The sequence below is a fragment of the Salmo trutta genome, chromosome 33 (genome assembly GCF_901001165.1).
Source record: "Salmo trutta chromosome 33, fSalTru1.1, whole genome shotgun sequence".
Classification (NCBI taxonomy): domain Eukaryota; kingdom Metazoa; phylum Chordata; class Actinopteri; order Salmoniformes; family Salmonidae; genus Salmo; species Salmo trutta.
Genome location: NC_042989.1, coordinates 33,740,660 through 33,812,748, shown reverse-complemented (window position 1 = coordinate 33,812,748; position 72,089 = coordinate 33,740,660). Strand labels below are relative to the sequence as shown.

The window sequence follows — 72,089 nt, the reverse complement described above, 5'->3', positions numbered from 1 at the left end:
CTAGGTAAAGCCCCGCCTTATCTCAGCTCACTGGTCACCATAGCAGCACCCACCCGTAGCACGCGCTCCAGCAGGTATATCTCACTGGTCACCCCCAAAGGCAATTCTTCCTTTGGCCGCCTCTCCTTCCAGTTCTCTGCTGCCAATGACTGGAACGAACTGCAAAAATCTCTGAAGCTGGAGACTCTTACCTTCCTCACTAGCTTTAAGCACCAGCTGTCAGAGCAGCTCACAGATCAATTCACCTGTACATAGCTCAACTGTAAATTGCCCATCCAATCTACCTCATCCCCATTCTGTATTTATTTATTTATCTTGCTCCTTTGCACCCCGGTATCTCTACTTGCACATTCATCTTCTGCACATCCTACCATTCCAGTGTTTAATCGCTATATTGTAGTTCCTTCGCCACCATGGCCTATTTATTGCCTTACCTCTCGTAACCTACCTCATTTGCACATGCTGTATATAGATTTTTCTACTGTATTATTGATTGTATGTTTGTTTATTCCATGTGTAACTCTTGTTGTTGTATGTGTCGAACTGCTTTAATAAAGGTGAAAAGAATTAGAAAAAAAGGACTGATTACCACAATCCACAAAAGTGGAGACAAACTTGACCCCAATAACTACCATGGGATATGTGTCAACAGCAGCCTTGGGAAAATCCTCTGCGTTATCTTTAACAGCGGACTCGTACATTTGCTCAGTGAAAACAATGTACTGAGCAAATGTCAAATTGGCTTTTTACCAAATTACCATACGACAGACCACATTTTCACCCTGCACACCCTAATTGACAAACAAACAAACTAAAACAAAGGCAAAGTCTTCTCATGCTTTGTTGATTTCAAAAAAGCCTTTGACTCAATTTGGCATGCAGGTCTGCTATGCAAATTGATGGAAGGTGGTGTTGGGTGAAAAACATAAGATATTATAAAATTAATGTCCACAAACAACAAGTATGCCGTTAAAATGGACAAAAAAAACACCATTTTTTTCAACAGGGCCGTGGGGTGAGACAGGGATACAGCTTAAGCCCCACAATCTTCAACATATATATCAATGAATTGGCAAGGCCACAAGAACAGTCTGCAGCACCCGGCCTCACCCTACTTGAATCTGAAGTCAAATGTCTACTGTTTGCTGATGATCTGGTGCTTCTGTCACCAACCAAGGAGGGCCTACAGCAGCACCTAGATCTTCTGCACAGATTCAGCCAGACCTGGGCCCTGACAGTAAATCTCAGTAAAACCAAAATAATGGTGTTCCAAAAAAGGTCCAGTTGCCAGGACCACAAATACAAATTCCATCTAGACACCATTGCCCTAGAGCACACAAAAAACTATACATACCTTGGCCTAAACATCAGCGCCACAGGTAACTTCCACAAAGCTGTAAACATCACAACCTTTATGGTTGTGATGTCTGGGGTCCGCTCACCAACCAGGAATTCACAAAATGGGACAAGCAACAAATTGAGACTCTGCATGTGGAATTCTGCAAAAATATCCTCTGTGTACAACATAAAACACCAAATAATGCATGCAGAGCAGAATTAGGCCGATACACGCTAATTATCAAAATCCAGAAAAGAGCTGTTAAATTCTACCACCACCTAAAAGGAAGCGATTTCCAAATCTTCCATAACAAAGCCATCACCTACAGAGAGATGAACCTGGAGAAGAGTCCCCTAAGCAAGCTGGTCCTGGGGCTCTGTTCACAAACACAAACAGACCCCACAAAGCCCCAGGACAGCAACACAATTAGACCCAACCACATCATGAGAAATCAGTAAGATAATTACTTGACACATTGGAAAAAAATTACTAAAAAAACAAAGCAAACTAGAATGCTATTTGACCCTAAACAGAGAGTACACAGTGGCAGAATACCTGACCACTGTGACTGACCCAAACGTAAGGAAAGCTTTGACTATGTACAGACTCAGTGAGCATAGCCTTGCTATTGAGAAAGGCCACCGTAGGCAGACCTGGCTCTCAAGAGAAGACATGCTATGTGCACACTGCCCACAAAATGAGGTAGAAACTGAGATGTATTTCCTAACCTCCTGCCAAATGTATGACCATGTTAGAGACACATATTTCCCTCAGATTACACATATCAAAAAATAATTTGATAACAAACTGTTAATTTGTATTGTTTATTTCACTTTTGTTTATTATCCATTTTTTTGCTTTGGCAATGTGGCAATATGTTTCCAATGCCAATAAAGCCCCTTGAATTGAATTGAATTGAATTGAGAGAGAGAGAGAAAGAGAGTGACAGAGCGACAGAGACAGAGACAGACAGAGAGAGAGAGAGAGAGTGACAGAGCGACAGAGAGCAAGACAGATGGCTTTATGGTGACAGCAGGTTAATCTGGTTTGTGTTTAGACCTCTAGCTGGACTGTCCTTGACACACAGCGCCCCCTAGAGTATCCTTTTGGTGTGTGTGTGTGTGTGTGTGTGTGTGTGTGTGTGTGTGTGTGTGTGTGTGTGTGTGGTTCGAGCTAAGAGGCTGGCAGTGCTCTGAGGAAAACTCAGTGACTTTACGCCTGGTAATCTGGATTAAAACCCTCAGACAGCATTAAACACCGCCAGCTGGGTATCAAAGAGGGCCGTGTGTGTGTGTGTGTGTGTGTGTGTGTGTGTGTGTGTGTGTGTGTGTGTGTGTGTGTGTGTGTGTGTGTGTGTGGGTGTAGGTGCATGTGTGTGTATTTGTGAGTGCACTTACTATTGCTACGTATTTTTATATGTGAGTGTGTATGTGTTTGCGTTTACATTAGAGTGTGCACTAGTTTGTGTGACAGGCGAGGGGTGGGGCATCTGTGTTGCTAGGAGGACCATGGCAATGTCGGGGTATTATAGGTTTGATTGGATTGCGGCTGGGGATTTGTTTATTTAAACGGGGATTACCATGCTGTGTTTGAGAGGCAAATACACAGGGGATGCGGAAAGCCTGTCACTGCCCTGACCCTGTAACATTAGCGTTACCATTAGCGTTAGCCCCATCCATCCACTGGCATTAGCTCTGCAGCGTTAGCTTAGCGCTAGCATACTCACTCTCCCTATCCACCGGTCCCGTTAAAACCCCACCAGTATAATCTGCCAGGCCTTCATCTCACAGCAACTAAAAAGAGGTCAGTCTTTATTCCAACAAGTCTGCTGCTTTCTGCTGGTGTATAAATAGGACTGTGAGTGTGTGTGGGGAGATAGATTAGGGGAGGCAATACAATGGGTGAGGATGCAGGGAGAGAAGAGGAGTGACAGCAGGGAGCATTGTGGAGCATATGGAGCACGTGTCACAGTCACACTAGGATTGATGGATTCATGTCATGTAGACGTCCTCAGGGACATGGAGAAGGGATTGGATGGTTATGCTGGCCAGCTGTTGGTGCAATGGAGCCACTTCCTGGACTGTACCATGCAGCTGCAGACTGCATGGTCGGAACTAGAAGCACAAGCGTTTCGCTACACTTGCATTAACATCTGCTAACCATGTGTATGTGACCAATAAAATTTGATTTGATTTAGTTTTAGACAACTTCGCTCTGTGGTAATATGAACCTATGAACCAAGACGTTGAGCCAAGACGTCCTTCCCCCTCTACACCCTCTCCTTCCCCCTCTACACCCTCTCCTTCCCCATCTACACCCTCTCCTTCCCCCTCTACACCCCTCTCCTTCCCCTCTACACCCTCTCCTTCCCCCTCTACAACCCCTCTCCTTCCCCCTCTACAAACCCCTCTCCTTCCCCCTCTACAACCCTCTCCTTCCCCCTCTACACCCTCTCCTTCCCCCTCTACACCCCTCTCCTTCCCCCTCTACACCCTCTCCTTCCCCCTCTACACCCTCTCCTTCCCCCTCTACACCCTCTCCTTCCCCCTCTACACCCTCTCCTTCCCCCTCTACACCATCTCCTTCCCCCTCTACACCCCTCTCCTTCCCCCTCTACACCCTCTCCTTCCCCCTCTACAGCCTCTCCTTCCCCCTCTACACCCCTCTCCTTCCCCCTCTACACCCCTCTCCTTCCCCCTCTACACCCTCTCCTTCCCCTCTACACCCTCTCCTTCCCCCTCTACACCCTCTCCTTCCCCCTTTACACCCCTCTCCTTCCCCCTTTACACCCATCTCCTTCCCCCTCTACACCCCTCTCCTTCCCCCTCTACACCCTCTCCTTCCCCCTCTATACCCCTCTTCTTCCCCCTCTACACCCTCTCCTTCCCCCTCTACACCCCTCTCCTTCCCCCTTTACACCCTCTCCTTCCCCCTCTACACCCCTCTCCTTCCCCCTCTACACCCTCTCCTTCCCCTCTACACCCTCTCCTTCCCCCTCTACACCCTCTCCTTCCCCCTCTACACCCCTCTCCTTCCCCCTCTACACCCCTCTCCTTCCCCCTCTAAACCCCTCTCCTTCCCCCTCTACACCCTCTCCTTCCCCCTCTACACCCATCTCCTTCCCCCTCTACACCCTCTCCTTCCCCCTCTACACCCTCTCCTTCCCCCTCTACACCCTCTCCTTCCCCCTCTTCCCCCCACTCCTTCCCCCTCTACACCCTCTCCTTCCACCTCTACACCCCTCGCCTTCCACCTCTACACCCCTCTCCTTCCCCCTCTACACCCTCTCCTTCCCCCTCTACACCCCTCTCCTTCCCCCTCTATACCCCTCTCCTTCCCCCTCTACACCCCTCTCCTTCCCCCTCTACACCCTCTCCTTCCCCCTCTACAACCCTCTCCTTCCCCCTCTATACCCCTCTCCTTCCCCCTCTACACCCCTCGCCTTCCCCCTCTACGTCCCTAGCCTAGCGGTTAAGAGCGTTGGGCCAGTCATAGAAATGTCACTGGTTCGAATCTCTGAGGTGGAAAAATCTGTCGTTCAGTTAACCCCCAACAGCAGTTAACCCCCAACAACAACTGCTCCCCGGGCATCGATGGCGTGGATGTCGACTAAGGCAACCCCCGCACCTCTCTGATTCAGAGGGGTTGGGTTAAATGTGGAAGACACATTTCGGTTGAATGCATTCAGTTGTGCATCTGACCACATGTCCCTTTTCCCCACAAAGATAGGAAAAACAAAAACACATACACCCTCTCCCTAGTTTAAGGACGATCGATCCCATTCCAGCTGTCGGATGGGTCTCATCAGCTCTGGGGCAGTAGATTAGCTCGCCTGGATATCCGCTCAAATACGTTTCCCTCCAAATCCTTCCTGTCACGCCCCACTCCTCACACACAAAAAACACACTGGGAGCATACTCTCTTTCTCTCTCCGCCTTACTCCACAGGCATGTCGGAGGTGACTCACAAGGAGCTGGTCTGTGACGGAGTTGACTGCCGCGTGTCAACCCTGTCACGCTGAGGCTCAGTGCCGTCACATAGAGTGACATTTCGGCCTGGACGGTCCTGACGAAGATCCGTTTGGATCTGAATGTTGTCAGCCAAAAAAGGTTGAAGCATATGAGTGTGTGGGCCTTCAGTTGGTTCAGTGCTGAATTGAGAGGGAGGGGGCAAGCTAGCGAGCCAGAGACCTCCGGAAGTTGTCTGCGTGTCAGGGGAGACCTCCCGTCTCTTCCCCTGGGGGTGGCTCTGGCTGTGGTGGTGGAGGAGTAAAAATAGGCCCTGGTGACTGGCAGGCAGGCAGTCATGTCACAGTGGTGTCCTCGGAGAGGGCGATATGAGTGGGGTGGTGACTAAATGCTACATGACAGCTGGTCCACAGAAAGACAAAGAAAGGAAAACAGACCAAGGCGGAGGCGATGAATGTAAATTGAAATCAATGAATTATGTTAACAGCGTTCTTGCTTGTTTTGCTCCTTTCTTTGTTTGAGGTTGGATTAGATTTTTGTGCTCATGTTTCTGGCAGCTGAGTTTGTCATCTATAAACAAAGGCATGAATCACTGAAGACTGTGAATAACTGGATTAGTGAACTAAAAATTATTGTTGAGAGAAAGGTGGACTGGAGGTGCACTGTGTGTGTGTGTGTGTGTGTGTGTGTGTGTGTGTGTGTGTGTGTGTGTGTGTATATGCCTGCATGCGTTAGTGTGTGTATACCTGACGGCACGTAAACACCATAGAATATTTTCATACTCCCTCATACCCTCCTGTTATAAACCTTGAACAATAAACATGCCACCTAAATTTGTCCTTACTTCCCATCATACATATGAGCTGGAACCTTCACCGCTCCCTTTGACAAGAGGATCTCCACACTGCTCCTGTATGTGCAGCATCACCACCACACAGACTTCTTTTGTACATGTTTTTTAATGATGATGCCATTATAGTGAGGCCTGTTCCAGCTTGTTTCGCCACTGACGAATGAGTTCCTCTTTAGTGTGAAGCCACCCTTCTTTTGGACATGACACTTTTGGGTCAGCCCTTCATCAGCGTGACAAACTAAAGTCTACAGACTGGAGGGGGGGGGGGGGGGTGACAGAGAGGGATGGATAAACAGAATAATGCAAAAATATACTTCATGTACAAAACTCCAAACAATGCAAAACCCCAAACAATAAAACAATGCATACAGCAGAATCAGGAGCGAGAGACAGAGAGAGAGAGAGACAGGGAGGGAGGTAGAGGGGAGGGAGGGAGACAGAGGGGAGGGAGAAACATAGGGGGGAGGGAGGGAGAAACTGCTCTGCATGCAAACAATGCAAAACCCCAAACAATAAAACAATGCATACAGAGCAGAATGAGGACTGTATCCACTGGTTATCAATATCCAGAAAAGAGCTGTTCAATTCTACAACCACCTAAAAGGAAAAGATGCCCACATGTTCCACCACAAAGCCCTCACCTACAGAGATGAACCTAGAGAAGAGTCCCCCTCAGCCAGCTGGTTCTTGGGCTGTGTTCACCAACACAAACAGACCCTCCAGAAGCTCAGGACAGCAACACAATTAGACCGAACCGAATTATGAGAATGCAAAAACATAACTATTTGACACACTGGAAAGAATCAATCAAAAACAGAACTAACTGGACTGCTACCTTTCCCTAAACAGAGAGTACACAGCAGCAGAATACATGACCACTGTGACTGACCCAAACGAAGAAAAGCCTTGAGTACTGTATGTACAGACTCAGTGAGCATAGCCTTGCTATTGAGAGAGGCCGCCGTAAGCAGAGAGAGAAGACAAGCTATGTGCACACTGCTCACAAAATGAGGTGGAAACTGAGCTGCACTTCCTAACCTCCTGCCAAATGTATGACCATATTAGAGACACATATTTCCCAAAGATCACACAGACCCACAAAGAATTTGAAAACAAATCAAAAATGTATAAACTCCCATATCTATTAGGTGAAATACTACAGTGTGCCACCACAGCAACAATATTTGTGACCTGTTGCCTTGAGAAAAGGGCAACCAGTGGAGAACAAACACCACTGTAAATACAACCTATATTTATCTGTTGATTTAATTTCCCCCATATTTGTACTATAACTATTTGTACATTGCTAAAACACTGTACTTAACTGACAATACAACTGACTAGGTATCCCCCTTTCTCTTTCCTTTGTCTTCATCTTTTTGAAACCTTTGTGAGTGCAATATTTCCTCTTAAATTTTAATAGTTTTTTGTTGATTTTATTTCTTCTTACTTTTGACTATCGTTTATTTCACTTGTTTGGCAATGTAAACATGTTTTCCATGCTGATAAAGCGCCTTTGAATTGAATTGAGAGAGAGAGATTTAGAGAGAGAGTTAGAGAGAGTTAGAGAGAGAGCGAGAGAGAAAGTTAGAAAGAGTTAGAGAGAGAGCGAGAAAGTTAGAGAGAGAGAGAGAGAGAGAGAGAGAGAGATTTAGAGAGAGAGTTAGAGAGAGAGAGCGAGAGAGACAGACGAAGCCCAAATAGGACATGTGGAGGATACTGTACATGACTCAGTTCTGAACCTATTCAGGCATTTGATTGGCAGAGTGGATCAAGTGTCACTAACGGCAGAGTGGAGACTGGTGAACATATTTCTGTGATGGGAGGGAGGCTTCAGAAAACAAATTAAAGTATCTCCCCCCTTTCTCTCTCTCATTCTCACTCCATTTCTCTCGCTTTCTCTTGCTCTCTGTCCATCCCTCTCTCTCTCCTATACTCATCCAAGACAGAAAAACATTGCCATATGTGTAGAGTGAGTGATTCATTTTCCTCCTGAAGCACAGAGGACATGTGATGGTTGTGGCTGGCACCAGACGCTCTCACAAACCTGTGGCTGCTGGTTTCAAATAGCCGGGTGGAACAAAGCTTTCGGGTCCTGTGGTAGCTGGTTCCATCATCGACTGTCTTACCTGCTGGTCCTCTGGTAGCTGGTTCCATCATCGGCTGTCTTACCTGCTGGTCCTGTGGTAGCTGGTTCCATCATCGGCTGTCTTACCTGCTGGTCCTGTGGTAGCTGGTTCCATCATCGGCTGTCTTACCTGCTGGTCCTGTGGTAGCTGATTCCATCATCGGCTGTCTTAACTGCTGGTCCTCTGGTAGCTTGGTTCCATCATCGGCTGTCTTACCTGCTGGTCCTGTGGTAGCTGGTTCCATCATCGGCTGTCTTACCTGCTGGTCCTGTGGTAGCTGATTCCATCATCGGCTGTCTTAACTGCTGGTCCTCTGGTAGCTTGGTTCCATCATCGGCTGTCTTACCTGCTGGTCCTGTGGTAGCTGATTCCATCATCGGCTGTCTTACCTGCTGGTCCTCTGGTAGCTTGGTTCCATCATCGGCTGTCTTACCTGCTGGTCCTCTGGTAGCTTGATTCCATCATCGGCTGTCTTAACTGCTGGTCCTCTGGTAGCTTGGTTCCATCATCGGCTGTCTTACCTGCTGGTCCTCTGGTAGCTTGGTTCCATCATCGGCTGTCTTAACTGCTGGTCCTCTGGTAGCTTGGTTCCATCATCGGCTGTCTTACCTGCTGGTCCTCTGGTAGCTTGGTTCCATCATCGGCTGTCTTACCTGCTGGTCACCTGCTGTGATGATGGAGTAGTGGTGTGATGTTGGAGTAGTGGTGTGATGATGGAGTAGTGGTGTGATGATGGAGTAGTGGTGTGATGTTGGAGTAGTGGTGTGATGATGGAGTAGTGGTGTGATGATGGAGTAGTGGTGTGGCGTCGGAGTAGTGGTGTGATGTTGGAGTAGTGGTGTGATGTCAGAGTAGTGGTGTGGCGTCGGAGTAGTGGTGTTGAGGTATCTCTTACGGTTCCTACTGGGGTCAACCTCAGGTCAAGTCAGTAGTTTACCTCACTGTGACCTTCAGCTTTGGATTCGCTTTATTTGTGACCGCTGATCAGGGGTCATTTGTGTGTGTAGGGTGTGTGGGTGTATACGTGCATAGTTTGGGTGTGTGTGGGCATTGGGTAGTCTCCTCTTCTCTCAGTGCTAAACTGAATACATTTGGCCAGGCCAGGGCCCTCTCTTGTCTCCATAGCTCCATAGTCTACCTCCCTCCCTCCTCCAGAAGCACTGCATTACCAGGAGGTGTGTGAACAGCTTGTGGTGTTGGGAGGTGTGTGTGTATGGGTGTCTTTGTGTCCGAGTGAGTGTGTCTATATGTGTGTGTGTATGTGTGTGACACACCCAGGGCCCCCCCCCCCCTTCCACCATAGGCACCTATAGGAGGCAGGATGAGTTTGCAAACAGAGGCAGTTAGGAGGCAGGAGGGAGGTAGTGTCCAGACCACCCTCTCATGGACATTAATTAGACTAAGGAACAGTAGCAACAGACCAGGGCCTGGTTTCCCACAAGCATCTTAAGGCTAAGTTCATTGTTAGAATCATAGGATCCTATGGAAACCGGGTCCAGAACACTCCCATCTGCTCTCTCGTTCTACTCTCTCTCTCTCGCCCTTTTTCTCTTCTTCTTTTCTACTCAAAATGTGACTCTCTAACCAAGGCCTGTTGTCTTTCTCTCTAACCAAGGCCTGTTGTCTTTCTCTCTATCCAAGGCCTGTTCTTGTTCTCTCTAACCAAGGCCTGTTCTTGTTCTCTCTAACCAAGGCCTGTTGTCTTTCTCTCTAACCAAGGCCTGTTGTCTTTCTCTCTATCCAAGGCCTGTTGTCTTTCTCTCTAACCAAGGCTTGTTGTCTTTCTCTCTATCCAAGGCCTGTTCTTGTTCTCTCTAACCAAGGCCTGTTGTCTTTCTCTCTAACCAAGGCCTGTTGTCTTTCTCTCTAACCAAGGCCTGTTCTTGTTCTCTCTAACCAAGGCCTGATGTCTTTCTCTCTATCCAAGGCCTGTTCTTGTTCTCTCTAACCAAGGCCTGTTGTCTTTCTCTCTAACCAAGGCCTGTTGTCTTTCTCTCTATCCAAGGCCTGTTGTCTTTCTCTCTAACCAAGGCCTGTTCTTGTTCTCTCTAACCAAGGCCTGTTGTCTTTCTCTCTATCCAAGGCCTGTTGTCTTTCTCTCTATCCAAGGCCTGTTGTCTTTCTCTCTAACCAAGGCCTGTTGTCTTTCTCTCTATCCAAGGCCTGTTGTCTTTCTCTCTAACCAAGGCCTGTTCTTGTTCTCTCTAACCAAGGCCTGTTGTCTTTCTCTCTAACCAAGGCCTGTTCTTGTTCTCTCTATCCAAGGCCTGTTGTCTTTCTCTCTATCCAAGGCCTGTTGTCTTTCTCTCTAACCAAGGCCTGTTGTCTTTCTCTCTAACCAAGGCCTGTTGTCTTTCTCTCTATCCAAGGCCTGTTGTCTTTCTCTCTATCCAAGGCCTGTTGTCTTTCTCTCTAACCAAGGCCTGTTCTTGTTCTCTCTAACCAAGGCCTGTTCTTGTTCTCTCTAACCAAGGCCTGTTCTTGTTCTCTCTAACCAAGGCCTGTTGTCTTTCTCTCTAACCAAGGCCTGTTGTCTTTCTCTCTATCCAAGGCCTGTTCTTGTTCTCTCTATCTCTTATCTTCTTTAACGTTCTATCCCTTTCTTTACTCTTTATTTCCCTCTTCTCTCATTCCTCCTGTTTGTTTCTGTATCTCTACATTTAGCTCTCTGTGAATACTCCCATCCTCCTCCACACATAGATAGGGCCGTTATGGACGAGCCTCCACCACTTCAGAGTCAGTCTATTCTCTCCTCCCTCCCCAGGCGATCTTCTTCTCTTCTCTATTTTCCCTCCTTTCTGCATTTCTGACGTTGGGCATACTAATAATAAAAATAATAAAACCTTATCATAGCGGCCATTGAAATTGGGAGATAAGAAAATTCATTAGCAGGCAGCTTGCTAATGACAAGAGAGGAGATGAGAATTAAAATAAAGGACAAAGGATGAATGGAGGGAGGAGGGAGGAGGGGAAGGGTGCGGAAGGAGAGAGAGGATGGAGAGAACAGGGAATCTTTCCAGAGGCTGAGTGTGGCTTTTTGCTGTATGACCTCTGTGAGTCAAAGGATCAAATGAGACAGGTTCAGCTGTTGTGATGAGTCTCTCTCTCTTTCTCCCTCTCTCTCTTCCTCTCTCTCTCCTCTCGCTCTCTCCTCTCTCTATCCTTCTCGCTCGCTCTTCCTATCTCTCTCCTTCTCTCTCTCTCTCGCTCTCTCTCCTCCCCGTCTGTTATCTTTCCTCCCCCTGTCTCTATCTCTCTGTCTCCTTCTCTCTAGCGCTCTCTCCCATTCTATCTCCTGCTCTCTGTCTTTCTCTCTCTCTATCTCTCTCTTCCCACCTTTTCATAATAAAAAGAACATGAGGAATTCAGATATAATTATTAGTGGGCTTCCATGGTGTAGTGACTATGTGGTTTTACCCTCTCCTCACATGAGGATAGGTAGACTAGGACAGAGATGTTGAGCCCCTCTGAAGGGGATTATGTGATTACAGCACCTCCTTGACACCCTCTCCTTCACCCCAAAAACATCACCATTATACATCGAGACAATGAAATGTCTCCATTCCATCCTCATGCCTCTGTTTCGCCTTTGTATAGAAACAGAGGATTAGATCACCATAGTATAACAACAGGAGATAAGATCACTATAGTATAACAACAGAGGATAAGATCACTATAGTATAACAACAGGAGATAAGATCACTATAGTATAACAACAGAGGATAAGATCACTATAGTATAACAACAGGAGATAAGATCACTATAGTATAACAACAGGAGATAAGATCACTATAGTATAACAACAGGAGATAAGATCACTATAGTATAACAACAGGAGATAAGATCACTATAGTATAACAATAGGAGATAAGATCACTATAGTATAACAACCGGAGATAAGATCACTATAGTATAACAACAGGAGATAAGATCACTATAGTATAACAACAGGAGATAAGATCACTATAGTATAACAACAGGGGATAAGATCACTATAGTATAACAACAGGAGATAAGATCACTATAGTATAACAACAGGAGATAAGATCACTATAGTATAACAACAGGAGATAAGATCACTATAGTATAACAACAGGAGATAAAATCACTATAGTATAACAACAGGAGATAAGATCACTATAGTATAACAACAGGAGATAAGATCACTATAGTATAACAACAGGGGATAAGATCACTATAGTATAACAACAGGAGATAAGATCACTATAGTATAACAACAGGAGATAAGATCACTATAGTATAACAACAGGAGATAAGATCACTATAGTATAACAACAGGAGATAAGATCACTATAGTATAACAACAGGAGATAAGATCACTATAGTATAACAACAGGAGATAAGATCACTATAGTATAACAACAGGGGATAAGATCACTATAGTATAACAACAGGAGATAAGATCACTATAGTATAACAACAGGAGATAAGATCACTATAGTATAACAACAGGGGATAATCATGCAGCGATGATCTGTTCCGTAGATGTCCAGTTTCATTTCAGCTCTCTGTAGCACATCAAACGCACACCATCACCATCATCCCAACATCAGTGTATCAATGTTGTCCCCCCTCCCCCACACCAGCTGGAACCCCTCCCTCCACCTCTCCCTCCCTCTACTCCCGCACTGGATTACCTCCGCCCCCATGGTATTTACATCTTGTAAATCTGTTCAGGGCCCATGAGGCAGGCCATCTGTAATCTGAAGGTTATATTCCATAGCGCCGGTCGGTCATTTGTTTTTGCTCCGTGAAGGGACAGTATCAGTAGACCCTGATATCTGGTCGCCAGGGTGGCCGCAACGCATGTCAGCACCCACACTCAATGCGAGCCAGCCAGGGATGATGTCCTGAGCTGGATGGATGAGTTGGATGAGTGCACACACACACAAATGCACGTGCACATGCATACACACATGCAAAAACACACACACTCAAACACATTCACAGATGCTCAACCCAATCACGCATGCATGTACAGATGTAAGATCTTAATTTGAGCATGTTTGCTACAGCAGGAAAATAATCCAGTGGGCGAAAAGGGTTAATATCAGGGGATATCTCTATCTATATATTTCCAGATATATTACATTTTATTATACTAAACAAAAGTATAAACACAGGATGCAACAATTTCAACGATTTTACTGAGTGTAAATCAGGCAATTGAGATAAATTCATTAGGCACTAATCTATGGATTTCACATGACTGGGCAGGGGCGCAGCCATGGGTGGTTCTGGGAAGGCATAGGGCCACCCACTTGGGAGTCAGGCCCAACCACTAGGGAGCCAGGCCCAGACAATCAGAATTCGTTTTTTCCCACAAAAGGACTTTAATACAGACAGAAATACTCCTCATTTTCATCTGGGGGCTGGTCTCAGAAGAATGAAGAAGCCAGATGTGGAGGTCCTGGGCTGGTGTGGTTACACATGGTTTGCTGTTGTGAGGCCAGTTGGATGTACTGCCAAATTCTCTAAAACGACGGAGGCGGCTTATGGTAGAAAAATGTATATTCAATTATCTAGCAACAGCTTGGGTGGACATTCCTGCAGTCAGCATCCCAATTTCATGCACCCTCAAAACTTCAGACATTGGTGGCATTGTGTTGTGTGGCAAAACTGCACATATAATGCTTTTTATTGTCCCCAGCACAATGCTCACTAACAGGGATGTAAACTAACTTGTGCACAATATTTAAGAGAAATAAGCTTTTGGTGCATTTGGAATATGTCTGGGAACTTTTATTTCAGCTCATGAAACATGGGACCAACACTTTACATGTTGTGTTTATATTTTTGTTCAATACAACTTCACAGAGCTTGATAAAATCTGCAGGGAAAAATGGGAGAAAATCCCCACATCCAGATGTGCAAAGCTGATACTGTCACGCCCTGACCTTAGAGAGCCTTTTTTATTCTCTATTTTGTTAGATCAGGGTGTGACTTGGGTGGGCAAATCTATGTTTTGTATTTCTATGTTGGCCTGATATGGTTCCCAATCAGAGGCAGCTGTCTTTCGTTGTCTCTGATTGGGGATCATATTTAGGAAGCCTTTTCCCACTGGGGTTTTGTGGGATCTTGTTTTCGTATAGCTGCTTTGAAGCCTGCAGAACTTTACGTTCGTTTTTTTTTGTATTTTTCTTTGTTTTGTCGGTGTTCATCTAATAAATGAAAGCTGTACGCTTACCACGCTGCACCTTGGTCTCATTCTTACGACGAACGTAACAGATACAAACATACCCAAGACGACTCAAAGCTGTAATCGCTGCCAAAGGTGCTTCTACAAAGTATTGACTCCGGGGTACGAATACTTTTTTAAATGAGATATTTCTGCATTTCTTTTTCAATAAATTTGCAAAAATGTCCAAAAACATCTATTTCCTTTGTCATTTTGGGGTATTGTATGTAAATGGTGAGAAATGTTTTTATTTAATACATTTTGAATTCAGGCTGTAACAGAACAGAATGTGGAATAAGTCAAGGGGTATGAATACTTTCTGAAGGCACTGTATAAGGATTAGTCATGCTCCAGATACGCATGTTCTTCATTTAAAATACGGAGCTAGGATATTCTCAGCAATGGGACAGTTTCTACATGCATCCAATCTGGACCTCAGAAATCTCCCTTCTAGTGTATGAGTCCAAGGACATATCTGGGTTGAGATACATTTAAGACACGCATCTGATGCACTTTGCACCCACTTACATATTTGATGAATATTCTGACTCTGGAAAGGGTATTTGTCAACATGTTGACATATCTATGCCTTTATACTTAGGCATGAAGGAATCCACATACTCACATATTTTCAGAAATGTACCATATCTTTAGTCATTACCTGATCATTCATGTATCTGTATCATTTTTTTAAATCTTAATTTGAATGGCTATCCTTACATGATATGTAATATTCATCCTCATACTGTATGTGTGGTAGCATTAGTGGGAATCAACTGGATTCCATTCAAAGCAACACCCCACCAGGGAACCTAAAACCTCCAAGCATTAGACTGCCTGACTAGACAGCATTTCCAGCTGGGGAAGAGAAATTAGGAAAACTGGGATTGTCTCGCAATCCCTTCACAGCATCCCTCGTGGCTGCATGCAGAGAAAGAGAGAGAGAGAGAGAGAGAGAGAGAGAGAGAGAGAGAGAGAGAGAGAGAGAGAGACACAGAGAGAGATACAGAGAGAGAGATACAGAGAGAGAGAGCTACAAAGATACAGAGAGAGAGATACAGAGAGAGAGAGATACAGAGACACAAAGAGAGAAAGAGATACAGAGAGAGATACAGAGAGAGAGATACAGAGAGAGAGAGCTACAAAGATACAGAGAGAGAGAGATGCAGACATACAGAGAGAGCGAGATACAGAGACACAGAGAGAGAAAGAGATACAGAGCTAGAGACAGAGATACAGAGATACAGAGAGAGATACAGAGATACAGACAGAGAGAGAGAGAGATACAGCGATACAGAGCGAGAGAGAGATACAGAGACACAGAGAGAGAGATACAGAGACAGAGAGAGAGATACAGAGATACAGAGAGAGAGAGATACAGAGAGAGAGAGATACAGAGATAGAGCGAGAGAGATACAGAGACACAGAGAGAGAGAGAGATACAGAGAGAGAGATACAGAGGGGGGAGAAAGAGGGAGAGAGATACAGAGAGGGAGAGAGAGGGAGAGAGATACAGAGGGGGAGAGAGAGAGCGATACAGAGGGGGGAGAGAGAGATACAGAGGGGGGAGAGAGAGAGAGAGATACAGAGGGAGGAGAGAGATACAGAGGGAGGAGAGAGCGAGAGAGAGAGAGAGAGAGAGAGAGAGAGATACAGAGGGGAGGGAGGAGAGAGAGAGAGAGAAAGAGAGAGCGAGCGAGAGAGAGAGAGAGAGAGAGATACAGAGGGGGGAGAGAGAAAGAGAGATACAGAGGGGTGAGAGAGAGATACAGGTGGGAGGGAGAGAGAGAGATACAGAGGGGAGAGAGAGAGAGAGAGAGATACAGAGGGGGAGAAAGAGAGAGAGTGAGTGAGTGAGAAAGTACAAAACACACCTAAACAAATGTATCCACTACTTCCAAAAGGGATGGAGTTAAGAGTGCTACTGGAGGGAATAGCAGCCGTTTTACAAGGCTCCTGACCAGTTGCGCTGATAGTAACTTTTTTTGTACATAATATTTACGCCATCGTTTTCTATGACCGAAAAGAGATTCTGGACATCAGAACAGCTACAAAGCCTTCAGAAAGTCTCTAAGAGCTTTACACTCCTGGATTGTACAATATTTTCAAGTAGATTTAAGTCAAAACTGTAACTAGGCCACTCAGGAACATTCACTGTCTTCTTGGTAAGCAACTCAAGTGTAGATTTGGCTTATGTTTTAGGTTATTGTCCTGATAAAGGTGAATTAATCTTACAGTGACTGGTGGAAAGCAGACTGAACCAGGTTTTACTCTAGAATTTTGCCTGTGCTTAGCTCCATTCCGGTAATTTTTTAGCCTGAAAAACTCAGAGTGCTTAATGATTACAACATACCCATAACATGATGCAGCCACCACTATGCTTGAAAATATGGAGTGGTACTCGGTGTTGTATTGGATTTGCCCCAAACATAACACTTCGTATTCAAGACAAAAAGATAATTGCTTACCACATTTTTTGCAATATTACTTTAGTGCCTTGTTGTAAACAGGATGCATGTTTTGGAATATTTTTATTCTGTACAGGCTTCCTTCTTTTCACTCCGTCAATTAGGTTAGTATTGTGGAGTAACTACAATGTTGTTGATCCATCCTTAGGTTTCTCTTATCACCGCCATTAAACTCTATAATTGTTTTAAAGTCACCATTGGGTACCTTCCTCTTCGACAACTGAGTTAGGAAGGAGGTCTGTATTTTTGTAGTGACTGGGTGTATTGATACACCATCCAAAGTGTAATTAATAACTTCACCATGGTCAAAGGGATATTCAATGTCTGCTCTTTTTTTTACCCATCTACCAATAGGTTACCTTCTTTGCGAGACATTGGAAAACCTCCCTGGTCTTTGTGGTTAAATCTGTGTTTGGTATTCACTGCTCAACCTTACAGATAATTGTATGTGTGATACAGAGATGAGTTAGTCATTCAAAAATCATGTTAAACACTGCTATTGCACACAGAGTCAACGCAACTTATGAAACTTCTTAAGCACATTTTTACTCCTGAACTTATTTAGGCAGGCCATAGCATAGTTATGACTCAAGACATTTCAGCTTTTAATTTTATATGAATTTGTAAACATTTAGAATTGTCGAAATGAATACACCCCTGATCACCCACACACACACAGTTAACTTTCATAGCAGCCACATACAAAGAGCATCATCACTTTACTCCTTGCATAATTCTTTCTCGCTTCTACACGCTCTCCTCCTCTCACCTTTTCCCTTCACTTGTGAAATTCAGTGCACAACACAACAGCTGTCTGTGACCAGGTGGAAAAAAATTCCAAGCCAAACATTCATACCATAACCGTTAACAGCCACACACAGCCTACATCGTTGTCAATGTCACCATATTAGCTAACGTCATAGTCAACATAGCTACTAGAACTAACGTGTTAGTAAACCCGCTACAATCACTGTAGACCTTCATTGCAAAACAGTGTGTTTTAATCAGTTATTTGGTCACGTGAATATATTTAGTATAGTTTTATCTAAAAAGGATAACTTTTAAAATATTTTATTATTTACATTTGAATGAAATTCACTGAGTAGGATGGTGTTCCCCTTCCTCCTCTGAGGAGCCTCCACTGGTGTACATGAAGGGGAGGGGACAGGTTAACCCCTAGAGTCTATTGACAAATCGGTGCATCAATCTAACTAACATAATAAAACAGTCCCAAACAAAATCTGTCATTTTAAGCTAGACATATGTTTTTTTTTGCATCAGATGCATCTCAATCTTCTGTGTCCGCCGATGTCGCACTTCTGCATCTGCGATGAAAGGTGGCAGAGCTAGAGAAGTGTTTGTCAGACCATGAGACATCCCGAAAATCATTCTTCTCACAACAACGTCTGTGGCGTCCAAACGGTTTGACCTACAAACTATTATGGAAAGGGGAGACTCACAAACACAATGGTGTTATCCGCTTTGGTCTACGATACTCACAAGCGTCACAGGACTCATCTGAAGGTAATCGGTGCCGGTTTAAACAAATGTATGAAAGTACGGAGGTAGTTTTATGCCCAACCAAAAAAAGAGGTTAAATATGTGTAAATTTAAAAAAAAAAAAAAAAAAACATTCCTGAGCTTTCTCCTAGATAATGGAAAAACACTTCAAGACGTTGTTTGTTATTATACATTTTTTGACTCTCTTTTTTGCCATTTATGAATGAGTTATTCAATGTGTTTCTTTGGGCTATAGTAAAGGCCAAATGCAATAATTTTTGTAATACCTTAAAGGGGTCCTAAAATTCTAAATCAAATAGATAAATAATCCATAGTATGACCATCTTAAAACAATTTCAGATGTCAACGTAGAACCCCCCCAATGGCTTAGACTTTTAAGAATTAAAGAAGGATCTTTAAGCCTTGAAACAATTGAGACATGGCTTGTGTATGTGTGCCATTCAGAGGGTAAATGAGCAAGATGAAAGATTTAAGTGCCTTTGAACGGGATATGGTAGTAGGTGCCAGGTGCACCGGTATGTTTTGGGGGGGGGTATACTCGGTATACTCGGTGTAAATACGCTCACACACACAAAACACACACACACTCATGTTGACGCCACGCACACACATGCATGCATATTGAAGCCACCAACACACACACACACACACACTTTGACACTCTTCACACACAATGCTACTACTTTGTTTATTATCTATCCTGATTGACTAGTCACTTTTATCCCTACCTACAGGTAAATATTACCTCAACTACTTCGCATCCCTGAACATTGTCTCGGTACTGGTGCTCCTTGTATATAGCCTCGTTATTGTCTTTCAAAGTCTTTAACCCTCCTGTTGTGTTCGTATCAAGTTTATTAATTCTGTGTTTCCGGTCCAAAATGACCGCCCCATTATAGCTGATTATAAATCCATAATAATACATATATTATCACCTAATGTTGTGTTACATCTTTTTATCAACTTAAGTTATTGTGAAGATTACAAGTAGTTTTGAACTTCTATTTGCTATTTATGGCCTGTAGGCCTCATTGACCTGATGTCACGTCCTGACCAGCAGATGGAGCTATTGTTTTAGTTTTGGGGTCAGGACGTGGCAGTTTTGTGTATGGGAATGTTTGTATTGTTGATTGGGACTTCCAATTGAAGGCAGGTGTGTTGAGTTGCCTTTGATTGGAAGTCCTATATAGGTGTGTGTGTTTTTCTTTGGGGTTGTGGGTGGTTGTTTTGCACTGAGTTTGTTAGCCTGCAAACTGTTGCTGTTGTCTTGTTTATTGTTTCCTGTGGATGCTTTACTCTTTTTTTGAATTAAATATGAGTATTCACATACCTGCTGCGCCCTGGTCCATTTCTGAAGACAGCCGTTACACCTGAGCTCATACAACTCGTTTTTGAGTAAAAAAAGCATAATGTATCGATTATTTAGACTACAACAAATACTCAGATTAAACATATTGTGCTTTTGATCATAAACTACTTTGTGTTAAAGTTTAACAAGGACTCTCTCCTCCTCACCAGTGTCATGATCAAAGATATGATCAAGAGCCTCACATACAGTATATTGTTTGGTCATTGTGCTGCCACAGAATGAATTGTAAAGCCCTCAAAAAAGCTTTATATACCAGAGCTGAGAGAAAAGTTCTATATATTATTGAAACAATGTTGCGATTGTTTGTGAGAACGCCAACAGGTGTGGTTCCCTTGGGGGAAAGATTATATTGGGGAAAGGTTCCCATGGGGGTTGCCATGGAAGCCAAGAAGGGGAGTGAGGTGTGTGTGTGTGTGTGTGTGTGTGTGTGCTCAAACACACATGCATGTGGGGGTCTAGGAGAGGAAGTGTGTCCATCTGATGAATGGGCATGTGTCTGAACTCAATTTTAAACACTAATTGTAGTCTCACCCATTCATTTCTAATGACCGGTCATGTTTGACCAGGAACACCACAGGTGTACAAAAGTTAAATAAAACACCAAAAATGTAATGAAAATTATCCAAAATTTATTTTGTGTGTTCAGATGCCCTGTGTGGACAAAGGCATGGAACCTTATGACAATCAGATTAAATGAACTGCGTTTTTCAGAGAGAGAACTTGTAAATCGGTCCAATTTGACCGGAACACAGCAGGAGGGTTAAAGGGGAAATCAGCGATTCAAAGCAAAACAGTTGAACATAGCTCATGAGGCATTTCTAAGTTATATTCTAGAAAAATCATTCATTTAAAAGTCACAAAACGGATGTACCAATCATGTATTGCCCCTTTTTTTCCTGACCTTTTACCCAGGAAATCACGATAATGCATTTTATTTTTGTAATAGCTAAATAACTATTACACCCGCGGGTATAATGCTCATAAAAAAATGTATGCTTCAGAGATAGAACAGTGATTCAACTGTAAACGAATAATAACAAGCTCAAGGTGTACACAGTCATAGGAGCACCAGAGGGTGGTATTTGGAGCACCAGAGGGTGGTATTTGAAGCACCAGAGGGTGGTATTTGAAGCACCAGAGGGTGGTATTTGAAGCACCAGAGGGTGGTATTTGGAGCACCAGAGGGTGGTATTTGGAGCACCAGAGGGTGGTATTTGGAGCACCAGAGGGTGGTATTTGGAGCACCAGAGGGTGGTATTTGGATGCGCTGCACACACAGTGCAAAATGTATTAATTCATTCTATGGAGATAAACTCGTACCCACCTCTAGATGCTTACTCCACAGACTTCATTTATTTACTCAACATTTATTTTAACCAGGAAATACCCTAGAGGTTAGAAACACCTTTAATGAGGGTGACCTGAGAGTTAAATCTTGAATAATATATATATATATAATACACGTAATATATCTAAACCAAATGATGTAGTCAAAATTTGATAGAACATTTGTATTATATTTCTAGTATTCTATTATATCAGAGATGCACAACAATACACCAGAGAGACACAATACAACACCAGAGAGACACATTACGACACCAGAGAGACACAATACGACACAAGAGATGGACAATACGACACAAGAGAGACACAATACAACACCAGAGAGACACAATATGACACAAGAGAGACACAATACGACACCAGAGAGACACAATACGACACCAGATACACAATACGACACCAGAGACACAATACGACACCAGAGATACACAATACGACACAAGAGATAGACAATACGACACAAGAGAGACACAATACGACACCAGAGAGACACAATACGACACCAGAGAGACACAATACGACACCAAAGAGACACAATACGACGCCAAAGAGACAATACGACACCAGAGAGACACAATACGACACCAAAGAGACAATACGACACCAGAGAGACAATACGACACCAGAGAGACAATACGACACAAGAGAGACAATACGACACCAGAGAGACACAATACGACACCAGAGAGACAATACGACACCAGAGATAGACAATACGACACAAGAGAGACAATACGACACAAGAGAGACACAATACGACACCAAAGAGACACAATACGACACCAAAGAGACAATACGACACCAGAGAGACACAATACGACACCAAAGAGACAATACGACACCAGAGAGACAATACGACACCAGAGAGACAATACGACACCAGAGAGACACAATACGACACCAGAGAGACACAATATGACACCAGAGAGACACAATACAATACGACACCAGAGAGACAATACGACACCAGAGATAGATAATACGACACCAGAGAGACAATACGACACCAGAGAGACAATACGACACCAGAGAGACAATACGACACCAGAGAGACAATACGACACCAGAGAGACACAATACAACACCAGAGAGACAATACGACACCAGAGAGACAATACGACACCAGAGAGACAATACGACACCAGAGAGACACAATACAACACCAGAGAGACACAATACGACACCAGAGATAGACAATACGACACGAGAGATAGACAATACGACACAAGAGAGACACAATACGACACCAGATACACACTACGACACAAGAGAGACAATACGACACCAGAGAGACACAATACGACACAAGAGAGACACAATACGACACCAGATACACACTACGACACAAGAGATAGACAATACGTCACAAGAGAGATAGACAATACGACACCAGATACACAATACGTCACAAGAGAGACACAATACGACACCAGAGAGACAATACAACACAAGAGATAGACAATACGACACAAGAGAGACACAATACAACACAAGAGAGACACAATACGACACCAGAGAGACACAATACGACACCAGAGAGACAATACGACACAAGAGATAGACAATACGACGCAAGAGAAACAATACGACACAAGAGACACAATACGACACCAGAGAGACAATACGACACAAGAGACACAATACAACACCAGAGAGACAATACGACACAAGAGAGACACAATACGACACAAGAGAGACACAATACGACACAAGAGAGACACAATACGACACCAGAGAGACAATATGACACCAGAGAGACAATACGACACCAGAGATAGACAATACGACACAAGAGAGACACAATACGACACCAGAGATAGACAATACGACACCAGAGAGACACAATACAACACCAGAGAGACACAATACGACACCAGAGAGACACAATACGACACAAGAGAGACACAATACGACACCAGATACACACTACGACACAAGAGATAGACAATACGTCACAAGAGAGATAGACAATACGACACAAGAGAGACACAATACAACACAAGAGAGACACAATACGACACCAGAGAGACACAATACGACACAAGAGAGACACAATACGACACCAGAGAGACAATACGACACAAGAGATAGACAATACGACACAAGAGAGACACAATACGACACCAGATACACAATACGACACCAGAGAGACAATACGACACAAGAGATAGACAATACGACACCAGAGAGACAATACGACACAAGAGAGACACAATACGACACCAGAGAGACACAATACAACACCAGAGAGACAATACGACACCAGAGAGACACAATACATCACCAGAGATAGACAATACGACACCAGAGATACACAATACAATTCCAGAGAGACACAAAACATACTGAGCCTTTGTTAACCTTTACAGTCTTTCCCTGGTGAACGTGAATAACTCAGAAGCCCATTCAGTATCCATATTGGACAGGTAGGAATCTCAGCCAATAGGAGATGAGTGTGCTCTTCATTCTGCCACTCATGTCTGATCGGGAAACTGTCTAAACAGATAAGGATAGGGCACCACCCAGTGGCCAAATCCATACATTGTGGGGAAGATTCTTGAGCAGGGTGGTTAATTAACTGTGTTGTCTTAAGTTGTCCTTTGTAGAACACATAACTATGGAGACATAGACATGGCTCTCTCAGAATGACTTGGTGAGCTTGGAAATACCCTACAGTCAATGGTTTAACTGAAAGGACATTCAAAAATGACTAGTAAGACATTTAAAACAGAAGCTGAAAGATGAAGCCATTGAGAAGTGATCATTGCATGTAAGTCTTGTTCTTTTAGATCAAGTAAGTAAGGCTTGTCTGAACCAGAATGTCCATAGGGCAAGAGCCTATTTCCTGTTTCTGTAGCATGAGGCAGCTTGATGTACACCCCCTGAAAAGGATGCTAGTCTATCGCATGGCCGCATGGCCCAATCCAGTACCAAGCACAGAGGTATCATTTCCCAATTTTAGTCTTAGTCATGACTACTGGTAGTTGGACCACCAGCCTTCCAAACGCAGGGCAGACACTCTCACCACAAGGCCACTGATCTGGTTTCTTCTTTTAGTTCCTACCACTAAAGAGACCCACAGACTTGTTTTTATGCATTATTTCCTAAATATTTAATCTTGAACAGGTCAAGAGGTTCCACTGAATGATGTGATCTGACCTACTCATGTCATGGGAGAGGACGGAGCTAGTGGAGCAACGCAGAACACATCACGTTTCCATTTTCAGAGCTCACAAAGTGGATGCATTTACATGGAACTTGTTTATACATTGTTAGCTGCAGTATAAATAGAAGTTGCACTTAGGCCTATTTCAAATGAGCTAGTTGAGTTTCCATGTGTTTATGAGAACTCATTCATGTTCACCTTGTCACATTTTCATGCTGCGATAGGAACTACACATTAACAGGGAACCATCCCCATGACAACAGAACTAGTTACAGCCGGCCACTGGGACCATGGAGAGACAGTCAGAGACCTCTGGGTGAAATGTGGTGGCGGCTGACAGTGTGGTCCCCATAGCAACAGCCAGGACTGTTGTAGCTAGCTGGTAGGTAGGAAGCAGGCAGCGTAACTACAGTGGCACAGACAGAACAATTTACACCTTGGAGGGAAGACAGTCTCACACATACACACACACACACGTTTAAAAGTAATATTGTTAAAGAATCAATAGCTATAAATAATTAATTTAAAAGTAAAAAATGTGATATACCAATTCTGGAATTCCCCTTCAAAAGGATGCATGACAATGCATACACAGAGGAGATAAGAATTACTATCTTTCAACCCTCTCACATTGGAAACATTGGCTTTTTTTATTTTCATATTATCTCCAGAACAAGTGGCCCTGTATCATGTGGTAGGGGAAGAAGCTTACCACGAACACCCCCACCACGGCACACAGCGTCTGCAGGACCCTGCACCCCCCAGGGCTTGGATGAACTGGAACCGCGAGGCTGAGTAGGGGACTGAGTGAGCAGAGCCCGGGAGATGAGCAGGTTACAGACTACTACGAGGAAGAAGACCAAGACGAAGCAACCCCCATATTAGGTGCTCAAGACCAAGGATTTTTTAATTCCTTGCTCACGACCAGCTATTGTTCAGCACCCAATTTAGAAGGCTCCAACAGTGAAAGGACAATTGTTGGTTAAGGGCTTGTAAATAAGCAATTCACTGTAAGGTCTACACCTGTTGTATTCGGCGCATGTGATATTTAAAATGTATGTTGATATCTATTTGATCTAAGGATCTAGTCTAGTGGCTTGGGACTGAGTTTATAGAGCTATTGTGCAATCATTTATAGAAGCTCCTGTTCCCTATACAACGTCTGCTTTTCACATCTGATTAAACTCATCTGATTACACTAGAAACACAGGAAGAAACAGTGGTGATGAAATTGAAATCCCAAGTCAGTCACAAGAACAAAGTGTAAGATACATTGTGAGATAAAATGTACAGTACAAGTGAAATGTGAAAACAAAGAATCAATGGTCCAAAGATTCTTTAAAGCACTGATTATAGCTGGCAGTGGCCAGGACAAATCCCTACAGGGAAGAAATCTAGAGGGAACCATACTCTGGGTGGGGCTGTGTGGTGGTGCATCTGTTCATGTGAATGTGTCTGAAATCACATGAGGCTACATAGCAGAGTGCATGTTCTGCACTATGTGTGCATTGTTAGGTGTGGGTGTGATGGAATGAAGCATCCTGAGGATGTGGTTACTAACAACAGTCAGTATTAGCATTAGACACAATATCTACAATACCAATGTCATCTAGAGATTTAAACTTTCAGCTGCTGCTGTTTGCTATGGAGCCGCTGGCTCACATTCTTGCCCTCCACTATAGAAATGTGTGTGATGGCTGTTTCCGAGCATCCTTTCCCCCTCCCCACCTTTTTCAGATGGTCCTTGATGTACAGGCGGAACTTCCTGGGGGCGAAGCAGTACACCACAGGGTCCAGGAGGCAGTTGAGCCCCATCAGCATCAAGGTGACCTGGTGGGCGTCGTTAAGCCTCTGCCTGGTCCGCTGGCCCCAGTCCATTCTGCCCCAGCCCTCCTTGATCTCCAGTACAGCCAGAGTCCAGGGGCCCTGGACCACGTGGTGGGGGAGGAAGCACACCACGAACACCCCCACCACGGCACACAGCATCTGTAGAGCCTGGCCCTTCACCCCCCGGAGCTGGGATGAACTGGAGCCCCGAGTCTGGGTAGGGGACTGGGCCAGCAGGGCATGGGCAATGAGCAGGTTACAGACCACTTCGAGGAAGAAGACCAAGACAAAGCAACCCACGACGATGAGGTGGGTGGTGGCCACCGTCCGTCCCTACAATCTACACCCCCCACTCTTGGCTTTGAACATTTCTTTGATGAGTGTGTTGATGGGTTTGGTTTAGCAACACAAAGACAATGTGTTCATGGTGTGTCATGTGAAGTGTAGTCAGGCTAGAGGGGTGTGGTTAATGTGGTTGAGGCAAAGGTTATGGGGTCAAACCTTTCCACAGATGGTTCTACATGGAACCCAAAAAGGGTCCCACCTGGAACCCAAATGGGTCCTACCTGGAACCCAAAAGTGTCCTACCTGGAACCCAATAGGGTTCTACCTGGAACCAAGAAAGGTAAGGTAATTGAACTAAATGACTATCGCCCCATAGCACTCACTTCTGTCATCATGATGTGCTTCGAGAGACAAGTCAAGGATCATATCACCTCCACCCTACCTGTTACCCTAGACCCACTACAATTTACTAACCGCCCCAATAGGTCCACAGACGATGCAATCGCCATCACACTGCACACTGCCCTATCCCATCTGGACAAGAGGAATACCTATGTAAGAATGCTCTTCATTGACTACAGCTCAGCATTCAACACCATAGTACCCTCCAAACTCATCATTAAGCTTGAGACCCTGGGTCTCGACACCACCCACTGCAACTGTACCCTGGACTTCCTGATGGGCCGCCCACAGGTGTTGAAGGTAGGAAACAACATCTCCACTCCACTGAGCCTCAACACTGGGGCCCCACAAGGGTGAGTTCTCAGCACTCTCCTGTACTCCCTGTTCACCCTGCGTGGATATGCACACCTCCAACTCAATCATCAAGTTTGCAGACGACACTACAGTTGTAGGCTTGATTACCAACAACGACGAGACAGCCTACAGGGAGGAGGTGAGGGCCCTCGGAGTGTGGTGTCAGGAAAATAATCTCTCACTCAATGTCAGCAAAACAAAAGAGATGATCGTGGACTTCAGGAAACAACAAAGGGAACACCCCCTTATCCACATCGACGGGACAGCAGTAGAGAAGGTGGAAAGTGTTAAGTTCCTCTGTGTACATATTAACCAACAAACTGGTCCAGGCACACACAACAGCGCCACTTCAACCTCATGAGGCTGAAAAAATGTGGCTTGTCACTGAAAACACTCACTAACCTTTACAGGTGCACAATTGAGAGCATCCTGTCAGGCTGTATCACCGCGTGGTATGGCCACTTCACCGCCGACAAACGGAGGGTTCTCCAGAGGGTGCTGGGGTCTGCACAACACATCACCGGGGGCAAACTACCTGCCCTCCAGGACCCCTACAACACCCGATGTCACAGGAAGGCAAAACAGATCATCAAGGACAATAACCACCCAAGCCACTACCTGTTCACCCCGCTTCCATCCAGAAGGTGAGGTCAGTAGAGGTGCATCAGAGCTGGGACAGAGAGATTGAAAAGCAGCTTTAATCTCAAGGCCATCAGATTGTTAAAAAGCAACCACTAGCACAGAGTCGGCTGCCTACCTACAGACTTGATATCATTGGCCACTTTAATAAATGGAACACTAGTCACTTTAACTTCACTAGGGTAGGGGGCAGCATTCGGAATTTTGGATGAACAGTGTGCCCGAATTAAACTGCCTGCTACTCAGGCCCAAAAGCTAGGATATGCATATAATTGGTAGATTTGGATTGAAAACACTCTAACGTTTCCAAAACTGTTACAATAATGTATGTGAGTATAACAGAACTGATATGGCAGGCAAAAACCTGAGGAAAATCCATCCAGGAAGTACTATTATTTTGAAAGGCTGTTTTTCCATTGAAAGACTATCCACCATACAAAGACTTAGGACCCAGTTTACGATCTCTATGGCATCTTCTACATGTGGCCAGTCTTTAGGCATTACATTTACATTTAAGTCATTTAGCAGACGCTCTTATCCAGAGCGACTTACAAATTGGTGCATTCACCTTATGATATCCAGTGGAACAACCACTTTACAATAGTACATCTATATCTTTTTTTTGGGGGGGGGGGTAGGGGGGGGGTAGAAGGATTACTTAATCCTATCCCAGGTAATCCTTAAAGAGGTGGGGTTTCAGGTGTCTCTGGAAGGTGGTGATTGACTCCGCTGTCCTGGCGTCGTGAGGGAGCTTGTTCCACCATAGGGGTGCCAGAGCAGCGAACAGTTTTGACTGGGCTGAGCGGGAACTGTGCTTCCTCAGAGGTAGGGGGGCCAGCAGGCCAGAGGTGGATGAACGCAGTGCCCTTGTTTGGGTGTAGGGCCTGATCAGAGCCTGAAGGTACGGAGGTGCCGTTCCCCTCACAGCTCCATAGGCAAGCACCATGGTCTTGTAGCGGATGCGAGCTTCAACTGGAAGCCAGTGGAGAGAGCGGAGGAGCGGGGTGACGTGAGAGAACTTGGGAAGGTTGAACACCAGACGGGCTGCGGCGTTCTGGATGAGTTGTAGGGGTTTAATGGCACAGGCAGGGAGCCCAGCCAACAGCGAGTTGCAGTAATCCAGACGGGAGATGACAAGTGCCTGGATTAGGACCTGCGCCACTTCCTGTGTGAGGCAGGGTCGTACTCTGCGAATGTTGTAGAGCATGAACCTACAGGATCGGGTCACCGCCTTGATGTTAGTGGAGAACGACAGGGTGTTGTCCAGGGTCACGCCAAGGTTCTTAGCACTCTGGGAGGAGGACACAATGGAGTTGTCAACCGTGATGGCGAGATCATGGAACGGGCAGTCCTTCCCCGGAGGAAGAGCAGCTCCGTCTTGCCGAGGTTCAGCTTGAGGTGGTGATCCGTCATCCACACTGATATGTCTGCCAGACATGCAGAGATGCGATTTGCCACCTGGTTATCAGAAGGGGGAAAGGAGAAGATTAATTGTGTGTCGTCTGCATAGCAATGATAGGAGAGGCCATGTGAGGATATGACAGAGCCAAGTGACTTGGTGTATAGCGAGAATAGGAGAGGGCCTAGTAGAGAGCCGTGGGGGACACCAGTGGTGAGAGCATGTGGTGCGGAGATGTGCATGTGGTGCAGATTCTCGCCACGCCACCTGGTAGGAGCGACCTGTCAGGTAGGACGCAATCCAAGCGTGGGCCGCGCCGGAGATGCCCAACTCGGAGAGGGTGGAGAGGAGGATCTGATGGTTCACAGTGTCAAAGGCAGCAGATAGGTCTAGAAGGATGAGAGCAGAGGAGAGAGAGTTAGCTTTAGCAGTGCGGAGAGCCTCCGTGACACAGAGAAGAGCAGTCTCAGTTGAATGACCAGTCTTGAAACCTGACTGATTTGGATCAAGAAGGTTATTCTGAGAGAGATAGCAGGAGAGCTGGCCAAGGACGGCACGTTGAAGAGTTTTGGAGAGAAAAGAAAGAAGGGATACTGGTCTGTAGTTGTTGACATTGGAGGGATCCAGTGTAGGTTTTTTCAGAAGGGGTGCAACTCTCGCTCTCTTGAAGACGGAAGGGACGTAGCCAGTGGTCAAGGATGAGTTGATGAGCGAGGTGAGGTAAGGGAGAAGGTCTCCGGAAATGGTCTGGAGAAGAGAGGAGGGGATAGGATCAAGCGGGCAGGTTGTTTGGCGGCCGGCCGTCACATTTCATCTGGAGAGAGAGGGGAGAAAGAGGTCAGAGCACAGGGTAGGGCAGTGTGAGCAGGACCAGCGGTGTCGTTCGACTTAGCAAACGAGGATCGGATGTCGTCGACCTTCTTTTCAAAATGGTTGACGAAGTCATCCGCAGAGAGGGAGGAGGGGGGAGGGGGAGGAGGATTCAGGAGGGAGGAGAAGGTGGCAAAGAGCTTCCTGGGGTTAGAGGCAGATGCTTGGAATTTAGAGTGGTAGAAAGTGGCTTTAGCAGCAGAGACAGAAGAGGAAAATGTAGAGAGGAGGGAGGGAAAGGATGCCAGGTCCAGGCGAGTTTTCCTCCATTTCCGCTCGGCTGCCCGGAGCCCTGTTCTGTGAGCTCTCAATGAGTCATCCAGCCACGGAGCAGGAGGGGAGGACCGAGCCGGCCTGGAGGATAGGGGACATAGAGAGTCAAAGGATGCAGAAAGGGAGGAGAGGAGGGTTGAGGAGGCAGAATCAGGAGATAGGTTGGAGAACGTTTGAGCAGAGGGAAGAGATGATAGGATGGAAGAGGAGAGAGTAGCGGGAGAGAGAGAGCGAAGGTTGCGACGGCACAATCCGTCCGAGTAGGGGCAGAGTGAGAGGTGTTGGATGAGAGCGAGAGGGAAAAGGATACAAGGTAGTGGTCGGAGACTTGTAGGGGAGTTGCAATGAGATTAGTGGAAGAACAGCATCTAGTAAAGATGAGGTCAAGCGTATTGCCTGCCTTGTGAGTAGGGGGGGAGGTGAGAGGGTGAGGTCAAAAGAGGAGAGGAGTGGAAAGAAGGAGGCAGAGAGGAATGAGTCAAAGGTAGACGTGGGGAGGTTAAATCGGGTACGTTTTTTATCCGGCCGTGAAAATGCTGCCCCCTATCCATAACAGGTTAAGAATTATAGATACAGAAGTCCTTTATGCAATCGCTATGTCAGATTTTAAAATAGCTTTTCGGCGAAAGCACATTTTTCAATATTCTGAGTACATAGCTCAGCCATCACGGCTAGCTATTTTGACACCCACCAAGTTCGGGACAGCATAAACTCAGAATTAGTATTAGAAATATTGTATTACCTTTGTTGATCTTCGTCAGAATGCACTCCCTGGACTGCTACTTCCACAAGAAATGTTGCTTTTGTTCCAAATAATCCATAGTTATGTCCAAATACCTCCGTTTTGTTCGTGTGTTCAGGTCACTATCAAAAGGGTAACGCGCGAGCGCATTTCGAGACAAAAAAGTCGAAATGTTCCATTACCGTACTTAGAAGCATGTCAAACGCTGTTTAAAATCAATTTTTATGGTATTTTTCTCGTAAAATGGCGATAATATTCCAACCGGACAATAGTGTATTCATTCAAAGAGGAAAAGAAAAAACAGCATGAACGTGCGAACGCACATATCCAATCTCTTTGTCCCCACGCAGACCACTGAGAAACTGAGCTACTATACTCTTCCCAGACAGGAGACGGCTCAATACTTTCTGAAGGCTTTAGACAGCCAATGGAAGCCTTAGAAAGTGCTACGTAACCCCACAGATACTGTAGTTTCAATAGAGAATCAAAAGAAGAACTACAAATTCTCAGACAGGCCACTTCCTGCTTGGAATTTTCTCAGGTTTTTGCCTGCCATATGAGTTTTGTTATACTCACAGACACCATTCAAACAGTTTTACAAACTTTAGAGTGTTTTCTATCCAAATCTACTAATAATATGCATATTCTCGTTTCTGGGCAAGAGTAGTAACCAGTTTAAATCGGGTACGTTTTTTATCCCGCCGTGAATATACTGCCCCCTAGCCCAGACAGGTTAAGCCATTTTGCCACAACTTTGGAAGTATGCTTGGGGTCATTGTCCATTTGGAAGACCTATTTGCGACCAAGCTTTAACTTCCTGACTGATGTCTTGAGATGTTACTTCAATATATCAACATAATTTTCCTACCTCATGATGCTACCTATTTTGTGAAGTGCACCAGTCACTCCTGCACAAAAGCTTCTCCACAACATGATGCTGCCACCCACGTGCTTCACGGTTGGGATGGTGTCTTCGGCTTGCAAGCCTCCCCCTTTTTCCTCCAAACATAATGATGGTCATTGTGGCCAAACAGAGTTCTATTTTTGTTTCATCAGACTAGAAGACGTTTATCCAAAAAGTACCATCTTTGTCCCCATGTGCAGTTGCAAATCGTAGTCTGGATTTTTTTATGGCTGATTCAGAGCAGTGTCTTCTTCCTTGCTGAGCGGCCTTTCAAGTTATGTCGACATAGGACTCGTTTTACTGTGGATATAGATACTTTTGTACCTGTATCCTCCAGCATCTTCACAGGGTCCTTTGCTGTTGTTCTGGAATTGATTTGCTCTTTTCGCACCAAAGTACGTTCATCTCTAGGAGACAAAACGCGTCTCCTTCCTGAGCAGAATGACGGCTGCGTGGTCCCATGGTGTTTATACTTGCATACTATTGTTTTTTACAGATGAAGGTGGTACCAGGCGTTTGAAATTGCTCCCAAGGATGAACCAGACTCATGGAGGTCTAAAAAAAAAATTATGAGGTCTTGGCTGATTTCTTTTGATTTTCTCATGATGTCCGTCAAAGAGGCACTGAGTTTGAAGGTATGCCTTGAAATACATCCACCGGTCCAATTGACTCAAATGATGTCAACTAGCCTAACAGAAGCTTCTAAAGCCATGACATCATTTTCTGGAATTTTCCAAGCTGTTTAAAGGCACTGTCAACATAGTGTATGTAAATTTCTGACCCACTGGACTTGTGATACAATGAATTATAAGTGAAATAATTTGTCTGTAAAAAATTGTTGGAAAAATGACTTGTGTCATGCACAAAGTAGATGTCTTAACCGACTTGCCAAAACTATAGTTTGTTAACAAGACATTTGTGGAGTGTTGAAAATCAAGTTTTAATGACTCCAACCTAAGTGTATGTAAACTTCCGACTTCAACTGTATATACTGTATCCTTCACTATGTATTCTTTACTATCTATTGCATCTTAGCCGCTCTGTCACTGCTCATCCATATATTTTATACTTATATATTCTCATCCCATTCCTTTACTAGATTGTGTGTATTAGGTTTTGCTGTGGAATTGTTAGATATTACTTTTTATATATTGCTGCACTGTCGAATCTAGAATCATAAGCATTTCGCTGCACTCACAATACATCTGCTAACAATGTGTATGTGACCTATAAAATTTGATTTCATTTGATTTGACAATGTGAGAGGGACCATCCCAGTACTTTATTTTTTATTTGGTACATTGTCACTATCACACCACCATTACCACACAACATCAGCTCAGTTCTCTACTAATGGAACAAATCTCATTATCGTTCATAATTTCCTCAAACTGAGCTGTTTCCATCTTGAGCTGAGAGGAAGCTAAATGTATTGGACTCATATGAGAAATAAGGTGGATGTTGTGATTTATGAGTAGATTACCAGTCATGAGGAAGTAGAGGATACAGACTGTATCCTTTGTTGCTGCTGCGTCAGGACCAATATGTTGCTGTAAGCCTGGCAAAAGTACTGCCCACTCTCCCTTGCTATGCTCAGGGTCAGCTCTTGCCCGATGCCCACATCCTGCCACCCACCCTGCTCGTCCAACGTGCTCCAGCTCCAGATGACAGGGGGGGGGGGGGGGGAGGTGGCCTGACAGTACAGGATGACACTCTGCCCCTCCATGTGACCAGATCCTTGGGTGTGGATGACACCAACACATTGGAGAGTCCCTCTAGGAAGATAGGAGGGGACATGATGAACTACTTTGTGTTACTCAAATAAACACAGATTACAGATCCAGACTAAACTCTTACAAAAAGGGTTCCAAAAGGGTTCTTTGTCTGTCCCCATAGGATAACCCTTTTAGGGAACAGGAACAATGGTGGCCATCTTGAAGCATATGGGGATAGCAGACTGGGATAGAGATTGATTGAATATGTCCGTAAACACACCATCAGCTGGTCTGTGCGGGCTTTTAGGACGCAGCTAGGGATGCCGTCTGAGCCGGCAGCCTTGCGATGGTTAACACTTTTAAATGTTTTACTCACGTCGGCCACGGAGAAGGAGAGTCCACAGTCTTTGGTAGCGGGACGGATCGGTGGCACTGTATTGTCCTCAAAGCATGCAAAGAAGTTGTTTAATTTGTCTGTGAGCAAGATGTCAATGTCCGCGACGGGGCTGGTTATCTTTTGTAATCTGTGATTGACTGTAGAACCTGCCACATATGTCTCGTGTTTGAGCCGTTGAATTGCGACTCCACTTTGTCTATAAAGTGACACTTTGCTTGTAGGATTGCCTTACGGAGGGAATAACTACACTGTTTGTATTCGGTCATGTTTCCAGTCGCCATGCCATGATTAAATGTGGTGGTACGTGCTTTCAGTTTTACAGGAAAGCTGCCATCAATCCACGGTGTCTGGTTCGGGAAGGTTTTAACCTTTCTGGTGCAGGCGTTCCGCTAGCGACCCACCTCGACAACATCCGGTGAAATTGCAGAGCGCCAAATTCAAAATACAGAAATAGTCATAATAAACATTCATAAAAAATACAAGTGTTATACATTGGCTTAAAGATTAACTTCTTTGTCAGATTTCAAAAAGGCTTTACGGCGAAAGCATACCATGCGATTATGTTAGGACAGCGCCCCGCTTACAAAAGCATACAAACATTTTACAACCAAGTAAAGGAATTACAAAAGTCAGAAATAGCGGTAAAATTAATCACTTACCTTTGAAGATCTTCATATGGTTGCAGTCACAAGAGTCCCAGCTACACAATAAATGTTTGATTTGTTCGATAAAGTCCCTCTTTCTATCCCAAAAACTCAGTTTTGTTGGCACGTTTTGTTCAGTATTCCACTGGCTCCAAGGCGGTCAAAACATGCAGACGAAAACATCCTAATAGTACCGGTAAAGTTTGTCGAAACATGTCAAACGATGTTTATAATTAATCCTCAGGTTGTCTGTTTTCTAAATAATCGATAATATTTCAACTTGACAATAGCTTATTCAATAGAAAGGAAAAACAACGAGGGGCGCACAATCGGTCACACGCGCAAACCAGCTCTGCATTCTTCCTCAGTCCACTGACAAAAAGGGTCTCATTCTTCATTTTTCAGAAAACAATCCTGAAACAATGTCTAAAGACTATTGACATCTAGTGAAAGCCATAGGAACTGCAATCTGGGTCCTAAGCCATTAGATACTGTATATGCATTCAATTGAAAATACCCACATTGTCACATTCTGACCTGTAAAGGTGTTATTTGTTAGTGTTTAGTTTGGTCAGGAACGTGGCAGGGGGAATTTGTTTTATGTGGTTCAGGGTGGTTGTGTGTATGTGTCCATGTAGAGAGGGGTATTTGATTTATTTAGTCCAGGGTTTTGGTTATTGTTCTATGTTAGTTTATTTCTATGTTCTGTCTAGTCATTTGTATTTTTATGTTTAGTTAATTGGTGTTGGGGCCTTCAGTTGGAGGCAGCTGTCTATCGTTGCCTCTGATTGAAGGTCCTATAATTAGGGGTGTGTTTGTATTGTGGATTGTGGGTAGTTGTATTCTGTTTTGTGCTTGTCACCTGACAGAACTGTTAGTGTCGTTTCTGTTAATTGTATACGTGTTTATTTTGTTTCTCCTTCTTATATATTAAAAAGAGAAGTATACACTTCCCTGTTGCGTCTTGGTCCTCCACACACGGCACGCGTTACACACATCAAAAAAATCCCACTTCCTGGATGGATTTTCCTCAGGTTTTCGCCTGCCATATCAGTTCTGTTATACTCACAGACATTATTTTAACAGTTGTGGAAACTTTTTTCTATCCAAATCTGCTAATTATATGCATATCCTAGCTTCTGGGCCTGAGTAACAGGCAGTTTACTTTGGGCACGCTTCTCATCCAGACGTCGAAAATACTGCCCCCAAGCCATAATAACATAATATTCACAGTGGGTACAATATCTCCTATACACTTCCTTATAAACTCGCTCACCGAGTCAGCGTATACGTCAATGTTATTGTCTGAGGCTACCCGGATCATATCCCAGTCCACGTGATCGAAGCAATCTTGAAGCGTGGAATCCGATTGGTCAGACCAGCATTGGATAGACCTAAGCACGGGCACTTCCTGTTTTAGTTTCTGCCTATTGGAGGGGAGCAACAAGATGGAGACATGGTCAGATTTGCCAAAAGGAGGGGAGGGCCTTGTATGCATCACGGAAGTTAGAGTAGCAGTGGTCGAAAGTGTTACTCGCTCGTGTACTGCAATCGATATGGTGATAGAATTTAGGTTGCCTTGTTCTCAGATTAGCTTCGTTAAAATCCCCAGGTACAATAAAAGCAGCCTCAGGATATATGGTTTCCAGTTTGCATAAAGTCCAGTGAAGTTTGTTGATGGCCGTCTTGGTATCCACTTGCGGGGGGATATACATCGCTTTGTTGATAACCGAGGAGAGTTTTCTTTGGAGATAATACGCTCGGTATTTGATTGTGAGGAATTCTTGGTCAGGTGAACAAAAGGACTTGAGTTCTTGTATGTTGTTACAATTACACCATGAGTCGTTAATCATGAAACATACATCCCCGTCCTTCTTCTTACCAGAGAGATGTTTGGCCCTGTTGGTGTGACGCACTGAAAATCCTGTTGGCTGTACGGACTCCAACAGCATGTCCCCAGCTAGCCATGTCTCCGTGAAACAGTATGTTACAATCCCGGATATTTCTTTGGAAAGCAACTCTTGCCCTAATTTTGTCAACTTTGTTAACTAGGGACTGGACACTAGCGAATAATATACTCGGAAGCGGTGGGTGGTGTGTGCGCATCTGAAGCCTCACTAGAAGACCGCTCCGGCACCCTCTCCTCCGATGGCGTTGTTTTGGGTCGGCCTCTAGAATCAGTTCAAATGCCCTGGGAGGTGCAGACAGAGGATCCGCTTGGGAAAGTTGTATTCATGGTCGTAGTGCTGGTTGTGCTGGTTAGTTGACGTCTCTCTGATATCCAATAGTTCTTCCCCGCTGTATGTATTAACACTTAAGGTTTTCTGGGCTAACAATGTAAGACATAATACATAAAGAAACAAAATACTACACAGTTAACTATAGACTTGAAGCGAAGCTGCCATCTCTATCGGCGCCATCTTATCATGTCATTACTCTGTTTTTATAACTTTGGATTACATTTATCAAGTTTTATGTTGTCGAACCCTGCTGTTCAATGTATGTATCAATATTTGATGCACAGTAGTACTTTATAGCATAGGTTTGTAAAGTTTAAGATTTTAGTGTAAGCCTGTGGCACATCAATGTCAATACAGTTCAATTGACTGTTCCTCCTCTCCCCTTAGGCAGTGTGTATGCAGGAGTGGCAGGGTTGGTGCTGGTTCTCCTTGCCGGGGTCTTACTGACCTTGTTGCTGCTGTGGCTCTGGAGGCAGCGGGCCAAAGAGAGGGCCGGTCAAGAGACCTTGGCCACCAATAGTGCACCGGCCAAAGGTGAGTGACACTGTCAAGTATACTGCACTGTATCAACAGTTCTGCCAAGTCTTCAGCTATACTGCAGAGTTATTATTTTAACATGTAGGCTACTGTAGTTACAGGAAGTAATGTGTTGTTATTTGGCCAACCCAAATAGAGGCACCTATGTTTCAATCTATGATTCAGTTTGTAAATGATCAAAATATAGGACTATAGTAGGTTTCTGAATAGCCTACAATGTTCATTCAGACATTGTGAGTGTCGGTTTGATTTACTGTTATGTATTTTCCATGTACTTCCAGGATTTACTGGACCTGCAAAAGCACCAAAGTAAGAGCATGATGAACAAATCATGTTTGTGTGTTTTACATTTGTCTTCCTGTGTATGAGATTATCATTAGCATTATGCTGGTCACTATGCTGATCACTATGCTGGTCACTATGCTGATCACTATGTTGATCACTATGCTGATCACTATGCTGGTCACTATGCTGATCACTATGCTGATCACTATGCTGATCACTATGCTGGTCACTATGCTGGTCACTATGCTGGTCACTATGCTGGTCACTATGCTGATCACTATGCTGATCACTATGCTGGTCACTATGCTGATCACTATGCTGGTCACTATGCTGGTCACTATGCTGATCACTATGCTGACCACTATGCTGGTCACTATGCTGATCACTATGCTGATCACTATGCTGGTCACTATGCTGATCACTATGCTGATCACTATGCTGATCACTATGCTGATCACTATGCTGACCACTATGCTGATCATGTGTCTGCTGTCACCACTAGGGGGAGGAGTCAGGCCCAGGCTGGGGATGAGGGAGAAGTCTACATGAACTGTGGTGAAACCAACCAAGCCTACAGCGACCTGTCCCCCGCCTACATGACAGGGGATGATACCTTCGCCACCTTGGGATGATTCCTATGCCACCTTGGGATGATTCCTATACCTTGGCATGAGAGAGGGTGATGGGACTTAACCAAGGACAGGAACAACATATGCTTTTGTGACATGAATGTAACACTAAAATAACCTGCTTGATAAATCACATACTGTACAGTTGTGGCCAAAAGTTTTGAGAATGACACAAACATCAATTTCCACAGTTCGCTGCTTCAGTGTCTTTAGATATTTTTTTGTCAGATGTTACTATGGATACTGAGGTATAATTACAAGCATTTCATAAGTGTCATAGGCTTTTATTGACAATTACATAAAGTTGATGCAAAGAGACAATATTTGGAGTGTTGACCCTTCTTTTTCAAGACCTCTGCAATCCGCCCGGGCATGCTGTCAATTAATTTCTGGGCCATATCCTGACTGATGGCAGCCCATTCTTGCATAATCAATGCTTGCAGTTTGTCAGAATTTGTGGGTTTTTGTTTGTCCACCCGCCTCTTGAGAAGTTCTCAATGGGATTAAGGTCTGGGGAGTTTCCTGGCCATGGACCCAAAATATCGATGTTTTGTTCCCCGAGCCACTTAGTTATCACTTTTGCCTTATGGCAAGGTGCTCCATCATGCTGGAAAAGGCATTGTTCGTCACCAAACTGTTCCTGGATGGTTGGGAGAAGTTGCTCTCTGAGCATGTGTTGGTACAATTCTTTATTCATTGCTGTGTTCTTAGGCAAAATAGACGGTCCTGGCGCTTGCTGGACTTTCTTGGGCACCCTGAAGCCTTCTTCACAACAATTGAACCGCTCTCCTTGAAGTTCTTGATGACCCGATAAATGGTTGATTTAGGTGTAATCTTACTGGCAGCAATATCCTTGCCTGTGAAGCCTTTTTTGTGCAAAGCAATGATGACGGCATGTGTTTCCTTGCAGGTAACCATGATTGACAGAGGAAGAACAATGATTCCAAGCACCACCCTCCTTTTGAAGCTTCCAGTCTGTATTTCGAACTCAATCAGCATGACAGAGTGATCTCCAGCCTTGTCCTCGTCAACACTCACACCTGTGTTAACGAGAGAATCACTGACATGATGTCAGCTGGTCCTTTTGTGGCAGGGCTGAAATGCAGTGGAAATGTTTTTGGGGGATTCATTTACATTTTACATTTTAGTCATTTAGCAGATGCTCTTATCCAGAGCGACTTACAGTAGTGAATGCATACATTTAATTTCATTTCATGCATTTTTTTTGTACTCAGTTAATTTGCATGGCAAAGAGGGACTTTACAATTAATTGCAATTCATCTGATCACTCTTCATAACATTCTGGAGTATATGCAAATTGCCATCATACAAACTGAGGCAGCAGACTTTGTGAAAATTAATATTTGTGTCATTCTCAAAACTTTTGGCCACGACTCTAGATAACAGAAGAGTTAAATAATCCTTTGCTCATTCTAAAACACTGTGGGGCAGTTTCCCAGACACAGATTAAACATAGTCCTGGACTTAAAAACTATTTCAAGAGATACTCTATTGACCATGCTTTTTCATCCAGGACTATGTTTAATCTGTGTCAGAGAAACTGTCCTTAAGAGAGTTGGAGTTTGTTTAATATTTGAAGAGAAGCGAGACTTGATCTCTAAAAAGTAAAGAGGTTTGAAAAGTCTTCTTTTTCTTGTTTGTCTGCATTCATCCAGACTGTATCACATCCGGCCATGATTGGGACTCTAATAGGGCAGCGCACAATTGGCCCAGCGTCGTCCGGGTTTGGCCGGGGTTGTCCATCATTGTAAATAAGAATTTGTTCTTAATTGACTTCCCTAGTTAAATAAAGGTTCAATTTAAAAACAGATACAAAACAAAATGGGCTGATGTGATATTTCTTGGAATCTTTTAATGGAAGCTTTGAATTAAAAAAATACTGTGAAACAAAAAACAGGCATTTGAATAACAATATACACTACAGGTCAAAAGTTTGGGGTCACTTAGAAATGTCCTAGTTTTTGAAAGAAAAGCCAATTTTATCTCCATTAAAATACCAGCCTCAAAATTGATCAGAAATACAGTGTAGACATTGTTAATGTTGTAAATGACTATTGAGACTGGAAACGGCTGATGTTTAATGGAATATCTACATGGGTGTACAGAGGCCCATTATCAGCAACCATCACTGTTGAACAGCTGTGTTCTAATGGCACGTTGTGTTAGCTAATCCAAGTTTATCATTTTAAAAGGATAATTGATCATTAGAATACCCTTTTGCAATTATGTTAACACAGCTGAAAACTGTCGTTCTGATTAAAGAAGCAATAAAACTGGCCTTCTTTAGACTAGTTGGACACACCTCACAAGTCCTCAACTGGCAGCTTCATTAAATAGTACCCACAAAATCCCAGTCTCAATATCAACAGTGAAGAGACGACTCCGGGATGCTGGCCTTCTAGGCAGAGTTGCAAAGAAAAAAACATATCTCAGACTGGCCAATAAAAATAAAAGATTAAGATGGGGAAAAGAACACAGACACTGGACAGAGGAACTCTGCCTAGAAGGCCAGCATCCCAGAGTCGCCTCTTCACTGTTAACGTTGAGACTGGTGTTTTGCGGGTACTATTTATTGAAGCTGCCATTTGTGGACTTGTGAGGTGTCTGTTTCACAAACTAGATACTCCAATGTACTTGTCCTCTTGCTCAGTTGTGCACCGGGGCCTCCCACTCCTCTTTCTATTCTGGTTAGAGCCAGTTTGCGCTGTTCAGTGAAGGGAGTAGTACACAGAGCTGTACGAGATCTTCAGTTTCTTGGCAATTTCTCCCATGGAATAGCCTTCATTTCTCAGAACAAGACTACACTGACAAGTTTCAGAGGACATTTCTTTGTTTCTGGCCATTATGAGCCTGTAATCAAACCCACAAATGTTGATGCTCCAGATACTCAACTAGTCTAAAGAAGGCCAGTTTTATTGCTTCTTTAATCAGAACAACTGTTTTCAGCTGTGCTAACATCATTGCAAAAGGGTTTTCTAATGATCAATTAGCCTTTTAAAATGATAAACTTTGATTAGCTAACACAATGTGCCATTGGAACACAGGAGTAATGGTTGCTGATAATGGGCCTCTGTACGCCTATGTAGATATTCAATTTTAAAAAATTTGCCGTTTCCAGCTACAATAGTCATTTACAACATTAACAATGTCTACACTGTATTTCTAATCAACTTGATGTTATTTTAATGGATCAAAAACATTTCTAAGTGACCCCAAACTTTTGAACTGTAGTGTATCTGTTAAATCATATTTACATTGAGAATGCAGTACAGTGTATTAAACAATATGTTTTAAATGCATCACATACATAGAGTTACAGTTACTGCAACATTTATACCGGAGGTCTAATTAACTTCATAACCCACACGTCTCTGTTAATACTTCAGTAGCTGGCCTCTTAAAAAGGGCAGTGAAGCTTATTATTCCCTCATTCTGTACAATAACTAGCTGTAACAATAATATCACTAACATTTCATCTATCCACTAGCACTTAATCCTAATCTTAAACATAACCCTTATCCTAACCTTAACCCTTAAGATAACATCTATTCTAACCATAAGCGTAACCTTAGCAAGCAATTTCTTATCAACAGATAGTTTATTCATAGTATGTACAGAATCTCTAGAAGGGTTATCCAGACTGTCCAAATAAAGTGGGACCGAAAGTACTTTTTGCCTCCCAGTATTTATTTTCCAATCTTACAAAAATTGCAAAACATATACAACTTCAAATCGTACCACATGTGAGAGTAGGCTAAAATAATCGCAATCCTGCATAGCTCATTTGGCAATTACAGTTTCACTTCATTACAAAGGTTAGTTTATCACAACATGCATGAACTTGACGGCGAGCCAGCATCCTGAAAAGCTAATTGATATTAATATGTGTACATATTAGGTGCTCAAGACCAAGGATTTTTTTATTCCTTGCTCACGACCAGCTATTGTTCAGCACCCAATTTAGAAGGATCCAACGGTGAAAGGACTATCTGACTATATGCACCATATCTATTTGATCTAACCATCTAGTCTAGTGACTTGAGACTGAGTTTATAGAGCTATTGTTCAGCACCCAATTTAGAAGGCTCCAACAGTGAAAGGACAATTGTTGGTTAAGGGCTTGTAAATAAGCAATTCACTGTAAGGTCTACACCTGTTGTATTCGGCGCATGTGATATTTAAAATGTATTTTGAGATCTATGTGATCTAAGGATCTAGTCTAGTGGCTTGGGACTGAGTTTATAGACCTATTGTGCAATCATTTATAGAAGCTCCTGTTCCCTATACAACGTCTGCTTTTCTCATCTGATTAAACTCATCTGATTACACTAGAAGAACAGGAAGAAACAGTGGTGATGAAATTGAAGTCACAATAACAAAGTGTAAGATAAATTGTGAGATACAATGTACAGTACATCTGAAATGTGAAAACAAAGAATCAATGGTCCAAAGATTCTTTAAAGCACTGATTATAGCTGGCAGTGGCCAGGACAAGTCCCAACAGGAAAAAAATCTAGAGGGAGCCATACTCTGGGTGGGGCTGTGTGGTGGTGCATCTGTTCATGTGAATGTGTCTGAAATCACATGAGGCTACATAGCAGAGTGCATGTTCTGCACTATGTGTGCATTGTTAGGTGTGGGTGTGATGGAATGAAGCATCCTGAGGATGTGGTTAGTAACAACAGTCAGTATTAGCATTAGCCACAATATCTACAATACCGATGTCATCTAGAGATTTAAACCTTCAACTGCTGCTGTTCGCTATGGAGCCGCTGGCTCACATTCTTGCCCTCCACCATAGAAATGTGTGTGATGGCTGTTTCTGAGCATCTTTTGCCCCTCCCCACCTTTTTCAGATTGTTCTTGATGTACAGGCGGAACTTCCTGGTGGCGAAGCAGTACACCACAGGGTCCAGGAGGCAGTTGAGCCCCATCAGCATCAAGGTGACCTGGTGGGCGTCGTTAAGCCTCTGCCTGGTCCGCTGGCCCCAGTCCATTCTGCCCCAGCCCTCCTTGATCTCCAGTACAGCCAGAGTCCAGGGGCCCTGGACCACGTGGTGGGGGAGGAAGCACACCACGAACACCCCCACCACAGCACACAGCATCTGTAGGGCCTGGCCCTTCACCCCCCGGAGCTGGGATGAACTGGAGCCCCGAGTCTGGGTAGGGGACTGGGCAAGCAGGGCCCGGGCGATGAGCAGGTTACAGACCACTACGAGGAAGAAGACCAAGACAAAGCAACCCACGATGATGAGGTGGGTGGTGGCCACAGTCCGCTTCTCGTCGTCTGTCTTGTCGTGGTAGCCCTCAAAGCAGCGCGACACGTTGCCGCCGTCCACCTGGATGCCCGTCTCCAAGAGGTACGGCATGGACATTGACAAAGTGAGCACCCAGATTACCATGCTGACAGCCACTCCGCGGCGCCAATGGTCAGACGAGGCGGCATCAAGCGGGCGCGTGATGGCCCAGTAACGGTTGACGCTGATGGCGGCGAGGAAGAGGATGGAGCAGTAGGTGTTGATGAAGAAGAACGCGCCGGTGACGCGGCACAGGAAGTCGCCGTAGCGCCAGTCACCGCGGTGGTGGTAGTAGCCAATCCAGAAGGGGAGGGCGCACACAAAGAGGAGGTCGGCCACAGTCAGGTTGGTCATGTAGATGCGGATCTCGCTCATGGCCTTGGCGTTGCGCAGGCGCTGCAGCACGAACAGCACGTAACTGTTGGCTATCAGACCAAGGGCGAACACAACACCGTAAAACACTGGGAAGAGGGTGTAGCGGAAGTCAGAGTCCAGAAAGGTTATATTACCGACTGTCGATATTTTCACTGTCGTGTTCACTGTCATGTCCTCTTCCATCGCCATGGTCGACTCCACTGTTGGTTCTGCTAAAGCAAGCAACTCCCTCTGTGAGAAAAATACTTCATATTAGACTCATATTTCAAGAATCACTCTGTCATGTTCACTTTGGTACAACTCTTACTGTAGTCAGTAGGAGGACTCTGGACATGTCTAGTGTCACTCTCAGGTGAAATGAATAGCTATAGGCCTATCCAGTCTGTGCAGTTGTTGATTCTCTGAATCTACTCCTGATAAACACACAAAGAGTGTCATACCACAATATTTGAGAGTTTCACAACTTACTGTAAATGCAAATCAAATACAGCTGTATCTACAGAAACCATAAAACACACCCATGGTAACAGTCAGCTATGACACATACAGGAAGTGTCTTACAGCACTTGTGTCACCAGCCTTTTCTGGTCTGCTATTAAGCCAGAACACGTGCCGCATTCACAAGCTAGTCAGAACTCTGACATGTCCGACTTGCTGATTTGTTGAATGCGACTAGCATGTGAACATGGCAACTGCGCTTTGTTTATGATGATTGCTGGTTAATGACCATATTTCCAGTCACATCTAGACTAACGTCATCAGTATAGCAGACAATAACAAAAGGAGTGCCACTTTATATTAACAACAAATTAGGCTATAAAGTCTTTATAGAAATTTCATGAAGTCTTCATAAACCCTACTTAGTGGCTTTACATTGCATTTATTAGCAAAGTCATATAAATGGTGCTACATAACAGATGATATGATACAACATTCCCAGGGCCACCAATACATTAAATGTATGACTGTAAAACACACATGACTGTAAGTCACTTTGGATAAAAACGTCTGCTTAATGGCATACAGTAAATCCCACACTATTTTCAAGAAAAAGGACAATAAAGACTTAATATGTGAAATATTCACACTCATTCATACTTGAAATTAAAAAGAAACCTGTTACAGCCCTAGATTAGAATAGGTTAGAATAGAATATATTTTTCCAGAGGGAACTTCCATTGTGTCATGTCTGATAAGATAAATAAAAAGTATACAGTATAGTAAACTTACAACAGCAACATTAACTCATTACCAGTGGTGTAAAGTAACTAAGTAAAAATACTTTGAAGTACTACTTAAGTCATTTTTGGGGGGTATCTGTACTTTAATTTACTATTTATAATTTTTTACAACTTTTAATCGACTACATTCCTAAAGGAAATATGTACTTTTTACTCACATAGGTTCCATTTAGAATGCTCAGGCAGGACAGCATTATGGAAAACTCACGCACATATCAATAATGCATTTTCATCCCTACTGCCTCTGACCTGACTGACTTGACGTGCTCCTCTATTCCTCTGTTGTTCCCGCATATCGTTTTTCAATGGGAAAAGTAAAAAATACTTTATAGCGTTTCTCTTCAAACAATAGTGGGAACATATTTTCATAAAACATAAATACCGCTTCTTAGATGTGCTTTCAATGAGAATGACAGATCTATAACTCTATAACTCTATAACTATGATCTATAAGTATGTGAATTTGGTTGGGTAGCCCAATAATTTACATATTGCAGCTTTAACTCTGGCTCTAATGAAAGACGTTAGACATGTGTACATTTGTTTAAACTTTTAAACAATAAATAATTATAAACATTTTCACAGGTAGAATAATAAAGAAATGCAAAACATATTTGACATTTCAAGCAAAAAGTTAATGTGGATCCTAGCATTTGGCTACTTTTTCTGTTAAAAAAGAGTTATGTTCCCATATGTATATACATACATTTTCTATGACATTAACTAAGAAATGTGCACTTACCCAAGCGCGTGGCTCTTTCCTCGTTTCGTTCTGTATTTCTGTGTGTGTGTTCTAGAGATAAACGCTATTAGGTTATCTTGAAACCAGCGTAGTTTAGGCTACATCGTAAACATCTCTATAGCCTAATACATGTGCGCGAATATACATACTACAATAACGTTTCTAGAAACAAGAGAAACTCCTCAAATGAATCGACCATGAAGAACTGAGGCGCGCGTCTGACAACTCCGGTACTTGACAGACTCGTTGAGCTACCTGCTATGGGGGGTGATAAGAGACATATATAAGCCTAAGCAACTGTACCACAATGTGGCTGTTGCCTAGCATTGAATGTCTGACTGACATGACATGATGCCAACACCTTACTAACATCTGAGTGAAGCCTGTGTCGTGTGTTAATGAATGCCATAATGTGCATAGTTTATATTTATATTAACTAAATCTCAACCATAAATGTTAAAAATGTATTTTTTTTCTCCATGCAAGAACACATTCCCGAAGTGGCCACCTTGAGCTATGGTGTAGCCTACGGCTTGTGTATTTCCTGTTATTGCTACTGGCCTAGAAAAGATTATGTCCAATCTATAGGTAATTTGTCTTTCTTTCAACACCTCATGGTATGGTATGTTATCTTATGTCGCTGTATACAGATCTAAATGTTCTTAGCCAATCACAGACTATGTTGTTAACAGTTCCCAGAAGCCTACATCAGACAACCAATAAGAGTTGTGTCCATGGCTTTCAGTCGAATAGAGGAGTTCATAGGCGCTATTCGGAATCCTTGGAATGTCCATTCAGTGAACAGAGGAGTTCATAGATTTTCCCAAAGGATCTGTGCTATTAGGGATCCTTGGGATGTCCCTACCTCTATCAAGTATAAATGTAAAATGGTTAACTTTCGTGTTAGTTTAGAGTTTAGTGTAAGGACGTCCCAAGGAATCCGGAGAGCAGTGACCGTTCATAGAGAGAGAGACTGGCATGGTATCTGCGTGCTCGGTGGCAACACAGACATTTTTATTTTTTTTACAAGCGGCAGAAGCGATTTTCTAGTGTACTTGAGATGTACTTGCTATCTCTAGGAGTATGTTAATAACGGCTTTTCAGCTGTTGAACTATGGTAATGTCGAACTCATTTCTAAATCTCTTTCTTTTAGTCAAGATGTGATGAGCCAGAGCAAACAATTAGCTTCACTGCAGCTGCTCAACCCACCACCCTCACTGTTCTCCCTCTGTTCTCTCTCCACAAGTAACCACATCCTCTTCTCCACCACACTAAAAATGACTGTACTTATACCGCTGTACCCATATCAGTGCAACATGATCCATTCAAGGCCTCCGCTGGATGCCTAAAATGTGAAAAATGTAAGCAAGATGCTATAGTAGTGTGTGTGTGTGTGTGTGTGTGTGTGTGTGTGTGTGTGTGTGTGTGTGTGTGTGTGTGTGTGTGTGTGTGTGTGTGTGTGTGTGTGTGTGTGTGTGTGTGTGTGTGTGTGTGTGTGTGTGTGTGGATGGATGGAGTTCCAAGTAAAGACATGAGAAAATGGCAAAGGAGATAGTGATGAGAGAGAGCATACAGTATGAAAATAAAGACCACTTGGGATCTAAAATGAGTGTGGGGTGCCTTATGTCTCCTTTTTGTCCATTTGAGGATATTGCAGTCACCCCTGGTGGAGGTTCTTGGACCACTGCAATTTAAGTCTGAGCAGAGGTTGATGAAAACCTTCAAAAGTGGTGGTGCTATGTTGTGTGTTATCTTGAATACCAGGCAGATGTTTGAGTACAGAATCAAATGGTGTAAACTTAACAGGCTAAACTTGTTGAGTACACTCTTTGAGAAAGGGGCTCCAACAGGGTTCTTTGGCTGTCACCAGTGGGGAAAACTTTTTGGTTCCATGTAGAACCCTCTGTGGAATGGAGGCCAAAACAGTTCTACCTGGACACAGAAGGGGTTCTACCTGGAACCAAAAAGGGTTCTCCTATGGGGACAGTGAAAGAATCCAGTTAGTTTTTAGATAGCACCTTTTTATCTGACTGTAGGCCTATATTGCAGTGGTGGTTCCATGGTTTTCTGTAAAAAACATAAATTCTTTGGTGGTGGTGAATTTGCTACCAGGCAAAGTCACCTTCTATGTGTGCTGAGGCATGTGTGATCACTCAACATTGACAGGACCAACAAAAAAGACGTGATTGGAGCTCCCGAGTGGTGCAGCGAGTGGTGCAGCGGTCAAAGTTTCAACTGTTTTGCCTGCGGCTATGGAACCCTGACCTGTTCACCGGACGTGCTACCTGTCCCAGACCAGCTGTTTTCTACTCTCTAGAGACAGTAGGAGCAGTAGAGATACTCTGAATGATCGGCTATGAAAAGCCAACTGACATTTTACACCTGAGGTGCTGACCTGTTGCACCCTCTACAACCACTGTGATTATTAATATTTGACTCTGCTGGTCATCTATGAACATTTGAACATCTTGGCCATGTTCTATTATAATCTCCACCCGGCACAGCCAGAAGAGGACTGGCCACCCCTCATAGCCTGGTTCCTCTCTAGATTTCTTCCTAGGTTCTGGCCTTTCTAGGGAATTTTTTCTAGCCACCGTGCTTCTACACCTGCATTGCTTGCTGTTTGGGGTTTTAGGCTGGGTTTCTGTACAGCCCTTTGTGACATCAGCTGATGTAAGAGGGACATTATAAATACATTCGATTGATTGATTTATCTCAGTACTAGATGCATCACTACAGACTCTGGTTCGTTTCCAGGCTGTATCACAACCGGCTGGGATTGGGAGTCCCATAGGGCAGCGCACAATTGGCCCAGCGTCGTCCGGGTTAGGGTTTGGCAAGGGTAGGTCGTCATTGTAAATAAGAATTTGTTCTAAACTGACTTGCCTAGTTAAATAAAAAACATGCAAACAAAAGATAACGTGTCTAACTTGCAATTATTAGAAGACTAGATACAAATAGCTAATCCTGGCTACCAATGTTCTAGCATTCATTTATTGAGGCAAGCAGATCAGAGATGTCAAGGTGGTACTCAAGTATATGCCACGTGTATATGTGACACACACGTATGTATGGTCATATTTTGTATGTTTTATTTTGTTTATTCTGCCTCCCAGGTATTTGCATTTAATTTATGCACAGTTGAAGTTGGAAGTTTACTTACACCTTAGCCAAATACATTTAAACTCAGTTTTTCACAATTCCTGACTTTTAATACTAGTAAAAAATCCCTGTTTTAGGTCAGTTAGGATCACCACGTTATTTTAAGAATGTGAAATGTCAGAATTATAGTAGAGAGAATGATTTATTTCAGCTTTTATTTCATTCATCACATTCCCAGTGGGTCAGAAGTTTACATACACTCAAGTAGTATTTGGTAGCATTGCCTGTAAATTGTTTAACTTGGGTCAAACGTTTCAGGTAACATTCCACAATAAGATGGGTGAATTTTAGCCCATTCCTCCTGACAGAGCTGGTGTAACTGAGTCAGGTTTGTAGGCCTCCTTGCTCGCACACGCTTTGTCAGTTCTGCCCACAAATTTTCTATAGGATTGAAGTCAGGGCTTTGTGATGGCCACTCCAATACCTTGACTTTGTTGTCCTTAAGCCATTTTGCCACATCTTTGGAAGTATGCTTTGGCTCATTGTCCATTTGGAACACCCATCTGCAACCAAGCTTTAACTTCCTGACTGATGTCTTGAGATGTTGCTTCAATATATCCAAATCATTTTCTTTCCTCATGATGCCATCTATTTTGTGAAGTGCACCAGTCCCTACTGCAGCAAAGCACCCCCACAACATGATGCTGCCACCCCCATCCTTCACGGTTGGGATGGTGTTCTTCGGCTTGCAAACCTCTCCCTTTTTCCTCCAAACATAATGATGGTCACTATGGCCAAACAGTTCTATTTCTTTTTCATCAGACCAGAGGACATTTCTCCAAAAAGTACGATCTTTGTTCCCATGTGCATTTTCAAACCGTAGTCTGGATTTTTTATGGTGTTTTAGAGCGGTGGCTTCTTCCTTATTGAGCGGCCTTTCAGGTTATGTCGACATAGGACTCATTTTACTGTGGATATGGATACTTTTGTACCTGTTTCCTCCAGCATCTTCACAAGGTCCTTTGCTGTTGTTTTGGGATTGATTTGCACTTTTTGCACCAAAGTACGTTCATCTCTAGGAGACAGAACGCATCTCCTTCCTGAGCGGTATGACGGCTGTGTGCGTGGTCCCATGGTGTTTATAATTGCGTACTATTGGTTGTACAGATGAACGTGGTACCTTCAGGCGCTTGGAAATTGCTCCCAAGGATGAACCAGACTTTTTATGAGGTCTTGGCTGATTGCTTTTTATTTTCCTATGATGTCAAGCAAAGAGGCACTGAGTTTGAAGGTTGGCATTGAAATACATCCACAGGTACACCTCCAATTGACTCAAATTATGTCAATTAGCCTATCAGATGCTTCTAAAGCCATAACATCATTTTCTGGAATTTTCCAATCTGTTTAAAGGCACAGTCAACTTAGTGTATGTAAACTTCTGACCGACTGGAATTGTAATACAGTGAATATTAATTAAATAATCTGTCTCTAAACAATTGTTGGAAAAATGACTTGTGTCATGCACAAAGTCGATGTCCTAACCAACCTGCCAAAACTATAGGTTGTTAACAAGAAATTTGTGAAGTGGTTGAAAAAGTAGTTTTAATGACTTCAACGTAAGTGTATGTAAACTTCCGACTTCAACTGTATATCATTAGTGCTGCTAGGGGAGCTGTGTCATCAACGGAGTGCGTTAGTGATATCTTTTACATTCCTCTTCTTCATTCTTGGAGAATGACTATGATGAGATGTTTCTCCATCTCATATTTTTACTCTATTAATTCAGGTATGTAATGCGCAAAAGTCCAATATGACTCAAAATATTGAGGTAACCTGGTTAATTACATAGTCCATGAGTTTGATGATGTTTGAAGGCAGTTGTAGGGATTGAAAAACTGGTTGCTATTTTCCCTATTGTAAGTTAATGGAGGTTGCCAATGGTTTACATGAAAGAGAAGGGATTAACATGGCGTCCAATCTTTCTGTACTATTTTTCAACATTTTAGATCCAATTTTGTTTCATTTTCTCTGAACAATGGCTCAGTTTACTTTAGGAAATATATGTAAATATGTGATGTCACGATAAAATGTGTTAGTGTTAATATTTGTAAGAAAATAGTGTGTAATAGTTCGCTAGCTTGATACTAACCAAATGTAGCTTCGCTAAGCACTAGTTAGCTCTAGACTAGTTGGTTTTAGTCAATGTCAGCTTACATGTTAGTGGTTAATAATGTAATCATTGTAGCTTTGTTTTTTTTCTAAATTGACACTGCTAGTACAGTGAGTTATAGATAATGTGAATGTGTAGATGTATGGTGACTCCACGTTTGGATGAATGGACCAATGGGACTGCCATGGGCAAGTCGCTTGACGGGTACCAGGAATGGTGGAAGGACAATCTGAAGGTAATTATCTTTGCACACAACACAGCAGTGTCCAGGCCTCTAGAGTACTCACCCTATCGCCTGCTTTACGGAGGGGAGCCGCAGCAGTTTACTGACATAAACAATGCAATTGTATATAACATTACTGCATATACTGTAGTATAAAAAAATATGTGATTGACTTAGTGTTTTTCTATTGCTGTTTTTGTATAATGTACTTTGAGTTCACTGATACTCCACCTGATCTGGTGGAAGTTGTTTAACCAGATCAGAACGCCTTCAAAGACCACCTTCAGGCATGGACTGAGAAGGATGTGGAGGTTTTTGACCAGGTAAAAATTATTGTCTGCTGCTAATTTATTTTCTGTCTTTCCAAGAGATATATATGAGATGTATTTGTAATAATATGAAATATAATTGATTTTATTTCTATTATCAATCAAGGTGAGACTGAACATGGACAGGGCGCATGAGAGAAAGGAGAGCCACCGGAGAAGAATCAAGGGGACCAAGTGCTTCGACATCCGGGCGAATGACTTGACTTGGAAGAAGGACAAAAGGAAGGCTAGACCTGGGAAAGCTTGGTGCTCCTAGCTAGGGTCACCATCCGTTAAGGTGGTGACCCCAGTACCAACACTGGCCCAGGGGTTTCTCCAAATAGTCAATCTCAAGGCTAACCACTGGGTCACGTTAAGTAACCGCCACTTCCAGCTGTACGAAAGACTATTGAGAGTAAATATTAGTTCATCATAGGCGAGCTGTAGCTCCGCCCACCGGTGATGTGGAGCAAAGCATGCTGGGCGACACTTAAAGTAACATGTGACGCGTAACACATGTAGACCTTTTTAAGGCATTCATGGTAAGATCATTCATAATTAACTTACACTCAAACTGACACGTGACGTGTGAGTGACACGTTATGCAACGTGAACACCACGTGAACACTACGTCTACATAACGTGTATGTGTTGCTTGACGTGAACGTGTCGGTAGTTTGCCTTAGAAACAAATTTGTCTCCATTGACAGTCCATGTTAATTTATGGCGGTATTTTGTGGTGCTAGGAAGGTGACTTGGTGAGAGGTATCAGTAGCTTCACAAGGCTTAATTCTGGCATGAATCACCCCCCATAGCCTGCCCTATATCAAGAGGTTTGAACAAGCATCAACTTCAATGGAAAAACCCAAGTATTGTTCACGTGCAGTACGTGCACCCCTGGTGGTATTTAGAATTGAACAACTAAGGATCCTAAGTTACGGTGGATAGGGAGTGTTATCTTTAGAAAATAACAGAAAGGCCTGCACACTGTTAGGCTTATACAACTACAGTAATTAACACCTTCTAATCTGGAATCCTTAATTGGTGAAACTGCCACATCCATTTGGTGTATTACAACAACAAATAACTTAGTACAAATAACAAACACTGTTTCCCCTCAGACATCATTGCACGCATGATAGGACAGCTGAATATGTGCTGCATTTTTTTTTACCATGTTGTTGAATGCTCTTCTCCTCTGTTTTCATCAACAACACAAAAACAATAATAAAGGCGCTTAGGCCTGGGGGCCCTAATCCCGATTCGATATTTAAAAGCAGGCTAGATAGTATGGGTATTATACAGTCAGCCACAGTTGCAGTACACAAGTGTCTTACCCAGTAGGCTACTTCATTTGAGCCAGACCCTGGCACCTCACAGTTTTGGACTGTTTCGTTCCAGAACCGAATTGTCCAGATCTGGAACATCTGGCATGACATTTTTTTTCCATTGTTTGCAATCTATAATTTCCAATAAAAGCTAGCAGTGTTAATTTGAGTTGCTTCCTCTGTAATTGTCCTGCCCTCTTTAAAACGTATTGTGAAAAAGTGCCTGATAGTCTAAGAATTCATTAGTGTTGGGCCAGCCCAGATTTATGGTTTGCGCAACGTTGTAGTCTAGAAATACCACTTCCTGCCCTGCAGGACACCGACAGCACCCGATGACACATGAATGACAAAAATATAAATCAAGGACATCAACCACCGAGCCACGGCCTGTTCACACAAATACCTTATTTACATAAGTATTCAGACCTTTTGCTATGAGACTCGAAATTGAGCTCAGGTGCATCCTGTTTCCATTGATCGTCCTTGAGATGTTTCTACAACTTGATTGGAGTCCACTTGTGGTAAATTCAATTGATTGGACATGATTTGGAAAGGCACACACCTGCCTATCTAAACTCAGCAAAAAAAGAAACGTCCTCTCTCTGTCAACTGCGTTTATTTTCAGCAAACTTAACATGTGTAAATATTTATGGACTGCACCAGATTTGCCAGTTCTTGCTGTGAGATGTTACCCCACTCTTCCACCAAGGCACCTGCAAGTTCCCGGACATTTCAACAGGTCCCAGACGTGCTCAATGGGATTGAGATCCGGGCTCCTTGCTGGCCATGGCAGAACACTGACATTCCTGTCTTGCAGGGAATCACACACAGAACGAGCAGTATGGCTGGTGGCATTGTCATGCTGGAGGGTCATGTCAGGATGAGCCTGCAGGAAGGGTACCACATGAGGGAGGAGGATGTCTTCCCTGTAACGCACAGTGTTGAGATTGCCTGCAATGACAACAAGCTCAGTCCGATGATGCTGTGACACACCGCCCCAGACCATGACGGACCCTCCACCTCCAAATTGATCCTGCTCCAGAGTGCAGGCCTCGGTGTAACGCTCATTCCTTCGACGATAAACGCAAATCCGACCATCACCCCTGGTGAGACAAAACTGCGATTCGTCAGTGAAGAGCACTTTTTACCAGTCCTGTCTGGTCCAGCGGCGGTGGGTTTGTGCCCATAGGTGATGTTGTTGCCGGTGATGTCTGGTGAGGACCTGCCTTACAACAGGCCTACAAGCCCTCAGTCCAGCCTCTCTCAGCCTATTGCGGACAGTCTGAGCACTGATAGAAGGATTGTGCATTCCTGGTGTAACTCGGGCAGTTGTTGTTGCCATCCTGTACCTGTCCCGCAGCTGTGATGTTCGGATGTACCGATCCTGTGCAGGTGTTGTTACACGTGGTCTGCCACTGCGAGGATGATCAGCTGTCCGTCCTGTCTCCCTGTAGCGCTGTCTTAGGCGTCTCACAGTACAGACATCGCAATTTATTGTCCTGGCCACATCTGCAGTCCTCATGCCTTCTTGCAGCATGCCTAAGGCACGTTCATGCAGATGAGCAGGGACCCTGGGCATTTTTCTTTTGGTGTTTAACAGAGTCAGTAGAAAGGCCTCTTTAGTGTCCTAACTTTTCATAACTGTGACCTTAATTGCCTACCGTCTATAAGCTGTTAGTGTCTTAACGACCGTTCCACAGGTGCATGTTGATTAATTGTTTATGGTTCATTGAACAAGCATGGGAAACAGTGTTTAAACCCTTTACAATGAAGATCTGTGAAGTTATTTGGATTTTTATGAAATATCTTTGAAAGACAGGGTCCTGAAAAAAGGAAGTTTCTTTTTTTGCTGAGTTTATATAAGGTCACACACACAGTTGTCCTTGTGTGACTCACACAAGTCAACAAAGTCTGTTTTTTTAACATCCATTGCGAGTTCCTCAGTATTTGAAAAATCATTCCAACACTCGCAATGGATGTTAAAAAACAGACTTTGTTGACTTGTGTCAATAACTTCACTCGATAATCACCAAGCCTCGGTGTGAACGAGCAAAATATCGTGATCCCCTATATACAGCCGTCTGTCCCAAGCTCACTGGCACAGGAAACTCTGAATAGGCTAGTTGATACAGGCTTCAGCCAAACCCAGTGATGATTTGATACAATGTTGCACTTCTCTAGCAATAGCTCAAGTGAAGACTGTGAGAGAAAAATTGGGTTTTTACTTGCTTTGTTTAATATTAATAGTTAACAATTATATATTTAATAAGAGTCAGAGATTTTCATAACTACCAATGCTGTGCTTCTGAGAAAGGATGGTTCCCCTCTAGCTCACTGCAGCTGGTCTGAGTATATCATCAAGGACATGGTGTGACTCTAGATAGAGGTAACTTGAGGAATAGAATAGACATGTTATTGTTTCTAATCATCTTTGCTTCTGAGAAACTTGGTCACGTGGCCAAAGACAAAGAGCCTTTGAGAGTGACTGCAGCTCATCAGTCCATCCTGTTCTTTTTGTATCTTTCAAGGGAATAACTGTGTGGAGATATGAAGAGAACAGAGGCTGGCTTGAGAAAAGGGCCTTACAGGAACTGGCGTTATCACTTGTTTGTGCATTATGATCTCACACATCCGATAGTTTATGATGCCCTGCTCTAACAGGAAGGGTGGTACCAGCCATGACAAAGCATTTTTAGGTCTACTGTATAAGACTTCTGCATTTTTGGTATTGTTGAACTCTCGGTCCTACACTCAAGAGTGTTTAGCCGACCAGCTTCATTATTGCAATTCTTATCAATAAAAATTACTGTTTGAAGAAATGACAAGAAGTCTCTGTCACTTGTTAGAATTTCCATGACAAGACAGATAGAAAGGGAGGCAGACAGGCGGAGTGGAGAGATGGATGTGATTGAAACAGTGGCGACCCGTCACTCAGGGCAGTTGGGGCAGAGCCCCACCTGTTTTGAGCCACACATTTTTTGCACAAAAAAAATATGTATTTATGTATATATATATTTTTGTATTTTTTTGGGGGGGGGGGGGGCTTGCCTGTTTTGCATGTTATTTTGGCATTAATACATGTTACATATCAGTTTGTAAACAATGCAAAAAATATATGTATCATTGAATTAAAAAAGCAGCATACAAAAAGGTAGCTCAAAAATGCAGGTGTTTCAGCCTAGCTCAGTGCTTTCTGTGGTGTTGGGGCAGGCCAGCAGAAAATAGCAGAATTGCACCGTGATTGGCTCAGCATTGCACTGTGATTGTCTCAGTGTTCTGTCACTCATGGCCCTCTATGTCACCTGCCTTTAGTAAAGGGAAAACATCAAGAATGTGAGCCCTCCTGTGTCCTGCCATAGACTTAGATTAGAAGTGCCCTTCCAAGAAGGCTCAAGGTCATCAGCCACAGAAATGACGTCAAATCGCGTTATATGTACAGTAGCTTTGATTGGACTTTTCATGTCAACATCATACTTTCACAACCTTAGCCAGCAGTCATCATCATGATTCATGAATCAAGTCTACTGACAAATCCTTTTTAATCCTTGTCATATGAAGAGAAATAATGAAGAGGCAATACAGATAAAACGTATATCGGTGCTCATCAGCCATTGGACATAAACATTACACAACAATTTGGAGATCGCAAATTCAACAATGAGTGGTTTGAAAGGACTCGGTGATAGTTGCTAACTGCAAGCATGCAACTGGGAAAATACGTTTTGAATGGTCATTCAACTTGGAATTGTAAATCCAGCATCTTTCTCTTTGATGACAAAATTTGCCCACGAAGGACTGCTGCACCACTTTCCTGTTCAAACACATCACAACAACCGAGACCAAAAATGTCTTATGCTGCTTCATAAATTACGTTTGTGGGCACCATTTGTCAACATTATAGTGCAATTAATATATTGTTTAGTGTTGTTTTGTGGCTTTGCTGGCATGCATAAAAAAAATTGGGTTTGCCCCACCAAGATTTACATGCTAAAATCGCCACTGGATTGAAAAAAAACAAAATTTTCATCAGGATAGTTTCTACTGTTTTTATTTGTCGGGTTTAGGCCTTAGTATTTTTAATCAAGAATCATATCACCTCCACCCTACCTGTTACCTTAGACCCACTGCAATTTGCTTACCACCCCAATAGATCCACAGACGATGCAATCGCCATCACACTGTACAATGCCCTATCCCATCTGGACAAGAGGAATACCTATGTAAGAATGCTGTTCATTGACTACAGCTCAGCATTCAACACCATAGTACCCCCCCAAACTCATCATTAAGCTTGAGACCCTGGGTCTCGACACCGCCCTGTGCAACTGGGTCCTGGACTTCCTGACGGGCCGCCCCCAGGTGGGGAAGGTAGGAAACAACATCTCCACTCCGCTGATCCTCAACACTGGGGCCCCACAAGAGTGAGTTCTCAGCCCTCTCCTGTACTCCCTGTTCCCCCACGACTGCGTGACCATGCACTCCTCCAACTCAATCATCAGGTTTGCAGACGACAATACAGTGGTAGGCTTGATTACCAACAACAACGAGACGGCTTACAGGGAGTAGATGAGGGCCCTCGGAGTGTGGTGTCAGGAAAATAACCTCTCACTCCATGTCAGCAAAACAAAAGAGATGATCGTGGACTTCAGGAAACAGCAAAGGGAGCACCCCCATCCACATCAACAGGACAGCAGTGGAGAAGGTGGAAAGTTTTAAGTTCCTCTGTGTACATCACCGATAAACTGATATGGTCCACACACACAGACAGTGTGGTGAATAAGGCGCAACAGCGCCAGTTCATTCCCAGGAGGCTGAAAAAATGTGGCTTGTCGCCGAAAACCCTCACTAACTTTTACAGGTGCACAATTGAGAGCATCCTGTCGGGCTGTATCACCGCCTGGTACAGCAGCTGCACCGCTCACAACCGCAGGGTCCTCCAGAGGGTGGTGCGGTCTGCACAACGCATTACCGGGCGCAAACTACCTGCCCTCCAGGACACCTACACCACCCGATGTCACAGGAAGGCAAAAAAGATTATCAAGGACAACAACCACCCGAGCCACTACCTGTTCACCCCACTTCCATCCAGAAGGTGAAGTCAGTACAAGTGCATCAGAGCTGGGACAGAGAGATTGAAAACAGCTCAAGGCCATCAGATTGTTAAACAGCCACCACTAGCACAGAGAAGCTGCTGTCTACCTACAAACTTCATATCATTGGCCACTTTAATAAATGGAACATTAGTCATTTTAATAATGCCACTTTAAGAATGTTTCCATATCTCACATTACTCATCTCATATGTATATAATGTATACTGTATCCTTCACTATCTATTCTTTACTATCTTTTGCATCTTAGCCACTCTGTCACTGCTCATCCATATATTTTATACTTATTCTCATCCCATTCCTTTACTAGATTGTGTGTATTAGGTTTTGTTGTGGAATTTGTTAGATATTAGGTTTTGTTGTGGAATTGTTAGATATTACCTGTTAGATACTGCTGCACTGTCAGATCTAGAAGAATAAGCATTTCAGTACACTTGCAATAACATCTGCTAACCATGTGTATGTGACCAATATAACATCTATTTGATTATAAAGATTATTTATTTTGTCCATGTGTTCCAGTACCTCAGAGCCCCTCATGGTCGTGACAGTACACCCCCCAATGCGTGGCTCCAGCCGCAGGATGACGTGGCCAGGAGGACAGCCCCAAGGGCCAGTCTGGACGGAGGAGATGGAAATCCCGGACAATGTTGGGGACCAGGATGTCGGCCACCGGAACCCAACAGCGCACCTCTGGACCATACCCCTCCAAGTCCACCAGGTACTGAAGCTGACTCCCATTATGTCGGGAGAGAACCACCGGCATAAGGAGGGAAACATGAAAATAGGGTGAGCTCTGGTAGTTGGTAAGTTACCTCATTAACCCTCTGGAGGACCTTGAAGGGCCCCACAAACTGGGAGCTCATCTTCCGGCAGGGCAGGTGGAGCGGGTGGTTCCTGGTGGAGAGACCTTTTTTTATTTATTTAACCTTTATTTCACCAGGTAGGCCAGTTGAGAACAAGTTCTCATTTACAACTGCGACCTGTCCAAGATTAAGCAAAGCAGTCCGACAAAAACACAGAGTTACACATGGAATAAACAAACGTACAGTCAATAACAACAGAAAAAATAAAAAATATATATATACAGTGTGTGCAAATGTAGTAAGATTAGGGAGGTAAGGCAATAAATAGGCCATAGTGGCAAAATAATTACAATTTAGCATTAACACTGGAGTGATAGATGTGCAGATGATGATGTGCAAGTAGAGGTACTGGGGTGCAAAAGAGCAAAAATAAATAACAATATGGGATGAGGTACTTGGGTGGGCTATTTACAGATGGGCTGTGTACAGGTGCAGTGATCGGTAAGCTGCTCTGACAGCTGATGCTTAAAGTTAGTGAGGGAGATATAAGTCTCCAACTTCAGTGATTTTTGCAATTAGTTCCAGTCATTGGCAGCATAGAACTGGAAGGAAAGGTGGCCAAAGGAGGAGTTGGCTTTGGGGATGAACAATGAAATATACCTGCTGGAGCGCGTGCTATGGGTGGGTGTTGCTATGGTGACCAGTGAGCTGAGATAAGGCGGGGCTTTACCTAGCAAAGACTTATAGATGACCTGGAGCCAGTTGGTTTGGCAACGAATATGAAGCGAGGGCCAGCCAACGAGAGCATACAGGTCACAGTGGTGGGTAGAATATGGGGCTTTGGTGACAAAACGGATGGCACTGTGATAGGCTACATCTAATTTGCTGAGTAAGATGTGATCACCAGGATAGAAAATGGGAACCTCACTGTGGTGGTGGTCTGCCTGATCCTTCTGATGGTGCACTTTATTCCTCTCTCTGGTCTACCTACCGCTCTCCAGGTTGCTGAGACACTATTCTTGCAGGTCTTCCGACACTATGGCCTTCCCGGAGGCCAAGGTCACCCTCAAGGTCAGCACCACAGGTCCCAAAGTGGTGTGGCGAAAAAAAGATTCTCGGGCCCGTAGTTTGACCTGATCTTGTAACAATAACCGGATAAAATCCCGAACCCTACACAGTATGACATGATTAATCTGTTGTAAAAAGGTTTAATATGTGCTATGATGGGACCAGAGCTTTTCTAATCAGGTCACATGGTTTTAAAAAAAGAACTCCTGGAAAAACTCCTGGCCTTGGAGCAACCTTGTACTTTAATATGAATCATTTTTAAAGGGGGTGTCCTGTGCACAGACAGAGAAAGCAACAAGATTGGACAATAAAACTCACAGGGCTGAGCTTGCTTTTATGCAGGTTTGCATAGTGTACTCAAAGTCTATGTTCATTGATAATTCCAGTTAATAATTTTAGATTGAAAAAGTCTAGGTACCATTGTCAGCTCAAGTTTGAATATAAATACACAACGTTACCCGTTTGTTTACCCTGGCCAGAGGGACAGGGCGCATAGTAGACTAGCTAGACTAGCCTGCTCTTGTTACAGTTGATCAGACTGAAGAATAGTCTTGTTTCCAAGCAATACAGATCACTAATGTTGAGGTGTATAGGCTCATTAGCCTACTACATTTATGTAAGAGTTTTTGCTTGTGTCTATCAAGAGTGGTGTTATCATGAGGTTAAATAAATACCGAAGGAAAGTGGAGGGCGCGCCTTGAGCATTGTGCCGCGTGACATGTGATTTCTTTTAATCAGATTGGTCATGACAGGCAATGAGCCTGCAACAGCACTCTGACGGGAAGGAGTGAGGCAAATCGTTCCCCCCAAAAAACATAACTTTGCCACTCTTTTTAACATTTTGCGTCAATATATTTTATTAAACTAGATCAAAAGTGCTGTGGCTGATTGATTGAAAAGTGCTGTGTCAAATGGCGCCTCGCCACACGTTTTAGGGCGGCCTGATGAGAAGAAGCTGTGGTATGTCCTATAAAACTATGGAAGAACATCACTCCTTAAGCTATAGTCTGCAATTAAAAAACAACAAAATGGCCGCCCTACCACTTATTTTGGTATACCGCTGAGGGATAGGGATAGGGAAAAGTAAGCTAACCCCTCTCAAATTAATGAACAGAGCACCAAAAATGTATCTACCAATCCCAGACTGTAGCTTTAATTGTGACAGTCTTATAATAAGGACATTCACCAGCTGATACAAGCTATATTCATATGGCTTCAGATCAAAACGACCTGACGTGATCCTCAAAGATGGAAATGTTGTCATTAAAGTAGGCGTAGCAGCCTTACCCAGTCTGTTGGAGCTTCCCGACAACGTCATTGCATTTTGGTACTCCAGAAGTACATTCATTTCCAATGGAACGCTGCGTTTTCCTTGCAGCATTGTGTTGCAGAGGCATTGTCAGTGCGTTCTATGTTCTGTGTGGTGTGATTTATCCAACATATGCATCAAATTGTTTACGTAGACTTGACAGAAATAGTAGCAAAAGGTGATTGTGGAACTTCTGTTGCACACATATCCACAGAAAATGTTGGGTTACATAATGAAAAAAGTTTGACTGCAAAGTTTTTTACACGGCATTGATGTATTGACGCTATCGGTCTGATCGAAGTGTTAGCCAACTCCTCTCTCTGTTTGTTAATGGTATTCATGGTATGATAACAAATAGTACAGGATAAGGCTTGTATGCTGCAACCTGGACTCAGGGGTAGGCGTAACTATGAGACCAGACTGGTATACTGCAACCTGGACTCAGGGGTAGGCGTAACTATGAGACCAGACTGGTATACTGCAACCTGGACTCAGGGGTAGGCGTAACTATGAGACCAGACTAGTATACTGCAACCTGGACTCAGGGGTAGGCGTAACTATGAGACCAGACTGGTATACTGCAACCTGGACTCAGGGGTAGGCGTAACTATGAGACCAGACTGGTATACTGCAACCTGGACTCAGGGGTAGGCGTAACTATGAGACCAGACTGGTATACTGCAACCTGGACTCAGGGGTAGATGTAACTATGATACCAGACTGGTATACTGCAACCTGGACTCAGGGGTAGGCGTAACTATGAGACCAGACTGGTATACTGCAACCTGGACTCAGGGGTAGGCGTAACTATGAGACCAGACTGGTATACTGCAACCTGGACTCAGGGGTAGGTGTAACTATGAGACCAGACTGGTATACTGCAACCTGGACTCAGGGGTAGGCGTAACTATGAGACCAGACTGGTATACTGCAACCTGGACTCAGGGGTAGGCGTAACTATGAGACCAGACTGGTATACTGCAACCTGGACTCAGGGGTAGGTGTAACTATGAGACCAGACTGGTATACTGCAACCTGGACTCAGGGGTAGATGTAACTATGATACCAGACTGGTATACTGCAACCTGGACTCAGGGGTAGGCGTAACTATGAGACCAGACTGGTATACTGCAACCTGGACTCAGGGGTAGGCGTAACTATGAGACCAGACTGGTATACTGCAACCTGGACTCAGGGGTAGGCGTAACTATGAGACCAGACTGGTATACTGCAACCTGGACTCAGGGGTAGGCATAACTATGAGACCAGGTGGCTATATTGGTCCGGAAATACAGGACTAGTAAAGGCCCAGTGCACTACTTTTGTGAAGATAATAATTGTTATAATTTTTTACTTTTTTATTATATAATTTTGTATTAATATTTTTCAGGGGTTGCTGCATCCCTACTTCCCACAGCTATGGTTAGGAGGGAGGTAGTGTCCAGACCACCCTCTCATGGACATTAATTAGACTAAGGAGCAGTCGCAACAGACCAGGGCCTGGTTTCCCACAAGCATCTCTCTCTCCCTTTTTATTTTCTATTCACCCTCTTTAAAATGTGACTCTCTAACCAAGGCCTGTTGTCTTTCTCTCTATCCAAGGCCTGTTGTTTTTCTCTCTATCCAAGGCCTGTTGTCTTTCTCTCTATCCAAGGCCTGTTGTCTTTCTCTCTATCCAAGGCCTGTTGTCTTTCTCTCTATCCAAGGCCTGTTGTCTTTCTCTCTATCCAAGGCCTGTTGTCTTTCTCTCTATCCAAGGCCTGTTGTCTTTCTCTCTATCCAAGGCCTGTTCTTGTTCTCTCTATCCAAGGCCTGTTCTTGTTCTCTCTAACCAAGGCCTGTTCTTGTTCTCTCTAACCAAGGCCTGTTCTTGTTCTCTCTATCCAAGGCCTGTTCTTGTTCTCTCTAACCAAGGCCTGTTCTTGTTCTCTCTATCCAAGGCCTGCTGTCTTTCTCTCTATCCAAGGCCTGCTGTCTTTCTCTCTATCCAAGGCCTGTTGTCTTTCTCTCTAACCAAGGCCTGTTCTTGTTCTCTCTATCTCTTATCTTCTTTAACGTTCTATCCCTTTCTTTACTCTTTATTTCCCTCTTCTCTCATTCCTCCTGTTTGTTTCTGTATCTCTACATTTAGCTCTCTGTGAATACTCCCATCCTCCTCCACACATAGATAGGGCCGTTATGGACGAGCCTCCACCACTTCAGAGTCAGTCTATTCTCTCCTCCCTCCCCAGGCGATCTTCTTCTCTTCTCTATTTTCCCTCCTTTCTGCATTTCTGACGTTGGGCATACTAATACTAAAAATAATAAAACCTTATCATAGCGGCCATTGAAATTGGGAGATAAGAAAATTCATTAGCAGGCAGCTTGCTAATGACAAGAGAGGAGATGAGAATTATAATAAAGGACACCTAATCAGTTGTACAACTGAATTGTGTCTTCCACATTTAACCCAACCCCTCTGAATCAGAGAGGTGCGGGGAGCATTCATAATCAACATTCACATCTTCAGCCCCCAGGGAACAGTGGGTTAACTTCCTTGCTCAGGGGCAGAACAACAGATTTTAACTTGGAAGCTAGGGGATTCGATCCAGCAACCTTTTGGTTACTGGCCCAATGCTCTAACCCCTAGGCTACCTGCTGCCTGATGGAGGGAGGGGAGAGAACAGGAAATATTTACAGAGGCTGAGCATGGCTTGTTGCCATGTGACCTCTGAGTCAAGGGATCAAATAAGCCAGGTTCAGTTCTTTCTTTGGTTTTCGGGGAAAAAAATCATTTTTACAAATGAATTAAAAACGAAAAGCTGAAATGTCTTCAAGTATTCAACACCTTTTCTTATAGATAAGTGAATGAGTAAACATTTGCTAAACAAGTCACCTAATAAGTTGCATGGACTCACTCTGAGTGCACTAATAGTGTTTCCCTTATCTCTCTACCCCACACATACAATTATCTCTAAGGTCCCTAAGTCCAGCAGTGTATTTCAAGCACATATTCAACCACCAAGACCAGGGAGGTTTTCCAATGCATAGGGTAAAAAAAAGACCTGAGCATGGTGAAGTTATTCATTCAACTTTGGATGGTGTATCAATTCCTCCCTTCACTACAAAGATACAGGCGTCCTTCCTAAGTCAGTTGCCAGGAAAGGAAGGAAACCGCTCAGGGATTTCACCATTAGGCCAATGGTGACCTTAAAACAGTTGTAGTTACTCCACAATACTAGCCCAATTTACAGAGTGAAAAGAAGGACGACAGTACAGAATAAAATATTCCAATACATGCATCCTGTTTGCAACAAGGCTCTAAAGTAAATCTGAAAAAAAGAATTGCTAAGCAATTAATTTTGGGGCCTGAATAAGAAGTGTTATGTTTGGGGCAAATCCAATACAGCACATTACTGAGTACCACTCTCCATATTTTCAAGCATAGTGGTGGCTGCATCATGTTATGGGTATGCTTGCAATCATTAAGGACTTTGGAGTTTTTCAGGATAAAAAATAAATGGAATGGAGCTAAGCACAGGCAAAATCCTAGATGAAAACCTGGTTCCGTCTGCATTCCACTAGACACAGAGATGATTTCCACTTTCAGCAGAACAATGACCTGAAACACAAGGCCAAATATACACTGGAGTTGCTTATCAAGAAGACAATGAATGTTCCTGAATGGCCGAGTTACAGTTTTGACTTACATCTACTTGAAAATCTATGGCAAGACCTGAAAATGGATGTCTAGCAATGATCAACAACCAATTTGACAGAATTTGAAGAATTTTACAAAGAATAATGAGCTAATGTTGCACAATCCAGGTGTGGAAAGCTTTAATAGACTTATCCCGAAAGACACAGCTGTAATCGCTGCCAAAGGCGCTTCTACAAAGTATTGACTGGGGTGTATTTCTGTGTTTTATTTTCAATAAATTAGCAAAAATGTCTAAAAACATGTTTTCACTTTGTATTGTGTGTTTCTTTTTTTTATACATTTTGAATTCAGGCTGTAACACAACATGTGGAATAAGTCAAGAGGTATGAATACTTTCTGAATGCACTGTATGTGTGTAGGGCAGACCAGCCCCCAAAGAGACTATTCTTATCAACTGCATGCAAGAATGTCCTCTGTGTTGTCTTAGGAATTCAGCATTCCCTGTGTTGATCTTGCCAACCCTCATTGTCACTCCTCTGAGAAACGGAGGTTCTCTTGTGACTAGACCATGTAGGTCTGATATCTGATTGGAGGTAAACTTTACAGTAATACTATAGGTCAACAACTCACATTTTGAGTCGAAACAACTCAACCTCTAGCTCCTAAGCAAATTTGCAGTATTTTTTTGTGTGTTATTTCTTACATTAGCCCAAAACGCTTTTTGTGTTATTACATACAGCCAGAAATAACTTTTGGATATCAGAGCAGCGGTAACTCACCAGCATTACGACCAGGAATACAACTTTCCTGAATTGGATCCTTTGTTCGTACCCCCCCAAGGCAACTGAACTTATTCCAGAGGCTGCTCCAAGATGCTGCAGGGCACACCGTCCACCACTTCAGAGTATATTACTGGCTAATGTTCAGTCTCTGGACAATAAAGTAGACGAGCTCAGGGAGAGGATCTCCTTCCAGAGAGACATCAGGGACTGTAACATACTCTGTTTCACATAGTCATGGCTCTCTCCGGATATACTGTCCCCGTTCATACAGGCAGCTGGGTTCTCAGTACATCACACAGACAGGAATAAAGAACTTTCTGGGAAGAAGAAAGGCGTTTATATGATTAACTACTCACTGTGTGATTATGATAACGTACAGAAACTCAAGTCCTTTTGTTTACCCAACCTAAATTACCTCACAATCAAATGCCAACAATATTACCTCCCAAGATAATTCTCTTTGGTTCTAGTCACAGCTGTGTATATTCCCCATCAAGCTGATAATAGGACAGCCCTCAAGGAGCTACACTGGACTTTGTGCAAACTGGAAACCACATATCCTGATGCCACATTTATTGTAGCTCGGATTTTAATGAAACAAAGCTGCGTTACACAACTGAAGTCATGTCACTGCTCTGCACGACAAAGTTCCAGTGTCACACAAACAAGTTAACAATGAAAAATGTCACGCCTCACACTCCTCTTTTGCTCCTGTTCCTACTCAAAGTCAACAGGATCACGTTCCACATAGTTCTGCAGGGTCTGTAGTGATATTAGGCACTCAACACAGTCTCACTGCATGGGAGTGCGTCAGTGCTTCCTCTGTTTAACTCCTGGTCACACGAGACATGCATGCCCCAGGCTTTTGTCACAGTCCAGTCCAGCTGAGGGAAACTAGCCGACCTGTGTTCTGAGGGAGGCAGTACAGGTCAAGATGAGGATACTCCCAATGCCAAAGCTCTATACATGTCAGCCGAAGACTCTAGTAATATGACTGGAGATGTTGTGTACCAGAACACACATGTGAAAGGAAGAAGCGAAAGCCTGTTTTACATGCCTGTGATTGTTGGTAACAAAGTTACTCTAGGCGCTATGCTTGACAGTGGGTCAATGGAGTACACAATGAGTGAGATGGCAGAGCTGAAGTTGATAGATGCTGGGGTAGTTGATGTAAAATGCCAGTTTAATTAACTCCGATGTCATGCTTGTGAGCTGTGGAGGACATTGTGTGAGGACTACCTTGTCACAACACAACTGATTGGCTCAAATGCATTAAGGAAAGAAATTCCACAATTCACTGTTAACGAGGCACACCTGTTAATCGAAACTAGGACTGGGAGTGCATTCTGACAAAGAACAGCAAAGGTAATCCAATTTTTCTAATAGTAATTCTGAGTTTAGGTTGTCCCAAACTTAGTTGGTGTCAAATTAGCTAGCCTGTGATGGCCAAGCTATGTACTCAGAATATTGCAAAATGTGCTTTCGCCGAAAAGTTATTTTAAAATCGGACATAGCGATTGCATAAAGGAGTTCTGTATCTATAATTCTTAAAATAATTGTTATGTATTTTGTCAACGTTTATCATGAGTAATTTAGTAAATTCACCGGAAGTTTTCGGTGGGTATGCTAGTTCTGAACATCACATGCTAATGTAAAAAGCTGGTTTTTGATATAAATATGAACTTGATTGAACAAAACATGCATGTATTGTATAACGTAATGTCCTAGGTGTGTCATCTGATGAAGATCATCAAAGGTTAGTGCTGCATTTAGCTGTGGTTTTGTTTATGTGACATATATGCTTGCTTGGAAAATGGCTGTGTGATTATTTATGTCTATGTACTCTCCTAACATAATCTAATGTTTTGCTTTAGCTGTAAAGCCTTTTTGAAATCGGACAATGTGGTTAGATTAACGAGAGTCTTATCTTTAAAATGGTGTAAAATAGTTGATTGTTTGAGAACATTTAATTGTGGTATTTTAGTTGGTTTTGTATTTCGCGCCGTGCGATGCCATTGGCTGTTGGCTAGGGGTTCCGCAGGCGGAACGGAGTTTCGCTAGCGGAACGTCTGTCCTCAACAGGTTTTAATCAGTACCTATTGATTTATTATTTTCTTCCCAGTAAGCACTAGACGCACCCTTCTCAAATTACACTCAATTAACTGTCACAGAGAGGCTTGCGCATTCCTTCCTTGACCAGTTGGCACACACACACACACACACACACACACACACACACACACACACACACACTAGTTCTCCCTTATTTAACTGCAGTCTTTAGCCTACTCTGATACACTTCCTCAACACAGAGAAACTTTCATTCATTCAGGCGTTTATTTGCACTCATTCAGATTTCTTTTTCACATTCGTTCATACACACTACGTTTTACCTAAAATGACCTATAGTTTTTAGCCTAAAGCTGATACACTTCCTCAACACAGGAAGACTTTATTCTTCCGGATTTTATGGTATGACGGAAGTTCTGTCTAATCGGGTCAGTCTTCCGTCATATCTTATTCACCCACCCCGTGCTATCCTCTGTCCCTCAGAGCAGCAACGTGGTGTGACCTGCTGATCCAGAGACCCCCGTTTAGCTAGACGGAGCGTTTATCCACGGGATTTGTTGTGCAGTTGAACCTTGCCAAATCGGGTCGACGTTCTACTGCGTCCTATCTGTTCACCCAAGCAGACCCCCGTCTCGGGGCGGTATTGTGAACAACCCACCCAAGGCAGACCTCTTTCTAATTTTTTAAGAGCGGTATCGTGGGCTTTCTACCTACTTATTTATGCAGACCTCTACTATTTTAGAGCTGTATTCATAAGCAACCTATCCAAGCAGTCCTTCTACTAATTTTGATCGAAGCGGTATAATCTTTTCTATCTATTTATTGATTTGTTTTGACTATATTGGCAGGCAGTAGTAGCCCCACACCAGGCCAGGCAGTCCAACCAGAGAGAGCAAACAGATGCACCAATCGGGCCACACAAGGTCCCCAGATGAATGACCCGATGAGAGGTCCGCCCAGCGCAAGTGCAAGCCCCCTCCGCTAAACACCCGACACTAGCAAGGTTCACAACCTCCTACACACTTAGTGCTCACAAATGCACATACATAATTACATTTAACAACCCCCACAAGTTAAGCATGCATGCGGTTTATTGAATTCAAAAGCTCTCAGTTTTACTGGGTTTTTTAGGAATATAAGGAGAGACCTACGTCATGCCTTTCCCGCTGAGACAGAATCCCTGAAGCAATGTACACAAACATTTCAACTACGTAAGAACAAGCTTACCTGATATAGTTGGGCGGCCACCCGTTTGTGAGATTGTCCAGAGAAACTGTCACCAGCCAAGAACGCCACTGTCCGAGGTCTCTTCGATCTCCTGGCTGGCTCGCCAAGTATGTTGTGGAATATTGCCTCAGAAATATAACACTCTTACAAGAACTTGTGAATTCAATATAGACTTTAATACAGAGTAGCAAAGCCGAACCCTTCCATGGAAGGACCCTATTACACACGTAACAGAGCCGAGCCCTTCCATGAAAAAGGCAAAATTCTCATATTACAGAGTCCTGCCTTTATACGATTCTGTCTTTGCATAACGTATAGAGTCCCCTTCCTCTATATGAAAATAGCTTTCCTTGACCTTTCTCCATTATTATCTCTCCATCTCAGTTCTTGCTTGTTAACGCCCACATCTGACAGCTGTATAGGTTATAATGGTAGCAGGGCCTGGTCCTATATGTTCCATTCCTTATATGGCTATTCTGTCTTAGCTCTTCAAACTGGACAGCCTAAATGCTGCTAATAATGGAAATGTAATCATAGTCATGAGTTTTGCTCCCACAACGGCAGGACTTAGAAAACCGATCCACAATGACAAGGATCGTGGTGTTGCACTGTGATGGAGTAAGATATGTCAGGAAGTCCACCGACAGGTGCGACCACGGCTGTTGTTGAATGGGTAGGGGTTGTAACTTCCCTCTGAGCAGGTGCCTGGGAGCCTTGCACTGGGCGCACACCGAGCAGAAGGAAACATAAACCCTCACGTCCTTGGCCAAGGTGGACCACCAATACTTCCCACTAAGGCAACGCACCGTCCGACCAATGCCAGGGTGACCAGAGGAGGGTGACGTGTGGGCCCAATAGGTCAAACGGTCGCGGACAGCAGACGGAACGTACAGGCACCCAGCTGGACACTGGGGGGGAGTGTCACCAGGCAAGAGGCCGGAAGTATGGGAGTGGGATCCATGGACCGCTCCTCTGTGTCATACATCCGGGACAGTGTGTCTGCCTTAGCGTTCTGGGAACCTGGTCTGTAGGACAGAGTGAAAACAAAACGGGTAAAGAACATGGCCCACCTTGCCTGGCGAGGGTTCAGTGTCCTCGCCACCCGGATGTACTCCAGATTGCGGTGGTCAGTCCAGATGAGAAAAGGGTGTTTAGCCCCCTCAAGCCAATGTCTCCACGCCTTCAGAGCCTTGACAACAGCCAACAGCTCCCGGTCCCCCACATCATAGTTTCGCTCTGCCGGGCTGAGCTTCTTCAAAAAGAAAGCACAGGGGCGGAGCTTTGGTGGCGTGCCCGAGCGCTGAGAGAGCACGGCTCCTATCCCAGCCTCGGACGCGTCCACCTCCACTATGAACGCCAAAGAGGGATCCGGATGAGCCAGCACGGGAGCCGAGGTCAACAGAGCCTTCAGGTGACCAAAAGCCCTGTCCGCCTCAGCCGACCACTGCAGCCGCACCGGTCCCCCCCTTCAGCAGTGAAGTAATGGGAGCTGCTACCTGCCCAAAACCCCGGATAAACCTCCGGTACTAATTGGCAAACCCTAGAAACCGCTGCACTTCCTTTACCGTGGTGGGAGTCGGCCAATTACGCACGGCTGAAATGTGGTCATTCTCCATCTCCACCCCTGACATGGAAATGCGGTACCCTAGGAAGGAGACGGACTGTTGGATGAACACACATTTCTCAGCCTTGACGTACAGGTCATGCTCCAACAGTCGACCAAGCACCATGCGCAACAGGGACACATGCTCGGCGCATGTAGCGGAGTATATCTGAATGTCGTCGATATACACCACTACACTCTGCCCGTGCAGGTCCCGGAAATTCTCGTCAACAAAGGCCTGGAAGACTGATGGAGCATTCATCAACCCGTACGGCATGACGAGGTACTCATAGTGCCCTGAGGTGGTACTAAATGCCGTCTTCCACTCGTCCCCCTCTCGGATACGCACCAGGTTGTAAGCGCTCCTGAGATCCAATTTTGTGAAGAAGCGCGCCCCATGCATTGACTCGATCACACTGGCGATGAGAGGCAGCGGGTAGCTGTACCTCACAGTGATCTGATTGATACCTCGATAGTCAATACACGGGCGCAGACCCCCATCCTCCTTCTTCACAAAAAAGAAACTCGAGGAGGCAGGTGAAGTGGAGGGCCGAATGTATCCCTGCCCCAGGGATTCGGAGACATATGTTTCCATAGCCACCATCTCCTCCTGTGACAGAGGATACACGTGACTCCTGGGAAGTGCTGCGTCTACCAGGAGATTTATCGCACAATCCCCCCGTCAATGTGGTAATTTAGTCGCCCTCTTCTTACAGAAGGCGAGAGCCAAATCGGCATATTCCGAGGGTATGCGCACGGTGGAGACCTGGTCTGGACTTTCCACTGTAGTCGCACCGATGGAAACCCCCACACACCTCCCTGAGCACTCTCGTGACCACCCCTTGAGAGCCCTCTGTTGCCACAAAAAAGTGGGGTTGTGACAAGCCAACCAGGGTAGGCCCAGCACCACGGGAAACGCAGGAGAATCAATAAGGAAGAGACTAATTCTCTCCTTATTACCCTCCTGCGTAACCATGTCTAGGGGAGTGGTGGCCTCCCTAGTCAGCCCTGACCCTAATGGTCGACTATCTAGGGTGTGCACAGGGAAGGGTATATCCACAGGAACAAGGGGGATCCCTAAACTAAGGGCAAATGAACGGTCAATAAAATTACCAGCTGCTCCTGAATCTACGAGGGCCTTATTCTGGGAATGCGGGGAATACTA

The 72,089-nt window shown here is 43.9% G+C and overlaps 1 protein-coding gene and 1 long non-coding RNA gene across 3 annotated transcripts; one reads left to right on the top strand and one right to left on the bottom strand.

Moving 5' to 3' along the window:
- The first annotated feature begins 37,318 nt into the window (after positions 1-37,318).
- LOC115172141 (uncharacterized) lies at positions 37,319-38,510 on the top strand. Its single transcript, XR_003871395.1, has 3 exons — positions 37,319-37,584; positions 37,869-37,896; positions 38,375-38,510. It is a non-coding gene; the product is annotated as an uncharacterized LOC115172141 (long non-coding RNA).
- A 3,678-nt stretch (positions 38,511-42,188) lies between these two features.
- On the bottom strand, positions 42,189-59,313 carry LOC115172878 (platelet-activating factor receptor). 2 transcript variants are annotated; one of them, XM_029730704.1, is made up of 3 exons: positions 58,945-59,313; positions 44,329-44,425; positions 42,189-44,244 (listed from the first exon to the last, which is right to left on the bottom strand). In XM_029730704.1, the coding sequence occupies exons 1-3, from the start codon at positions 59,197-59,199 to the stop codon at positions 43,259-43,261; spliced, it is 1,338 nt and encodes a 445-aa protein (XP_029586564.1). In that variant the 5' UTR covers positions 59,200-59,313; the 3' UTR covers positions 42,189-43,258. The 2 variants fall into 2 exon arrangements, with proteins under 2 accessions (XP_029586564.1, XP_029586563.1); XM_029730703.1 differs by having other exon boundaries at positions 42,189-44,425; positions 58,945-59,312.
- Between the last annotated feature and the right edge of the window lie 12,776 nt (positions 59,314-72,089).

Excerpts from the sequence above, each read along its gene's own strand:
- LOC115172878 (XM_029730703.1), bottom strand. The coding sequence starts at position 59,199 with ATGTTTCCCTCCTTATGCCGGTGGTTCTCTCCCGACATAATGGGAGTC. Across the intron at positions 44,426-58,944 it reads CGACCATGAGGGGCTCTGAG|AGGGAGTTGCTTGCTTTAGC; the intron begins GTACTGGAACAC and ends TTTTTCTCACAG.